The sequence below is a fragment of the Desmodus rotundus genome, chromosome 4 (assembly GCF_022682495.2).
Source record: "Desmodus rotundus isolate HL8 chromosome 4, HLdesRot8A.1, whole genome shotgun sequence".
Lineage (NCBI taxonomy): Eukaryota > Metazoa > Chordata > Mammalia > Chiroptera > Phyllostomidae > Desmodus > Desmodus rotundus.
Window position 1 is genome coordinate 7,215,647 of NC_071390.1, and position 71,881 is coordinate 7,287,527.

General features: G+C 48.3%; 1 long non-coding RNA gene across 1 annotated transcript; it reads left to right on the plus strand.

Annotated features, from left to right (window-relative positions):
• The first annotated feature begins 13,585 nt into the window (after window positions 1-13,585).
• LOC123479266 (uncharacterized) lies at window positions 13,586-53,928 on the plus strand. The gene is made up of 9 exons (XR_008426712.1): window positions 13,586-13,731; window positions 14,284-14,341; window positions 20,337-20,407; window positions 35,089-35,217; window positions 36,249-36,304; window positions 36,652-36,729; window positions 37,925-38,044; window positions 49,989-50,141; window positions 53,240-53,928. It is a non-coding gene; the product is annotated as an uncharacterized lncRNA (long non-coding RNA).
• The last annotated feature ends 17,953 nt before the right edge of the window (window positions 53,929-71,881 follow it).

Genomic DNA, 71,881 nt, shown 5'->3' on the forward strand with positions numbered 1-71,881 from the left:
TTGCCCTAAAAATGCAGACAGTAAGTGCTTTGTGTACTCTTGGCGTTTCTTTGCCTCACTTTCACTACCCAAAATGTAAGTCAGAATTAAACATTTGCACACTTCCAGACTATGTGCCTGTAGGTCGGTGTTCCGGGATCTGCTTGGCGTCTCCCTGGTACCAGTGCACACACGCGGAACAAAGTTTGCTGATTCAGCCCCACTGTTGGTTTCAGTGGGGAAGACCATCAGGCTGCACTCAAGGCAGAGCGCTGGCGACTTTATTCCACAAAGTTGTAAAGACTGCAGGTGTGTCTCCATCCACGAAGGCTGAGATTTGAAACTCAAGGTCAAAGTCGGGGATACTCTTGTCTCTCGGTCACTCCCAGTTGTCTCCCATAGTTGTTGAGACATCTGGGCAGGAGAAGCCATTCTGTATTTGGTCCTCAAGTCCTCAAAAGCCTGGCCAGAGAAACACCAAAAACCCATTTCTTTTAACCTTTGAGTAACAAGAAGTTTCTCTTTTAGAAAATAAACGTTATTATCTCCACCTTTCTTTTTGCACTACAGAACACCTGGCCAAACCTCTAAACACACACACAAGCTAGCAGACAGCCAAGAAGCTAAGGGTCCCTGCATCGGCTGACTCTAGAGGCACCTGTCCCAGGAGCATTTGCACGAGTGTCTTCTGTACTAGAGTCTCACTCTGGGCGCCCGAGGTGCCCTCACTGTGCTCGTTGCTCTTCCCTGTGCGATGGGAATGCCCTGGGTAACTGTGCAGGTGCATTCCTCCCATTCATTCAGCCAGTCCATCACCAAATAGTTGTTGAGTCTCTGCTACTGTCAGGGACGTTTCTAGGAGCCAGGGATGAATGGTGGTCAACCCGCAGCTCACAAGCTCCGGGTTATTATCAGAGAAAATAAGACCAACTACGAGTTCCATCAACTTCCCTACCACCCCCAAACTTAACCAGCTCTCCTCCCTCCCTCTCTCCACCCCTGGCCCAGCCCCACCAGCTCATTGCAGGACTCAGTCCTCCCAGGTCACCCCAGGGATTTGTTAGCCCCTCTCTTCCTTACATCTTTAGTTCTCACTTCTCCATATGCTCTTTCCCCTCAGTCTCTCTCCAGAGCTCCTCCTCCCAATCAAATGCAACAATCAAATGCAAACACTCATGAAAAACACAAAATGTCCTTGACCTTGCCTTCCTGTCAAGGTGCAGCCCTTTCTCATTACCATACAATTGTCTTAAAAGCAGATTCCATGGGCCACCTCCTGAAACTCTTCACCCCTTTCATGCTCCTAGTTACCATGGGTGCCATCACTTCACTGAGAATGTTCTGGGGAAGGGTGGCCGTAGGCCTCTGGAGGCCAAATTCTTTTTTCCTGGTTTTCTTTTCTACTGTCCTTTATCACCTTTTGTCATTAAAAAAAAGTTTCTTTGTAACTATAAAACTTTCCCTCCCGAGTTTTATCTACTGCATTTCTCTGGTATAGGTAATCCTTTCAAAGATTTTATAGATGATTCATTAATTCTTAATTACCTACTCTAAACTTTTTGGGGTTATTATGAGATTTCCTCCATAATATATGGCCTAATTTGTGTCTTCTGCTAGTAGGAAACTATGCTCCTTAGAGTTAGAAAAAATTTCCAATGAGTCCTCACATTTTTCTGATTTTACAAGGAAAGGAGGCGTCGTTTGCTTCGGGCAGAGGACAAGAAGGGCTATGTATGAAAACAGAGTGGAAAAGAAGTCGATCACACTGACATTGAATTGTTGATGGATTGCTTACATTTCATAGTGCATTTCATTCAACTGTCCTGTGGGCATAAAATTGTATTCTCTAGTTTGGAGCAAAATTTGCTTAATATTTTGTAATGATAGCAATTTAACCCAAGCATTTACATCTATCCAATTTTCCCAACAACTCGGAATTTATTAATTAGCAAACACATATTGATCACTTGATCACTTACTATGTCTGTGATCTTACTACCTTCTGCCAGTCTTGTGGGTAGCCATCTTTAGCTCCAAGTTACAGTTGAAGAAACAGATCCAAAGAGCTCCGAGCCAGCAGGCGGAGGCAGAGTTCTAGTGCAGAGGTAACTCCGTGGCAGAGACCCTGCTGCTCTGCATGTGCCCCGGGGTTTCCCTTCACTGGGTGCAGTGGAAACCCACATTTCCCAGCATTCCTAGCAGTTACCTCCTGTCCCTGTGACTGAGTCCTGGCCAAAGAAATGTGTGTGAAGAGGCAGGAACCACTTTCGGAGATGGTCCTTGCAAACATCCCATGCAGCGTCTAGCCCACTTTTCACCGTTTGCAGGGACGTTGGAAGCTGCGAATGCAAGATGGTGCAGCCCGGATCTCTGCCTCACCGTAGGGAGGAGAAATGACCAGGGGGACTTGCCATGCCTCGCTGCACTTTACAGAATAGAGATACAAACTTTTATCGCGGTGGTTGGCTGAGATTTCTGTTGCAGCGGCTAGCACTGCTTACTCTCAGAGACTGCTACGGGACCCTGGCTTTGTGGCTCAGTCGGTTGGAGTATTCTTCCACGTGCCAAAAGGTCGCCGGTTTGATTCCCAGTCAGAAGGCTCTCAAACGACTTGAAAGAAAGTCAAAGTGACTCTTCTGGAGAAGTGTGCCCCGTGACTCACACACTGGCGCCAGTGATGACAGAGACCCTGGTGACACAGATGCACACGAAGAGCCTGAGGGCCGTTATTTAATGAACACAAACTGCTGCTTCATATGAGATTTTAAGTGAACATGTGCAGCTCAATTTACATATTGAATATTAAAAGTATACTTTTGAATACATCATCTCTCTATATACAGTCTTCATATTTATATATAAAATATTCATTGTAATAGCTACCTATACATTATAAAATACATTATAGCATACTATATACTATTTATTTAATGTCTCAGTAAGAAAATGGGAAATTGTTTTATATTCATGTCATTCAGGAATATATACTTCTTATATACTTATATATGTCTTATATACTTATGCAAAGATGAAAATGCACAATCTTTGCTTGTAAGCAACCAATTAGTATACAACTCAGAAGCCACAGAAATTTTTATCTGAAAGAAACATAAGAAACGGCCTCAAACTGCCTTATTTCCACAGGCACAGAAATGGGAGTTTGTTCCGGGAAGTTACGCGGCTGGCTGAAACCACACAGTGGGTTGGTTTGTGACAGAGGGTGGCGCTGCGCCCAGCAGCTCTCGCGTGTGGACCTGCCTCTTCCAGGGACATTCCGGGTTTGGGCCGAGACTTCAGGCACCTGCATTGACACTTTCAGGCAGTTTAGCGCCACTCCAGGGCTGTTCCTCCCAGAGCAAATGCAATTTGCCACCAGCAGCTTCTCCCACCACAGGTTGTCCCTCATAATAGAGAACAGCTACTGTTAATTGAGCACCTACTATGTGCAGGAGCTGGAGTCTGCCTCCAGAGCCTGTGCTCTCAACCTTTGGGCTGACTGCCCTGCCTCTGACTGGCATGGTCACCCGACAAACGGCAGTCTGCATTCTTAGGGGGGTGTGTAAAAAGGAAATGATTTAAAGGCACAAGACCAGTGTGTGGGTGTAATTTAAAGCCAGCCTTTTATTCTTGGAAGGTAAGCCTCCTGGAAGGAGTTGGAGACATCATTCCCATCAGCACACTGGTGAGGCATGCTGGGCTCCCGACCTCCTCTCGCTCAGGAGCAAATGCTCAACAATGCTGTGTTGTGTCCGTCACTATCAGCTGACCACCCCGGGAACCCCACAGCCTCCCCGACTCCAACCTTATCTCCAAACAGGACACCCTCCTCTGCACATCACTGAGCTGCTCATGACGCCAGCTCCGGGCCTCAATCACTCTCTGTTCATCGGTGACCTGAGGCGGGAGCAGAGGAGGGCCAGGCCAGCTCCCCCCTTTCCACCTGAGTGAGTGTGATATGAAGCCCGGCTTTGGAACGCTGAACCGCCCCAAGCCTCGCAGTGCTCCATAGGCACCCGCACCCCTGCATGAAAGGCCCTTCTTGTTCTGTGGAGTGCGGCCAGCTGGGAGCAAGCCTCCAAGGGGCTTTTCATGTGGCCGCATCCAGGCACTCACGTCTGCATCTAAATAGCCAAGTGGAAGGTAACCTGATGGGCAGGTATGTCCGAAGCCTGGGAGTAGGGCCTATCGTCATTTATCCCTACTTTTAAAAATTGGAATGCAAATAGCTATCATGGCTCATTTCCCCCTCCTTTCTTAAACATCTCAGTGTGTAATTTAGCAAGCAGCCACATTTATTTCATAGTTAACAAGACACCAAAATCCCTGAGACATGATTTGCTTATGCCACACTTTTCCACATTCAGCTCATCATGGCCGTGTAGGCCCGTACTGTTTGGTGGTCCAATCAGCCATGGGGAGTCCTCTCTCTGCGCAGTTTCTGCCTCTGCCAGGCCATCTTGACTCCCAGAAGCAGCCAGGAGCAGGCAAGGGCTAAATGAAGAGTGAACTGCTCCCTTAAGGAGACCGAAGGATGTTGCAGGCTATTTTGAACTTTTATTTTACTTTGGATGGTGGTATTGCCAGTGGGAAATGGCTATCATAGGAAACCCTGGCTGGGTGTCCTTGACCTTGGCAGAGTCACCCGCCTCTCTGAGATCGGATCCTCTAATCTGCTGTGGAAAGGGTCTCTTCCCACTAGGACTGTAGGTCACGGTTTGGAAGAAGTCATGCACCATTTGAGGTTCAGGTTGGTTCCCAGGTGACCAATCTTCCAGGTTCTCCCAGGACTTAGAGATGCCCTGGGACACTCATGCCGGGAGAGACCCTGGTGAACCTGGCCAGTTGGTCACCTTACCACTAGCGGTTTTACTCCTGCCTTTCTAAATACTTTTATTAGTAAAAACGGCCAGATTTGTGTATCACTTATGTTTTTATTAGTAGAGACCACGGCTTCATTGGCGGTGACACTGTCTTGTTCTGACTACTGGATGTCTTCGATAGAAATGGTGGCAGCCGCTGTAATAAGATGTTGGAACTGTCTTCTCTACCAGGGGCATTTGGTTCTCACAGCGACTAGGAAGTGAGTCAGGCATGACTGCCGGGGGGCCAGGTTGCCAAGGGTCCTATAGGAAGATGGGTTTCATTCAGAAGGCCCGAGGCAGCCCTGCCGAGGAGCAATGGGTCTGGCCGGGTTCCTTCCCCCATCCTGCTCTTGCTCTGTGACTGGTTCGTGGTCCAGCCCAGTGGCAGGACAGAGCCATTCCTGGGGATGGTGAAGAAGCTGCTCCCTAACGAGAAGCTTTGACATCTACTCACTCATTGATGTTGGGAAATATTTATTGAACATTTACTGTGTGCTCTGGGGATAAAGTGGTAAAGAAGGGAGACGTGTTTCTGCCCTCATGCTGCTTATATCTAATGGAATGCAGTCCCCACAGCTGAGGACTGCTGGGAGAAAGGAAATGCAGGAGGGTGGGGGGCCCAGGCAGGGACAATGAAGGAGGAAATGGGGTCCCTGTGGCACCTCCCCTGGGATGGCTGACAGGCATCTCCCTGGGAACAGGTCCCAAATAATAGTGAAAATAGTGCATTTGATTGCCCCAAATCCTGTTTTTCACACAATGTCCTGTACGAAAGAGGACGGCCAATTTCTCAGGCTAGAATCTTTGAAGCCATCCTTTCTTTCCTATCCCACACCCAATCCGTCAGCAAATTGGGTTAAATACACCTTCACAGTGAAATTCAGCCACATCGCCCCAGCGTCCCTGGTGTGGCCCATGGTCAACATTGCTGGTGGAGGGGACCTTTGGGAGTGCATGGCCCTTTCATAGTCACAGTAACAGGAACAGCAACAAGAATGAGGAGCGCTTGCAGCACTTAACATGAGCCTGCTAGACCTGGAATTGCTTTGTGAATACCACTTTAAGTCCTGGCTGGTGTGGCTCAGTGGACTGCACTGGCCTACAAACCATAAGGGCACGGGTTCGATTCCCAGTCAGGGCACATGCCTGGGTCGCGGGGCCAGATCCCCAGTCGGGGGCACGTGAGAGGCAAGCAACTTATATATCTTTCACACACTGATCTTTCTCTCCCTCTCTTCTCCCTCCTTTCCCCCCTCTCTAAAAGTAAATAAATAAAATCTTTAAAAATATACTACTTTAATATGATAACCCTGCGAGGTGGGCCCTGCAGTCAGTTCTGCTACATGTGCTCCTGAACACCAGTGCACCGTGCAAAATTGCAACAAAGGAAAGGAACCGCAAGGCTGGGGGAAATGCAGGCAGGAGCACAACACTGAAAAACCTCATCGGTGTGACATTTTAAAACGCTTTTTAAAATATGTTTATTGATTCAGAGAGAGAGGAAGAGAGAACGAGAAATATCAATTAGTTGCCTCTTATATGCGCCCTACCTGGGGATTGAACCCACAATCTAGGTATATGCCCTGACTGGGAATCGAACCCCCAACCTTTTGGTGTACAGGACAATACTCCAACCTCCTGAGCCATACCAACCAGGGCCAGTGAGATATTTTTTAAAGAAATGCAGGAACGTAATGAAAATGGTAGCACAGTTTTGCACATATTAAATGATTCAGCAATACATAAATCCTACACCTGATAAGGCACTTTCCCTTGAAAAGGATGAAGTTTGCATGTAGAAGTGTTGGAAAAATTCGACAGGGTCCGTTTATGAGTTATTGTGATGTGGTGGAAGGAGGGTGACTGAAATGGACACGCGAAACACCACACGGGGAGGGTGGCCCCTGACACAGCAGTGAACTAGGTATGGGGCGCGTTGGAGGCGTGAATGTGCGTCTATGTTTCCCTACGGGACGTGACTGAACTGGGTGCAGTGTTGTTTGCTGTTCATTTTGCGTGGGGTTTGTGTGTGTGCGCGCGTGCGTGTGCGTGTGTGGTTGCAATTACATTCGGCCAAACATGGACTTGCTGGAATCTGCTCAAATTGTTCGCTAGTGTATCATAAATCCCATTAGAACAAATTTGTGTTTTCAAAACAAGCATTATAGTATAACTGCCCCTATTGCCAGCCCCACTGAACAGATTAGGAAACTGGGGCATAGAGGCATTTAATACCCAAGGCTGAGTAGCTGATAAGTGGTGGAACTGGTTTCTGAACTTGAGCTGGATTTCAGAATCCTTGTGCTCAGTCTCTGGAGTCCTGTTCTATAGGTTGGGGATCAGAAAGCGTGGAAAGATTCAGCATTGCGATCAGGGTCTTTAGTGACCTTGACTCTGACTAGCCGGGCTTGCCATTGACTTCCTTGTGAAATGACCTCACAGAGCTTACCCCAAGTGGGAAAATGTTGCATGTACTGATGGGCATGCACGTGCGATGTATGTGTGGAATTCCTCGTGGACCAGACACCGGGGTTGTCTTTTTAATTCCCAAAGAAGAATAAAAATAGCAGAGGTGGGTCCTTCAATACTCACTACTATATGAGGAGAAAGAAGCACAGGGCAGTTAACTGACTCACCCAAGGTCACACAGCAGAGCAAGGATATGATTCCGAATGATATAATGTCTAAGGCCACACGCTCACCAAACTGTCACACTGCTTAGAATGGCCTCCCTTGCAGCACATGGAACACAATTGTAGAGGGTGGGGACTTCAGAACCCTATGACAGAATGATACAGATCATTGGGTCATTGAAGAGAGGGCCAGTGGCTGGCTGAAGCCCACCTGGCTGACAGAGGGGTGTCCCCACTTCCCAGTCCAGTACTGGGAGGCTTCCCGCTGCACCTGGAACCTGTGATGCTGGGTGTCCTTTAAATGGACACCCGTCTAAGGTGAGCTGAGATGGTCCTTTCATCTTCAAAGCCTTTGAAATCTGGGGCAGTTTTCCAGCAAGGAAAATGCTTCTTAACACCCACACCATGTGGTAGCAATAACCTCTATATTCAAACACGTTTGAAATTTGACAGCTCTCTGGGTAATTACCACATCGTTTGGTAAACGAGCATTACCCACCAGTCTCTGAGGAGGGACTCCATGCCGATTCCTTGGCATAACCCTGAAACCACCCCCAGCCGATCTCTCGGGGCCCCGCTCCTCCATCATCACGCCTCACACGCAGCAGCCAGAGCAGGGAGCGTGCTGTGTAGGAGGGAGAGGGTTTGACTCCGCACATCACCACCCCAAATGATGTCACTCGGCAGATGCTCGGTCCCTCCTTGGAGAAGGAGAGCACCCCCTCCCAGCTGTAGCCAGCTCAACCCCCACCTCGGTGGACGTGAAGGACACAGTGCTGGGAGCATGCTCTGGGCCCCTGGATCCAGCAGAGCGTGGCCAGAAGGGGCAGGTGTTGGAGTCCAATGCAGTCTAGCCACCAAGGAAAGACTTTACCCGTATCCTTGACCTTCTTTGAGTTCTGGTCTTCTTATCTGAAAGTAGGAAACAATTCCAACCTACCTCACAGGTTATTGTGAGGAGTAATTTAGGTAACTAAAGGCCCAGGTAGCAATAGTTTAGACTTTGCCACCTGTGGGGGCTGTAGGGACCACTCTGTTACTGTGGTCCCACGCAGCCGTGGACAACATACAGGCGAATGGGCATGGCTGAGTTCCAGTGAAGCTTTCCTCACACAAACCGGAGGCAGGCACGGTGTGGTCCATGAGTCATACCTCTGATACAGAGCATCTAGGTCAAAATCACGCACGTGGTCAGCACTAAGTTGAAGCTATTATTATTATTATATTTTTATTGCTATTACTGCTACTACTCTGCTCATTCCATCACTATGGCTGGATGACCATGGGCAACCATGATGCACTGGTCATGTAAAGATAAAGCGAGGTCCTACCTAATGACAACAAAAATAATAAATAATATAGTAAGGTACCGTACTCCAGACAGTCTTCTAAGAATTTTAAGCCTCAGGTAGATTTTATTCTCCCCATTTTGTAGGTGAGAAAAATGAGACAAAGAATCTTGGTAACTCGCACAAAGCAGGTAGCTAGGATTCAGACCCTGATGATTTGGCTCCCGAGCCCAGGTAACTTCCATTGTTCCTTGGAAAGCGTTATATCATGATCATCTGCTATGGGATTCCCTCAGGCCTTTCTTTGCCTCTCCTGCGAATGCGATGCCCTCTTGAGGATTTGGGGGATGCTGGTGTTTGTGGCTTGGCCTGTTGAAGAGCTGGACCTCTGGCCTGGTCCTGTCCTCGGCTGGGGCGCTAGCTCCCCATCCTCAGCTGTAATTGCTGCCCATGTGGGAGACATTTGGGGTCCAGCTAACTGTGCCCGAGAACCTGGGCTCCTCCCGCTTACCAGCGCTGGTTAAATGACTTCAGTGCCAGGGTGCCCATTACCTAGTTGATTACTTTCCCTCTTCCCCTTAACAGTGACATCATTAGAGGCTGGCAAAGGTCTGTTGGGAGAGAAATAGCTCTTATTTGGGTGGGATGATTATTTCATTTTTACCATATATTACGCCCTTTAAAACAAACAACTTGGAGACATCATTTCATTTTGGAAACATCTTTACCAAGCCCCAAATTCAAGATCTGGCAGTTTGGGTGGTGGTAGAATTTCCACTTTAAGTGAAATTTTAATTTCTCAGGGATTTATGGCCACCTTTCCACTGCCGGATGTATTCCCCTCTGGCTTTGGAGCACTTGGTCCCCTTTGAACTTGTCACCAGCGCCCAGAACATGTGTGTGTGGGCCCGAGAGGCCAGGGGTGGGGCTTTGCACCCTCCCCAGTGGCCTCACAATGGCAGATGCAATCAGAGAAGCGAAACAACCAATTTATTGCTGGAGATTTGTAACATCAGCCAGAGAAGGGAGGAAACACCGTGCCCTCTCGCTGGGCAGGCTGAGCAGGCTGACCTAATGGGCCTTTTCCATGTCTGCCGTGTGATTCATACATATATATGAGCATGGCTCTCGGGTGAGCCGGGCCAGGGGCGGACTGAAGAGAGCACACTCTTCCCTGTGTCCATGTCATCCCCACCCTCACAGAACCCACCCTGGACTTCTACATGTCCTCTGGTTGAGCACCTTGGGAGAGATGATTTTTCCGTGCATGGCGGGTATTCCGTTTGAGGCCACACAGTCTGCTGTTTCAGAAAACCACCGCTGGGCAATGTTCCTCCACCGGGTTTATTTGGAAATGTCAGCATCCTCAGTGGCACTCACCCATTAAAGGTGGAGAAAGCAGCTAGCCAAAGCCAGATGGCATCTGTGTGCGCACGCTCCCACAGGCAGAGAGGCAGGGCGCGGGAAGGTGGAGGCAAGCTTCAAGGGAGCGGATCCATGGGGGGGGCGGGGAAGGAGTGCTCTGGATAAAAATAGCATGCGCATGCACGCCCCCCCTAATGATTTCTCCTCTGACTTGTGTTTGGCTCCCCGAGAAAACAGCAGGCGGGCGCGAGAACTGTTACTCAACGGGAGAGAATGGAGGGAGCCCGCCTGCCAGGTGGGTTTTCCAAGCCTGCGCAGCTCTAAACTTCTCCACATGTGAACAAGTGTTTACAGTTTTAAAGATGTGTTGAGTAATTGCACATGCGAGGTATCTCCCCTTTAATGCGCCCAGCATGTTCCCTGGCTTTCCAGAGAACACCCTGGTTGACAATGAAATTGTTTGCCTTCTCCTAGTCGAGGCTTAAGGAGGCACTGGTTTGTGTTGAGATATAATTGGTAGCACTTGTGCCTTTGTAGGTCTCTTTTAGCTACTGAAAATTACTGCCTTAATCCACTCTTTACTTACCCGGATTACAGGAGAAGCCCCACGGAGCCCCCTTCACAGCAGAGAACAGAGTGGCCTTCTTCAAACTTATTTTGAGGCTCACCCAACATTTCGAAATGCTGGTAGAAAAACAAAAACAACAGCCTCCATTCTCTTTCAAATTCTCTCAATTTTCAAGAATTTCGAACCCCTGGAGAATAATCGAATAATTGTTCTTTTGCAACTGGAACATCATTGAAAAGCCCCCTGTTTGTACAGATGGGTTTCCTCTGATCCCCTCCCCCCACTTCATGGGAAGAGAGCTGGTGTCACCTCAGGGAGGCAGGCAGGGCACTCTGCTTTGCTTGTTATTTTTTTTTTATAGCATTCTTTGTCTTCTCTCTGGCTTCCAGCAAAACACAGCCAAAATGGTTTGGCAGGTCACTCTGCATTAGTAAAACTCTGTGTCAGCCATAGCTGAGGCCCAGAGTGAGGCTGGCAAATTGGAGGGATATACCCAACCCCATACACATACCTTCCCATCGGCCCTCCGATGGGATCCCGAGGGTGAGTGAGACCAGGGGCATGGATGACACCCTTCATCCCTGTCACCTGCCTGTGGTCCCCTGGCTGCCCCAGGATCTCCCCCATCTCATCTGCCAGATGAGGGAAACTCATGAACTGGCTGGCACCTCTCAGTTAACTTCAGGGCAGCATTTTCCAACTTGAAATTTTTTTCACTACTGTTTTGCAATTTTCCCAACTGAGTGCTTCAGCATCAGAGGAAGAGTGTCTGAGAGGCAGGGCCCGGGGACGGAACCCTCCCTTCCAGCTCCATCCCTGCCCCGGACACCCTACTTACACGGCATTCAGACCCCCTCAGGAGTCAGAGCCTCGCCGGAGAGCTGCGTGTGTGTTTGGAGAACAGGTCTTCCAAATTCTAAAAAGTCTTATCAGCATCTGAGCCTCAGCATCGCCTTGCTAGAATTAGACATTAATTACATTTAAACGAGAAGTAAAATCTTGTTCATTCTCTTTGCTTCTACCCCAAACCTTTTCCGTAGGATCTCGCTGCCTCCCCACCTCCTGAGCCAGACGGGGTGGCCATTGATGAGTTCTCCGCTTAGTAGGTGGTCTGGTGGGAGAACAGTTGGGTACCTCTGCTCTTCTTCCCCCTGTACCCTACCCCATAGCTGTAGTGGCAGAATTAGGGGCATTTATCATTCTAGGGTAGTTATTTGCTTCTTTGCTGTTTTGTGAGATTCTCAAGGGTAGTTTCTGTGGTTGCTCATTTTTGAGTAATTTTCAACAGAAGACCTGACAGATTAGGTGCTCGGTAAATATTGTTTGAATGAATCCTATAGTCTCTCTGGACTTGTGCCTATTTCTGAGATTGGTGTTAATCCCGATCAAGGTAAAATTCCTGCAGCGTGGACTAGAGGCAAAGGAACTGGACCAGAAGCGGGACTCTGAGGTCCAGACATGGCCGCTGGAGGGTTGGGGAGCAGTCGGCCCCAGGGAGCTCTGTCGTGGAGGAGGGCAGCGATCCACGGAAGTCCAGGGAGATCCAGACAGGGGAGCAATGTGTGGGCATCTGTCCTTCACCAGCAGACACTGAGTGTCTGAAGAAGGGGACCAGGCACTAGATGGGGTCCTGTGGATCCAACAGAAACAAAAGACAAGCCAACTCTCTCCTCCTGCTACATAACTAGGGAGACAGCTAGTATGTAAAATTAGTAACTCTGAGACACACTAGGAAGGAAATACACGCCTCCCCAGCAAGGGTCAAAAATAGGCCTGAATCCAGGGGTCATGTGGCCAAGAGCAGACAGAGCAGGTGATGCAGGCAGGGGCTTGGGCTCAGAGAATCAGAGGGGGCACCTGGGGTCACAACTGGGTACAAGGCAAGGTTGGAGTCACAGCGAGGGAGGCTGGGTAATGAATCCAGAAATCTGTCCTGCCTTGAGTCAGGAGAAGGGGACAGGGCCGAGCTTCCAGTCCAGGGCCAATTTCTCTCTCTCTTTCTCTTTTTTCCTTCTTTTTTTCCTTTCCTTTTCTTTTCTTTTTTTCTTTTCTTTTCTTTTCTTTTTCCTTTTCCTTTTCCTTTTCTTCTCTTTCTTTTTCTTTTTCTTTCATCTCCCTCCCTCCCTCCCTTCCTTCCCTTCTATATTCATACAGCATCCACCACCTGACTGTTACAAGCACACAACAAAATGAATACAATTCCCACTCTCACAGAGCTTGCAAGCTAATGAAGAAAACAATCAACTAGTAATTAGACGTGTTTATCTAATTATACCCATTGGGAAGTGCTACAAGGGAAAGAAGGAAGAGCCATGCTCGAGTAATCAGAGTCCAGCTGAAAGTGGATTTGTCGGGAAGCCTCTTCGAGGACACGACACGTGGCCTGAGGGAGTCGGCCTGGTGCGCAGTGGGTGAGAGAACAGCCTCAGTAAAGCCAACAACCCACGTGATGGGTCTTTAGAACAGTGCCCCCCACAGAGGCCGACACCCCAATTCCCAGAACCTGTGACTGTCCAATCTGACACAACTACAGGGACAAGCGACCGTGACGTGGGAAGAGAGCCTGGATGACCCAGGCAGGACCACTCTCATCCCGTGAGCCCTTAAAGGCAGAGAGCCTTTCCCAGCTGCAGTCAGAGAAAGACACGGCCATCTGAGAGGGTCCAGAGAGATGCACTAATTGAAGCTGGAGTAAGGGGCCACCGGCCTGTAACAGTTTGAGAGGCAAGAAAATGAGAGTCGCTTCCAGGAAGGAACCTGTCCTGCCAACACGAGGACTTTAGCCCAGGGACCCTATATGACTGCTGACCTCTGGAACTATAAAGATAATAAATGTGTGTTGTCTGAAGCCACTACGTTTGTGGTAATTAGTTTCAGCAGCGACAGGAAACTCACACAGGCCAGAGGCAGAAAAGAGCTTGGTACTCTCCAGAGACCAACAGGGGCCCGTGCGGCTAGAACAGCGGGGCTGATGCACACCCAGACCTCGAAGAGACTTAAGCAAGGGAGGAACAGACGTAGGATGTGATGTACAGGTGCGATGCCCTTGGATGTGGGGTGGAGGGAGGGTTAGAAGGGCAGGTGCGGAGGGGAGACCAGTTACGGACTATGTTAGGAGCCCTCTCAGAAAAGGACAGGGGCTCAAATGAGGGTGGAGTCACAGAAGAGAGAAAGTAGTGGGTGGAGTTCAGAGCTGTCTGGAGGTGAAATCAATCAGACGTGATGACTGATTGGATTCAGGCAGTGAGAGGAAAAGAGGGATCAGGGATGGCCCCCAGGCTTCTGGCTTGAGCAGAGGCTGAGAGCAAAGGTCGAAGGAAGCTGGGAAGGAGGCGGGCAGGCCCCACCACACCCGGCCATTGCACAGATGGTCCCTCCTCCACCAGCAACGCTGATCATGGAGAAGCATCTGTCATCTCAGAAGATGAAGGAAAATCCTCTGAAAAGTGAGGACAATGTCTGTTAACAGCTTATTAGTTAGGACTCTTTTTGTGCAGGTAAGTGATAGAAAACCCAGTTCCAAGGGTCTTAGGCTAAGAATCCAGGGGGTACATCCAACCTAATCATAGCCTGATTCTGGCCTCCAGCTCCTGGCCTCACTGCCTTTGAGAGGCTCCGTTCTCAACTCCTGCCTGCCCGCAGCAGGTGAGTGTGCAGAAAAACTATTGAGATGATTCTGATTAGACCAGCCTAGATGAATCCCCATCCCTCCCCTCACCCCCAACCACCACCAGCACTAAGGAAGACACGGGACAGGGAAAGGCAGGAGCCGAACGATTGCTTGGGCCTTGATTTCCCTCCTCCGGCTGTGGTCCAAGGGAGGGAGGAGTATAGGTCTGAACAGCAGTCAGGGATGCTACCGGAAACGAGGCAGCTCACCCCCTACCCACCGTCCAGGTGTCCATGACCCCTGCACATAATTCATAGCACCACTGTGCTCAGCCCCCAAATGTACTGCTTAACAACTGAGAACTATGTGTAAAAGTGTAAAACAGAGAGGAATGAGTGGTTGGGATCATCTCTTTCACGGGTGGTTGTGCAGAGTCACAATGGGCTGCAGAACAGAAATATTGGGTTGGAGGAGCCAGGGAACTCAGGTGTCAAAATGGCAAATGACAGCTGGAGGAGACTGAATACTATGTAGGGACAGCAGAGCATTGCGTGGGCATCACTGGCTTGTCCATCCTGAGAGCCGGCACATCTCTGAGGGGTGGCCCTGGCCCTGTGGCTCCTTCTCTTGCTGCTGAAGAGCAGTGGCCAGTGGCAGAGGGTCCATCCTCCCCCAGGTAACTTGTCCCTTGATCTTAAGCAACAGACATTTCCAAACCCCCCTTTTGGGGAGGACATGGAGATCTTCGGTCAGCCTCAGAGGGCACGTGGTCTGAGCAGACATCATTTGGGGGGCCAAGTAAGGGGCTCGGATCATGGGGTGTGCCTTTGGTATGGGACAGTGTCTGAGCAGGCTGAGAACAGCGTTTCTTAGGTTCTAAGCGTCCTCTGTAGGGCAACAAAGTGGGTGTCACATCTCAGTAAAGATTCTAACAAAAGTAATTCATAGTGTTAGAGCCCTGGAGCATGGGCAGGGGACTTTTTACTCAGTGCAGCTCCTGGCTAGTTCAGACCCACAGCAAATGCTATTAGGGCCCTGGCCAGGGGCCCTCAGAGGCTAATAGTTTGCTACTCAAGCAGCCAAGGCTCCCAGACCAAGGGCATTGTGCAGCGGGGACCGTGCCTGTCCCATTCTAGGACAGGCTGGAAGACTGAACAGGCCACCCTCTCGAAGCAGCTCTTACCTAGTGATTGGTGGGTGGTGGTGGGTGTTGAGAGCTTCAGCTGTGCCCTCTGCTTTCAGGACAGCATCTCTCAGCGGTCCCAATGGGCAGTGGTGTATTGGGGAACAGGCTCTGCTGGGGGCAGGGGACAGAGAGAACACCTCAGGTATCCAACCAACCCCCCATGGCTGGTTAGGAGAGGCATTGCTCAGTGTGTATCCTTCTCTGAACATACAGGTCCCTTTGGCCTTCCTTACAGGGACCTCATTTGAAGCTATTGGGGTATCAGGGACCAGCAGCTCTGCTGATCCTGAGTCCTGGAGGCTCAATCCCCTCCCCTGCAACCCCCAGAAGCTATTACTGCTGGAGCTGTGCCCCCCGCCTCTCCTGGCTGGTTCCACTTCCAGCTCAGCCGCTGCAGCAGCCCGGCTCAGGCAGGCCCTATCCAATTCAGCCTCAGAGCTTGGAGTCACGCGCCAAGACCCTTGGGCGACAGTCTGAATAGAGGGAACAAATAACCCTGAGCTCCCCTCCCAGCTTCACCTTCCACAATGCATCTCACTTCTGAGCTGCCTTTATTTTCACACCAGAAGAGTGCTGTCTAGGGTTTACTGTCAGGAGGATTCTTAAAAATAGCGTTTCTATGGTGAAACAATGCCCCTTGTTTGAAAATACACGGAGCTTATAAAATGTGTTCCTGTGTTTTCCTGGATCGGGGCATGTTGTAGAGCCTAGGGATTTATTTACAATGAAGAAAGTGTTTTTGCGAATTGTGGTTAAACAAAAGGATTGTTTTTGGAGTGCTGAGTAAAGGAGGCATTGTTTATTACATTTGTTATTTGGGACACAAGCTGGAAAGAGACGAACTTGCAGGGAATGAGGGGGAGGTGGTGGTCATTGAAGGTAATCGTCCATTTCTTTGGGCGGGGCAAACTAGAAGTAAACATTGTCGTCTCTGTCATCCGTCCCTTCTTTCGCAACCTTACTTCACCTTCCCTGCTCCAGCCCCTGCAGTGGAGCTTGTCTCAGCTCTTGCCCGTCCTCACCCCCCTTCCCTGCGGCTGTGTCCCACTGGCCCCTCCAAGGCCCAGGAACAGATTTGCTCTGCGACCTTCCTTATCTTGCCACGGGCTCAGCTTCCAAGGAGCTCTCAGCAGTCGGGAGACGAAATGTCTCCTTCTCCTGCCCCAGGTCCCCAGGCAGTGGGGGCGCGGAGTGTGTCAAAGTTCACAGGATGAAAATAACAGCCGAATCCAAAAGCTTTCCATTGTCACAGTCATATCTTACGAGCTTCCCCAAGTGGCGAAACTGGGGCACAGAGAGGACGAGCCTATTCATGAGACCCCATCCTCTGGAGGACCCAGGCAGCAGCAAATCTGCTGTTGGGAAGATCTATCTTTACTTACTCAGGTTGTCAAGTGTCAGGCCATGAGCTTTCCAGGTGTCAAATTATACTTTTGGGGAGAGAACTAACTTCAGTTTCTGGGCGTGTGTGTAGGGGTGCAGAAAGGGGCTGGTTGGCCTAAAATATCTAGTCCTTAAATGCCAATTTAACACCTTAAAAGACCTTGAAGACTTTTCTGTCGTCCTGCAGCCCTAGTCTGGGGCAAATACCCTTTGGAAACACGAGTTGCTACGTGAACAACGCTTTGTCAGTCTGCTAACTCTGCAGGAATTTCTGGTCTGCCTTCAGGAGGAGGATTTCAGATGTGTACGCGGGGGACAGGCGAGGGGACTAGCTGATGGAGATGGTGCATGGGTTCCACTCATCACTCAGCAGTTCTTGGTTTTTTGCCCCCAGGGAAAGGGACATTTTATTCATAATGGCCCATGGAAGGCCTGCCCATGGCCTTTTAGGTCTCTCCATCCTCTTCATGCTAATTGTTTCCCCCTGCAAGCAGCGGAGGCTCCCTACCTGCTGTAGACCAAATGGACGTTGGTATCTCCCCAGACAGAATTCACGTGTTGAAACACTACACCCCAATGTGATGGTATTTGGAGGGTCGGCTTTTGCAGGGTGCATAGTTTATGAGGTGCACAAATGGGATTAGTACCCTGATAAAAGAGACCCTAGAAAGATCCCTTGCCCCTTCTTCTGTGGGAGGACACAGGGCGAAGATGGTCATTTTTGAGCCAGGAAGTGGGCCCGTACCTACAGGTGACTTTACCGTAGGCCTTGAACCTCCATAACTGGAAGAAATAATATATGGGCAATGGTACTTGTATTACAGCAGCCCAAACAAATGGGCTGAGACAGCAGCTGTGGGTATTGTTCAGCTGCCAGTGCCCTTGTTCCAGTCCAGGGCAGGCTGAAAGGCTGGGCAGGTGACCCTCCAGGGACAGCTCAGCCAACAACAGGCTTTTCGGGGTGGGGGAGATGGGAGATGGGTGCAAGTAAAACACCGATCCATTTCCGTGGTGTAAATACTCCCATTGTGGTGGAACTCAAGTTGCAGCAGAGGTAATGAACTTAGAGTTGGGGAGAGAGGCATACAATTGGTTCCTGTGTGTCAGTCCGAGATGCCCCAGCAGGCCCCTGCCAGCTGGACTGAGGCCCAGATGCCCCTGTGGTAACCCACTCATGAACATGCCTTAAGCTGGCGTCCTTCCCTTCCCGTCTTCATCGCCCACAGCCTCCCCAACACTTCCCTGGATCACCTCCCAAACAAACACTTGCACCCAAATCCTTGTTCAGGACCTCCTTCTGGTAGACTCCAAGCTAGAACTGCAGATACTACTCGCGGTTTGCTGTTGTTTGAATAAAACGGGCTGGACTCACCACTGAATGGAGAGAGGAGTATACTCTTGGTCTGGTCCCAGCCGAGCTTTTGGCCTCCTGCCCCCCAGAGCCTACATGCTTCTCTGACTTCCTCTCCACCCTCCACCCCCGTGGGCTGGCTCCTGAGCCTTCTTCACCCTGCGTCACCTCCTCCGGTGCCTCTCGATCCTCCATCATTTCCTTGGCCTGATTTCTCCAGCCTCCTCTCCAAGGCAGTTCCTGGCCTCTCTGGGCAGAAGGAACCCCTTCCTCCCTATGTCACTGAGTTGTTTGGACCTTGATTACATTTATCAAGACTCGACTTGTGTTAGCTTTATGTGGCTTTGGGACCCTCCCTCACTGTCCTGGGAGCCTAGAGGGCCAGGACCACGACCTGAACAGCTTCCAGCCCAGGCACTGGTGAGTTGTCGTCGATAAATGTTTGCCGAAATGAACTGCCCCGGCCCTGGTCAGAGTTGTGAAACCTCCAGCTTCTGCTCTGACTCTCCCCAAGTCACACCCGGGAGAGTCTTCCTCATCCAGGAGCAGGTGGGCAGGTGGGCACAGACATGGGGATGGGCCCAGGGAAGGCAGGGTTTGTTGGGGTTTTTTTGGAGCGGGGAGCATTCCTTCTTAAAGAGGAAGACACAAAGGCACGGGGAACTTTTGCCATTACCCTCAGTGTGTTCAGCACAGCAGGGAGAGGTGGGATGGAATCTCAATCCCCTAACTTTCCCTCCGATAAAAGAGCAGGGTCACCTGGCAGTCACCATGGTCCAGCGAACATCCTCTGAGGGGCAAGGTCACCGTGGGCACGTACGTCAAGTGCACACGCCTGGTAGCTTTCAGGGATTAAGAGGCTTTGTCTGAACAGCCTGGGCCCTGGGCTTGGCTCTGTCTCTGTCACAGGCTGGCAGACTTTGAACAAGTCATCATCTCCGATCACCGCTTCTGTGAAATGGGGACAATCTTGTACCTCTTTGGGTTTGGGGGACATTTGAATAAGGTGATAGATGTGAAATGTTTAGTGTTTAGTACCTGGCACAGGTAGGCATCCAAAATATATCAGCTATTATTATAATAAACATGTGGGCCTCAAGCTCTGTGCTGAGCCCAAGGAAGGACCCTTTGAATGAGATGCAGCCCCTGTCCCCAGGAAGGTCGCCGTCTAGGGGGAGAGATGGACAACAGACCCGTGGCTCCAGCGAGGGTGCGAAGGGGTTTGAGAGCCAGGGTTTCAGGAGGCTCAGGGAGCCCAAGGGAGGAGACGCACAGCAGGGGCCCCCCAGCCGGGGGCTGTCCTTGAGTTCTTCTCACTTCTGATAAAAATGTTTAGTTTGGCGAGAACGCTCTCCTTGCTGTTCGTAGGCTGACATAATGGAGGAGGCTGGCTGGGGTTGAGCGAATAATGATGGAGAAGGTGAGATAGCCGGGAGATGCCGGGGCTCTCACGCCATCTTCCCCACTCCCACCCCCCATATGACAGGAAGATGCAGCGAAGGGTCACAGAGTCCTTGCACGCTGTGCACTAAATCCTCGGCCTCCAGGAATGACAGGCTGGCTCGTCCCAGAGAGCACTTCTTGTTCAGATGGACTCTTGGACTTCCTCCCAACTACTTAACTACCTTGGGAATACATTGTAAAGGGGAACTTTCTTACTCAACTTCTAGTATCTCTTTGTGCCACAAGGAGCTAGAAACAATGTTCCATGTGGCCCCTTTAGGTCTAAGAAAACAGTGGTTTTCAATTAGTGGTGATTTTGCACACCAGGGGACGTTCAGCAGTGTCGGAGATATTTTTGGTCATCACGCTGGGATGGGGTGCTCCTGGAATCCAGCATGTAGAGGCAAGGGTGCTACTAAACATCCTAAATACCATGCACAGAACAGCCCCCACCACACAGAATCGGCAGGCCCAAAATGCTAGTGGTGCTGGGGTTGAGAAGCTCTAAGAGAATAGAAATTAAGGGGGGGTAGTGTGCATGTCAGTGGGTGCTCATAGTGTTTCCAAGTGTCTGAGGAAATAATGGCATATGACGCCACTTTGGACCTCCTTGTACTGGAATCAGATTTACTGATCAAGTCAACTAACCAGGACCATTTCCTATCAGTTTCCAGTGGGAGGCAACTGGGAAGCCTCAAGTTCGCTAGGTGACATCCATGACTCAGCGGAAGCTCACAGGTGAGTTTTATCATGATGTCCAGCCCTCCAATGGCAGCTGGAAAATCCAGCCTTCAAAGTGCCAAGCAAGACCATTGGGGCACTGTGGTGGGGGTGGAGTGAGAAGGGCAAGGAGAGCTCAAATAAACAGGCCGTCCTCCACCAAGAGGCACAGAGGATGCTAATTGGTTTGCAGGTTCATTAGTGAGCATTGGAGAGGGGCCCTCGCCCAGCCCCACCCGGCAAGCAGCCCTTTCACCGAGGAGCTGGGCTGGGATGCAGTGAAACACCTGTGTTAAGGGCTTCAATCCCAGGCAGGCAGTCGGGCCGCTTCCTGGGCAGCCCTCACAGGCCTTGGCTGCCTTTGTGTGTGTCTGGCGGTTACTGTCCTTTCCAAGTGGCCCAGCACTCCGGGGTGTTGACGCCATGCAGGCTTCTGGGTGGGGTGGGCCTCTCTGGAGTCGCTATTTGTTTTAGCCTCTCCTGCCTGCCACCGGCTCCCCCAGCCCAGCTGTAAAGACTGTCCCTCCCGGTCTGTGGCTGTAGGGCATCTCCAGTGGGGTGGGTGCAGGCGGAGGAGGCCAGAGCCCCTAACCCTGAGTGCAGGCCATCGGCACACTGGCTGTGTATCAGAGAAGCCCTCAAGCTCGTTCAAGGCACCCACACCAGAAGACCCTGGGACCCCCTATATTTGGATATTGCCCAGGAAAAAAAGTGTGGGCCATGTGGGATAACCCCCATCTTTATTCAGCCTGATCACTCAAATTGGTGGAGGTGGTGCCATTTTTTTCCAGTCATTGAATTAATTGCTCGAACATTTTTTGAGCATTTACAGTGTTCTTGACAATGTAGGGTCCTGGAGACCCTTGGGAGGGGTGGTGTTGAGCAAAGAAGGGAGGATGTATGACATGTTACGGGCGATGTGTAGGACACAGAATTCCCATCATTGTGAAGGGGAGGGTCTGGCATGGTGGGGGCGGGGCTGACACAGACCTCTGGCAGTGGAGTGAGGTGCCCAGGAGGAGGGGGACACTGTAATAATTTTCTCAGATTTCCGCCAAACTATGTGTTGCAGGTGAATACGCATGTAGAGTCAGCAGTCCATTTAAAGGGGTCGTAGGTACGATTTTGCAGGCCGTTGGTAGAACAGGTTGGGCGTGTCAGTGAAGGCTTTTTGGTGGTGGAGTAAGTCTGTCCTGTGCCTGGGGCAAGCTGTCCATCCGGTTTCTACCCATGGGCCAGTTCTGGGCCGGTTCTAGGCCACCGGAGCACCGCTGAAAGAAGGGCTTTAGGGAAGAATCTGCAAAGTGTTCTGGTTGACCCGTGTCCTCTGCCAAGGCCCCAAGAGAGTGGAGTGTGCAGGTGTGTGGCACACCTGTGCCATCCTGGGTAAAACCATGACCCTTCAAAGCAGCCCTGGGTTGTGAATTTATCCTTCTGCCTGCTGTGTGAGCTGTGGTGGGTGGGTTCACATCGGTTTTAATGGTTCTTGCTCATTAACTTGAAGCTGTGGCAAAGCTCACGTCACAGAAGACCTTGAACAAGGGGAAAGGGCTGCAGACACAATACTTCATCTCTCCCAAACACAGGGATGTGCCTGGGTTCTGCAGCTGCTTCCTTCCATCTCAGGAAGTGAGCCTCTGCTTGCTGCTTGCAGATTTCTGTGGACACTTTGCGGAGTTACGAAAACCATACAACCCTGCACGGAGGACCCCTCGGATCCTGGTTTAGAGTTTATTATTTTGCTTTCTCTTATCTTATTTACTCATTTTTTCAACACATGAAATTGTGGCTAGAGTGACTATCTGACATATTTAGAGGATACAAAATAATAGCTCAAGTGCTTTTGAAATGTGCTTGGAGAAATCTTGCCTTGAGGAGAATTTTAAGATGGATGTGTGGAATATTCATAAAAAACCTGCTACTGACCCTGGAGAGAAATTTCATACCACTCATGAGCGACTCTAGGTCTTATGTTCTTCTCTTTACTTTAAAAAATAATGTTTCTTGTTTATTTTTCTAAAAATAAAAGCAAAGTGATATGCATTATAGAAAATTGGGAAAATATAAAGAAGTATACATATGAAAATTAAACTCACCCATTTTTCCTCCATTAGGACAGTAATTACTGTTGACATTTGAATGTTTATTCTTCCCGTCTTTTTCTGTGCCTGTATAATTGACATAGATTTGAAAATAACCTTTATAAACATACACTATTTAAATTTATACCCTACTTCCCCACAACATGGTAGCATTTCCTGTGTTTTTAAATATTCTTTAGAAACAAGATTTATAGCCACTGCATCATAGTCTCTGATAAAGACTCAACACAATTCATTTAATCATTGCCCGCTTTCTCAACATTTCCCTTTTTTAAAAAGTATGAATGATGCCATATGGCAAATAGATCGATATTTGACTGCAGATTTGAATGTATCCTTAGCACAACGACTGGAAAGGGGGATTACCGAGTCCCAGGACATGAGCGTTTTTGAAGTTCTGGAAACACATTGCCACACAGTGGCCTTAGGGAAAATGAGGAACCAATCACCATTCTGGGACCACTGAATAATACCATTAAAAGTTGTGCACATAATAGTCAGAAATAGCTCACTCTGTGGCGGTTTGAAAACGTGTCCACAATTTCTCTGCTGCCTCCCCTGGAGAGGTGGGATCCATGCCCCTCCCCATGAGTCTGGTCTGGTCTTAGAGACTCACTCGTAATCGGTGCGATACCAGCACAAGCCAGGGGTGGATGAGAAGTCATCTCCCAGGCTCTGTCAGAAGAGGCCACCTGGTTGTCACGTGACACATGCTCACAGCCAGCTGTCCTGTAAGAAGTCTGTGTACCCCGCCGAGACCTCTGCTGGAGAACCCACGTGTGGAGGTCCCCACCCATGGCCCAGCTGAGCTCCCAGCCCACAGCCGGCACCAGCTGCCGGCCATGAGAATGGCCGCCCTCTGTCGGTGGTTTATTCATATCACTTGCTGACTTTTAAATTTAGCAACGAGTGTTTTCCTTAGTGATTTAAAATGCTTTTTGGTTCATTCAGAATACTTATAACACCAGTTGAGAATAATTTTCTGAGTTGCCACTTACATTTGTTTCCTTTAAAATGCTATTTTGGAAATCAAAAAATTTCTGTGTGGTCAAACTTGTTAAGTGTTTCATTTGTGATCTCAGTCATTTCCAGGTTAAAAAACGCTCCTTCGAGAGCACAGTTGTTCACCTACATTTCTGTATGTTTATTTTCCCTATCTTTTTCTCTTTTTTGTCCCCCTACCCCTGATCCTCCCTCCTTTCTTTCCCCTTTCTTTCCCATTTAACACTTAAATCTGTCTATAGCTACTCTGGTATTTGATGATAACTTGGGTTGACGGCCAAGTGTTCCAATACTACTTGTTGAATAATAAACAATTCCTTAGTCATTAAGTTATGTTGCTTGTTTTACTGTGACATGCACATACATACATGTTCTAGGGCCCATTTTAGGGCTCTCTGCTCTATTCGATTTGCTATTGGTCATTGTTCCAGTAAGATATTGTTTTAAATTCTAATAGAACAAGATATGCATTATTTTTTAAATTCTAAAATATTCTTAGCTATTTTTCATAGTTTATTCTTTTAGAAGATCCTTAAAATTATCTCTTGAATTATGTTCAGCATATAAGTTGTTGGGAAAGACCTGACATGTTTCTTTTTAAAGATTTTATTTATATTTAGAGAGAGGGGAAGGGAAGGAGAAAGGGAGAGAGAGGAACATTGATGTGAGAGAGAAACATTGATGCCTCTCACACACATCCTGACTAGGGATTGGACCTGAAATCCAGGCATGTGCCCTGACTGGGAATTGAACCGGCAACCTTTCATTTCATGGGACAATAGTCAACCAACTGAACCACACAGGTCAGGGCCAGACCTGACATCTTTATAATACTTTGGTTTTAATACCTTTCTTTATTTACTCAGACCTCTTTTGTGGCTCTCACAAGTCTTATCATTGTCACATACTTTTCTTATTAACATTATTCTTAAGTATAATGAGCTGGTTTTTCTGTTGTCTTTTTAGTTAATTAATTCTAGTATTATAGAAAAGGTATAATTTTGTGTGTTTATTTCATATCTGGCCCCTTTAAGGAACACTAATTTCTATTGTGAATTGCTTTTCTTGATTTTTCTGGCTATATAATTACATTATTTATGCGTGGAGTAATTTTATCTTTTTTTCTAGTAATTTACTGCTGATTTCTTTTTCTTGTATTATTGCATTGGCTAGTCCTTTCAAAACCATGTTGACTAATAGGGGCTATAGTGGGCAACTGTATCTTCTTAATAGTTATAGGAATCATTCCAGTGTTTACCACTAAAAGAAATTAGTTGTTTTTGGTTTAAGATAGAACATCCATATTTTAAGAATATCCTTTTATACTTATTTTAAGAATCTTTTTCCCCAAAACCAAAAATAATAATGAATTGATTGACAATTCAGTACTTTTGATAGGGGAACTTAAGAAGTAAAGACTTTAGTTGTAGTTATAGTTGATAGACTTAAGTGATTGATGCATGTAGAAAGTTGTTATTCCAGGAACTGGAATATGTGACCTATGTGACATGCAATTCAACCTTTGTGCCCCAGGGGGTCTGCATGGTAGAGGTGGTATCTGAGCCATTGTGTTCCAGGGAGGGAATGTCTGTGGTGCAGATAAAGAATTGTTGATCAGCAGGTAAAGAAATACTAGAAAAATCCCCACCAGACTGCAACTCTTATCTGATTAACTTTTTTTCAAAGCCTTTACCTACCCTTCACCTCTCCTTATAAAAAGGTTGGCTTGAGATGAGATGTTAAGATGGCTTTCAGTGTATATAACTTGCAGTCTTCTCAGATCAATGGCATCTAGGTAAAGTATCCATAAAGATTCAATCCTTGTCTCTAGGTATTGGTTCTAGTAGTGACAGGCAGCACGAACACCGGCTTTTCCAGTTTCATTTTTTGAAGGTGATCACAAATAAATAAGTGCTATATATTTGATCTATTAATACGACTAGTTGCATTAAGAAATGTAGTGATATTAATCCATCATTGTAATTCTAGCATAAACTTAACATAGTAATAGTGGATTGTTAATTTAGTTGCATGTGATGATGTTCTACTTAGAATTTGTTTTTCATCTGTATTCATAGTGAGGTTGAGCATTATTTTACTATTTGTGTGGCTGTGTTGGACTGTGTGTACATGGTCACTGCTCCTCGCTTTTTAATCTCAGTAGTCAAAAGCTTCCTTAATGAAAATCACCTACTGAGAATGAAACATAGAATAAAATTTAGGCTTTTTTCCATGGCCTCCAGGACCAACTCCTTGACTTATGTCCTAACTCTATCCACCTGGAGTCCTCCACGGCAGCCACACTGACCTTTTCGCTGTTTCACAAACAGACCAGGCCCATCCCTCCTCAGGACCTTTGCACTTGATCTTTCACCTCTGCATCACTCATTTCTCATTTTATCTAGGTCTATGCTCAGATGTCCCTTCTTTACAGAGTTCTTTCTAGACAACCCTATTTAAAATAGCCTGCCAATTTCATTCTAATATTTGGATCTCTTATCCTGCTGCATTTTTCTCCATAATTCTACCTGTATCTGATATTACATTTTGTATCTATATGTTTATTTGATATTTTCTATCTCTACCATGATGATGTGAACTTGGGGGTGGGGTGTGCAGAGAGAATATGTCAATCATAGCTATATCACCAGGGCCTAGCAATCTGCCTGGCACATGGTAGGTGAGCAATAAAAATGTTGAGTAGGTGAATTAGTGGATTCTCCATAAAAATACTTATTTGCTATTCGATTCCCTATTGTACTCTTCATCTAAATATGGGGCCCAGTGTCCATACTTGGGTGAGGTGCAACATGTCTCCCCTTCTTGCCCAGGTCCTTTTTCCCCTCTCTTCTCTGAACAGTGACTTTGTTGTTGCCCTGAATCCATGCTCATGGGTGCCCCGCCATCCTAGTGCTGTGTCACCACTTCAGGTGGGTCCCACTCCTCACTCAAGGAAACATAACTGTTCCCTGCGCCTTCACTGGGCACCGGCACATCCCTGGCACCACTGCCCATTGTGGCTCTGCTGCCTGCTCCTCTGAATACCACCGCTCATGCCACCACCAAGGTCACTTGACACCATGGTCATTTCTGTGCCCTTCACAACTTCCAGAAGGCAGGGACTTGGTCTCCCCAGTTACCTTGTGATTACCAGAGAGTCTCTATGATGTTCCATTTTTTTTTAACCAATATGAAGCCATCTAGAGAAGGGCTCTAGCATCCCATGGACCTGGACTTGAGCACTGGTTGCTAAGTAAAAGCAGGAGAACCTGGAGCAAACCACAACCTTGGTGGACCCCCAGATTCTTCTTAATCTATAAAATGCAATAAAAATGTAAGTATCATCATCATTGTTATCTTTAAAAGATGATGAAGAGGTCAGCCCATGCTGTCAAATACACCCATTCCCTCTTGCCCACCCTATACTTCACACTCCAGCTACACAAGCACATTCTACTTTTCTGTGCTATTCCCCACACCTATGCCTTTTTCCTCATTCTCTCCCTTTCTGTCATTTTTCCATGGCCACACTCCTCTATACATCCTCTAAGAGCCAGCTCAGGAGCCACCTCCTCAGAAAGTTCTCCATGATCAGCCTGCCCTCTTCCAGCACCCACAGCCACCTAGGGTTGTGATGGGTACCTGGCTAACACAGTTCACAGGGCGTGGCTCTGTCCATGCTCTGACCACTCTGTCGTTAGGTGGTCTATCTCCCTGGCTAGCCTACTAGCATCTCAGAGGCAGGGGCTATGTCTTATTCGCCTATAATCCTGGTACCAGCACCATGCTTGGCCCTCGGAAAACCCAGAGACTGCTGGATGCACTTCAGTGAATTGCATGGATTGGATTGAACACTATTTCTCTCCTGAGGGGGTGGGATCCTCTTTGGGGGTGAGGGGAACAAAAGCTGTAATGACCTGATCAGGCCAACCAGCAGAATCCGACCCAGGGACTAAGAGGAAGACAGACTGGATAGCCAAACTGCCTTCCCCTTTCAGAGGCGGGCAGTTTGGTCCGGAGGTTTCACTTTAAAAGTGGAAATGGCTCACCCTCGCAGGGCAGCCCTGCCTTCAGAGCTGGCCCCGTCTCTTTCTTTCTGATGAGGACGGCCAAGTTCAACATGCAGCAGGGATGGATGCAGAGACACACATGCCACATCCAGGCAGCTACATGCTCCCAGCTCAAAACAAGGCCCAATGGAAAGGATCAAAGGCGGCACATGGCCAGGCAGTGACAAATTTATGAAGTCCCGTCACCCACATGAAAACAGTGCACATGTTAATCTGCCCGGTGGAAATAAATCACTCTCGAGTTCCTGTAGCGGGAGGTGCAAGTCAGCTACACTTCTCCATAAAGACGTAAGGGATCCGTTCCCAGGGAGTTTTACATCTTTCACAGAATAAAGGTTTCCTTCGCGCTGGAGCCATCTAAAAGCACCTTTGTATTCCCCCTTTCACCAAACAGTCCCGCGCATGTAGCTTTCAATGAGTATACAAGCTTTGTTATTGCACCAAGATTTACAAACAAAATTGTTGGCACAGGAAAGCCTGTGGTAGGTAGGACAGACCACCCGTAAGTATGCATATGAAAGCCCAGTTGGAAAATCTCCTTATGTCAGCCAAAAGTGTGACTGCATTTCGAAAAACTTGGCTGTTCTCTTGGTGGTCGAAACAGGGAACCTTTTTGTTCATTGAATGCTGGAAAAACAAGTATGCCAAAGAGTGCCTTTTCCTAAAGGGTTTCAAAACTCCTTGCTATTTTTGCCTCTTTCTCTCTCAGGACTTGAGAACATTCAACAAACGTGAATCAGAGATGTTTTATTGTTTCGTGTGTAGTCGGAGATCTCAGACTGTGGCCAAAAAGTGTGGGCCCATTTGCCCGCCATGTGGCGTACAAAGAAGCCTCATTCTCCCGTGTCCTCTGGCCACAGGCAGGGACGAGGCTGGATGTATTCACTTTGCTTCTTGGGGGAATGGGAGAGAGGCTTGGGCACTAAATGGGAGGGAGAGGCCACCGTGCAGATGGCTGGCCCAGGCTTCCAGCACTTTCTGTGGTTATTGATGACAGAAGCTGTTTCCAAACTGGGAGAGGACTGGTAACTGGAATTGTATGAGGTTGTTACTTAATAACAACTGGGCTAACAAATTCTCCAAATGTTACATGTGTGAGATATCTATATGTATATCTATATATCTATACGTATGTATCTGTATCTCTAATGTAGTTGATGTGTTAATTGCATATATAATATGCAATCCTATATATAATGCTACATATACATATGTATGTGGATATGTAATACTTCATGTAACAGAGTTGACATAACTTCTCTGCTGTATTTTTGTGTTGTTGTCATGGCCTCTGATGGCCTGAAAGCCACTTTTTAACCAGTGGGAGGGCAGGAAGGGAAAGCTAACGGCTCCCTGTCCTAGTCCATTTGAGCTGCTGTAACAGAAACACCATAGGCTGGGTGGCTTCTAAACAACATTTATTTCTCATCGTTTTGGAGACTGAGAAGTCCAAGATCAAGGTGCTGGCAGATTCAGTAGTGTGTGTGTGGTTTTTTGTTTTGTTTTGTTTTTTAAATGAAAAAGCAATTATGTACAAAGTAAAAAATTCAGAGTACAAAAAGCTCTGCAATAAAAAATAATTCTCCCTTTCGTCCTGGGACCCCATGTCCTCTCCCCATGGCAACCCGAGTTTACAAATATTTTTAAGTGAATCCTTCCAGACAAGCTCTGTGCATGCACACGCGTGCAAACGCAACTTCAAACCATACAGCCAAACCAAACGGCAGCGTGCTGTGTTGTTCTCCATGCTTTTCTCCCTGTGATGTATGTGGGAGAGCCCCCTCTAGCACATACATCGATGTTATTCTACATTACATCACTTTCATCTACCTTATTCTTTTTGATGACTATGTAGTGTTCAGAATTGGATGTAGCACAACTTAATGCAATGGCCCTCACCACAGGGCACGTAGTTCACTGCTAGCTTTCCATTGAAATAAACAGCACTGTTATTTATCTTCCATGTGCAAATATATGTCTAGGAGACTCTCCCAGATGTGGTTCACCAGTGACGAGGGGCAAAGGCATTGCAATTTCTTCTGATTGCCATTCTCATGGTTATGATTATTATTCTGTCGCTGTCTGAAGAGGTTGCTCTGGTTTCCTCAGCCACCAGTGGGCCAAGGACGCCTCTTGCTGTCCCTTCATCAGTGTGCTGTGTTTCAAACTTTGGTCTTTGCCAATCTGATCGATGAAAAATGCCATGTTAAACGTTAAGGATTTAAAGACACTCTGGATTGTTTCTCCATTGATATTATAACACGCTAGAGCTTAAACAGCCCTTCGAGGTCATTCGGTCCAGTGTTCTCAAGGCACAGTTTTACAGAGGAGGAGGAGGAACTGCCCCCTATAGTGTTAGGTGGCAGGAGCGTACTTCCTGCCACCCCCACCGGGGCAGAGTCAGCGAGAGCTGACGCAGGGCTACTGTACATGTCCATGCCTTTGGAGTCCCTGTGCTCCCAGCAAGTGACAGGACCAAGTATTGACGCGCTGAAGTCGATGTGTCATCCTTACTCCATCATCCATCACTCTGGGAAAAGCAAATCGCATATAGGCAGAGTTTGCCGTCACACGTCACCTCAGTGACTTAATACTTGAAATTCCCCTAAGGGAAGTAGTGAGACATCCTGATCGACCACGTGAGAGAATTTCTAAAAGGTTTCTCTGCTGGGAGAGGTCAAGCATCCCTTCATTGTTTCCAAGGGGACGATTGTAAGGTATGATCCATTGACAGCCGATCATTCCTAAGAGGAAGGGGGTTTGTTTTGGGGGCAAGGGAAAGGAAAGGTGGGCAGGAGGAGGGTGAGAAGGGAAGGCTGATGGCTCCCTGTCTTAGTCCATTCAGGGAGGCTTATGAATAATGAACACTTATTTCTCATAGTTCTGGAGGCTGAGGAGTCCAAGATCAAGGTGCTGGCAGACACAGTGTTGGTGAGAGCCTGCTTCCTGGTTCATGAACAACCATCTTCTCCCTGTGTCTTCACACAGCAGAAGGGACGAGCTATCGGGTCTTTTTTTTTTTATCAGGGCACTGATCCCATTCATGAGGGCTCTACCCTCAGGACCTAGCAACCCCCAGAGGCCCCACCTCCTAATACCATGACACCGGGGGTTAGGTTTCAACACAGGAATTCTGAGGACACAAACATAAAGTCTACATCGCTCCCTGAGCAGGAGCCAGAGCCAGGCGGGCAAGGGCTCTAGTGCTGGCCTTTTTCTCATTCCTGGTGGCACTTTGGGCAAGCTACCTAACTCCTGTAAGCCTCAGTTTTCTCACCTGCAAAATGGGGACCAGCATCCCCTCTACCTTTTATGGTTTGCATGAGGACGAATAAGATAATACAAGAAAAGGGTGTGGCACAGCGTCCCACTGATCGCTGGGCCCTAGGACACGAGACGGTCTGCATCGGTGTCATTGTTTACAGTTTCCACAAGTTCGTTTCTGCCGGTCATCATCTCAGTGGCCTCTGCTCTTCCCTTTTTTTTTTACCCAAACTTTGTTTTATCCTCAGACCACTCCCCTGGACCAGGCATCATCTAAAATAGGAGTGTTATCAAGGAAAGTGACTCCCTCTTGGACAAAATAAGCCTCACTCTGATATGAAGACAGGCGAAGGGTGCCCCCTAGAAAGGCCAAGCCCCTTCTGGGGTGTGCCGAACCGGCCCTGGGAGACTTAGGGGGCACAATGGTGCGTGTTATCTCAGTCCATCCAATGACACCTGAGAGAGGGTGTCTGGCTCACCCCCACCTCTGCAGAGCCGACCACCCAAGCCCTGCGGGTCTACACACAGCACAGTATTGTTCTGAACCTGCTGACACTCTCCACTCTTGTTTGAGCTCAGAAGTCGGGCCACCTGCATGGCTGGTTGGGGTAAGCACAGCTTTTCTAGGCCGTAGGGATGCCAAGTAGAAACTGTTTCCCTCCAGTGTTTTAAATAAACAGTATCAGTCTCTCAGCCCACTTTCTTTCTCTAGGAACTGTATCCAGTCTGTGGTGTCACTCCTGCATTTCTGAAACTGGTGATTGTCGTTCTTGGCTTTGGGTGTGCAAAGGGGGGGGGGGTGTGAGAGTGTACATGTGTGTTTGTCTCTTCTTCTTAGCCCTTCTCTTTGTACCAGTGGGAGAGCCGGTTTCTAGGAGGTGTTCTGGTTTCGAGGGCCAGCAGAGGGCATGTTCTTTGTGGCCAGATTGCAGGTTAGGATTTCCATCATCTGTGTGTTTTTCAGCCTCCTCACAAAAATGTCAGGTCTTTGGATAGAGCTGAAACTGATGCTACATCCGCTCTTTTGCTAGAAAAGATTCAGTAGAGTCGATGTAAAGGTTAGTTATAGGAACAATAGCCCCTTTTCACCTCATTTTGATGTTACAGTTTCTTCTAATTTTGCTAGCACTGCCTCCCCCCAGAACCATCAGGGCTCCATCAGAGAGCTTTGAACCGTGCTTCAGGCACCTTTACAACAACACACACACACACACACACACACACGAGTACACTCACACACACGCATACCTAGCATAACGAGGACACTTCACAGCTTCAGCCTCAGAGAATCTGTTGAAACATAGAGCTAATTCTTGTTTTATTGAGACAATGAAATGTGAAGGGCGTGAGGCTGGTGGTTAATAGACCGGGGCTCTGCAGCGGGCAGTCCCCTCTGTCACTTCAGCGTGTGGTTGCCCCTCAGGGTCCCGTGGACTCATCTGCCTCACAGGACATCGGATTAGATGGTGGGGCTGGGGGCGGAGCCCCTCCATCTGTGACACACCGCCATTCCAACTCCATGCTGTGTCTGCTTCTTCCTTCTGGTTTCCTTATTGGTTTATTTGGGGTGTGTTATCATCTTTGGAGACATAAAGCAAAAGAAGAAAGTAACAGCCGTTTTATTTGTATCACCTCCGATTTATAGGTGGACTTACACATCCAGTATCTCTTTCTCTCCCTGCCCTCTTTTAAAAATCATGCTGTTGAGGCGGTAAATGTGAGGCATTCTCATGTTAAACACAAGTGCATGCACTCGACACAGGAAAGTACCGAGAGGAAAGTTAAAGTAATGAAACCCCATCTCCCCAAAACAAAAAGTCTTAACAGAAAGCGAACATTATTTCTGCCCGATGTAAATATAACCATATTGATAGACAGTAGGTAGATGGATAGACATAATTTATAAAAATGGATTTAATCTGTACATATTCTTTTAATGACAAGTAGTTAAGTTTAACTTCGAGTTTAATAAAAGAAAACCTGAATTGAAATAGAAGGTTTTGTGGGACCACAACATTTTTTGTTCATGATGTAATATTATTTTCTAAAGGAGCTCTCTAAGGCTAAAAAATTATTTCTAGCCTTATTAGCTCCTATAACTAGAAAGTCCAGGAGTGAGTATTAATTCTGGTAGCCGCTAGGCCCAGGAATGGTGATGAGAATGTTGGGTCTCTGTGTCTTGCCCTTCAGCCCCAGCTCTTGCTCTGTTTCCTTCTGGTTTGTTCCACCTCGGACCGGCTTCCAGGCAACGGCAAACATCGCCGTGGGAAACGCCACACTGACATTACGCTAAAGGAGAGCCGTCGGCGTTGTCTGCAGATGGGAGTCACTGCGTCTTCTTTGTCGAACTGCTCCTCTTCATTGTTGACAATACCGACTTTCTGCTCTGAAAGAGAGGTGCATTCGTGTTCATTGTACATTTTCCTTTCTCTCTTCCTACTAGATACCGACCTTTCATAATTACTGTGTTTACGTCACCCAGGTTTGGAGCACCCACACGTGTGATCATAATTCCCACGGCTGTTTCGTGTCGGTTTGACATAGTCGTGAATTTGGGGCTGACACTGCCAGTCACTTTAACATGGTTCCCCACGGCTGGTGTCTCATTTTGATTTATTACTCATTGGAGGTAGCTTTTTCATGAAGTGTTCATTATTACTGTGTACCTGGTGGTTTTTTATGTTGGAGACTATCTCCATGTGGCTTTTATACTTGAACCATCTCTTGCGTAGCTGAAATTTGCTTGGGGTGCTTTCTTTTCTTCAGGCACTTGTCGCTGTGCCAATGTCTTTTGATGCTGAATTTTGCAAAAGAGAATTCTGAGGCCACCTGATCCCTGTGCCCCCAAATAGGTACTTTTTAAACCTATCTTTTTGCTTGAGGAATTATTTATGTTTTCCTTTAAGTGTAACAACATAAATAGGATATGTCTTACGGTTAAGCCTCCTCCTCCAAATTTCCGTGGAATGCAGTATATTCCGTCAGTCAGTCAGTGGGGTTGGGTCTGTCTTCATTTTGGAGCCCCTTCTATACAGATATAGCGAAATGGACATACATATGTTACAGTCTCTCTTTTGGAGTACTAACTATTTTATGGTAGATTGCTTTTCTCTGACCCCTTATTTATTAGCCTTTTTCATTGCTTTAAAATCTTTGTGAATTTTTGCAAAGCTCTGTCTTTAGGTCAGTTATTTGCCATCTCTACAACAGTGATAGGAGTCTGCGTCTGACTTGACCTTGACCGTTTCTGGGACTCTTCACGTCTGCTGTCATTTCTCTTTAGCCCCAAGGACTCCCTTTAGCTTAGCATGTCGAGTAGAGCATGTCTGCTAGAAACACATTTTCTCAGCTTTTATTTATCTGAAACTGTCTTTATTTCACTTTAATTTTTTCCCCCTATATTTACTTTCCTTCGAATTTGCTGAATTTCTTGGATAAGTTAATACTTTTTACCAACTGTTGGGAAATTTGGGCCTTCCTTCACTCGAGTATGTTTTTGAGCCCTTACTCTCCCTGTTTTCCCTTTGACACTGCAATTCTAAATGATCCTTAGACTATTTGATATTGCCTCACAGGTCACTCAGTACTGATGAATTTTCTTCCAGTTTTTTCCTCTGCTATTCAGATCAGATCATTTGTATTGATTTATCTTCCGTTTATGGGCTCTGCCTTTGTGTGTAACTGAAACACCCAGGAATATGTCGTTTCACATGCTGCTGGGGCCAGGAGCTCAAATGCTGTCTCCAGGACTCAGTTCCCCTCTCTCCGCCCCTCACCTGTACCCTCAACAGAGCTCGAGCCCCATCCTCAGCTAATTCTCACTTCGTGGTGGGAAGATGGTCACCCACACCTCCCTTTGGTCTGGGTTCGAGTCCAGTAGGAATAGGAGTAAATGAATGCCTCTCAGCAGGAGCCTCCGACCCTCATGTGTCTGGCTGCATCACCATGCCCGGGACCATCGCTGGGCTAGGGGAATGGGACCCTCTCATCAGCAGGCCAGACTCAGTGCCCTCCTCCAGGTGAGGCCTGGGGTCTGCGCCACTGACGTGCATGGATCGATGGTGCAGAAAGAAGCTTCCCACAGGGAAACTGAAATAGTGTCCGCAGAAGACAGGTCACTGGACTCTAGAAGACCATAGGACAACAAATGTTCTCTGTAACAAAGTAACGTGTTGGCGGAGCGGTTGGTTTGTTCCAGGTATGTTAAAAATCAAATGTCCTGAATGCCCCTAACTTTCTGCTCATTGGCTGACCTTCGCAGTTTCTCGGGACCTAGAGGAACCGCCCCAGAAGAGTCCGTGTGAGTTTCCCAAGCAGACAGTCTGAGACACTCACAGACAGCGTGGATGCTCTTGTGGCCCGTCGACCATTTGTTCTCTGTACCTGTGAGGTAAAATAAGTGTTGAAGTTTTAAAAATTAAATAAAAAGTATTTTTAGGGCATTAAGATCAGACATTTGGATAAAAAATATTTAATATTCCTAAGAACCCTGGAACACCAATCCAAAAGAACCTGTGCACCCCAATGTTCATAGCAGCACAATTTACAGTAGCCAAGTGCTGGAAGCAACCTAAGTGCCCATCAGTAAATGAATGGATCAAAAAACTATGGTACGTTTACACAATGGAATTCTACGCAGCAGAGAGAAAGAAGGAGCTTCTACTCTTTGTGACAGCATGGATGGAACTGGAGAGCATTATGCTAAGTGAAGTAAGCCAGGTGGTAAGGGATAAATACCATATGATCTCACCTTTACCTGGAACCTAATCAACAAAACAAACAAGCAAGCAAAATATAACCAGAGTTATTGAAATAAAGAACAAACTGATGGTAACCAGAGGGGAGGAGGGAGGGAATAAGGGGGGGAAGGGGAAGGGTTTTCAGGAACTACTATAAAGGACACATGGACAAAACCAAATGGGGGTGGAAGCAAGGTAGGGAGGTAGGGGTGGCTGGGGTGGCTGGGGAGTGTGTGTGTGGGGGGGGGCGGTAAATGTAGACAACTGTAATTGAACAACAATAAAATAATTTTAAAAATATTTAATATTCTGAGCAACAGATAGAGTGCTAGGGCCAATGGAAGCCAAAAGTCTCCAGGCAGCTCAGACCATCCCTGCTCACTTAGCCCTGTTTATTTGCTTGTTTTTGTTTTGTTTTTAAGAAATGAGACTCGACTCTGGTGCAGTTCGTTTCTGCATAGCTTTCAATACTCAGAGAAATATGCAGGAGAAAAGGACTTGAGAACCGTATCTGGAATTGGGTTTTAGCAAGCCAGACAAAACTGGGAAGAGGAGATTGAGCCGCTTTGCTACGTCATATGAAAAAGAATGATTCTGTCAGACAGAGCAAATCCAGTTCGGTGTATTCTTGCTTCAGGGTGCTTCACTTTATTTATGGCTTCTGTTTCTTGTCGCCTCTCAGGTTGTCTGGGAACTTTTAAGGCAGATGTGCAGACTGACTGCTTTCTCATAATCAAAGTAAGCAGCGCTGCCCCCTTGGCCGGATCGCACCGTCCTGGGAGATAAAGAGGTCATCGTGTTATTCTCGCATCCAGTCTTTAGAAGTTCAAAATAAAATCAAATTCCACATCTGCAGAGTTTTGTAGACCTTTTACCCCAGCTTGATGTATGAGGCTAGTATTTCATTTGATACTTGCAGGATTAAGTACCAGTTTGAGACCTTCAAACGTTTTTTTTGCTGTTGTTTTTCTCTTCTGAAGTGTCTCACTCAGGTTCTGGGATATTTCCATAATATCTTTAACCAGCACACTGTCTTCAGTCCTCGAGACCTGAAGAAAGCCAACGACTAGTCCTTATTTTCACAGGCTTTTGCAGACGAGTCTCTGGATCAGCGGGCCCTCAGAGCAGAGCGAGGCACAGATCTGACTGTCTCACTGCATGCTGTGAGTTCTCACGGGTTTCCAAATATTATTTGTACTCGGTTTTATTTAAAAGATAAATATCTTGCATTTATAAGAGATAAGGAAACTGGAACCTAAAAATTTAAAAACAACCTCTTCTTGCAAGCTGCCCAGTACCTAATAGCTTGCAAGCCTTTCGGGGAGACTACGGTTTGCCGGCCCTGGCTGGGCTCCGAAGGAGTTGGCTGAGCCTCCCATGGTTTCTGTCTGAGGACTGTGCTATTTGGGGGGCCTTTTATCACATGACCCACTTGCTTCCTGGAAGACAAGTGATGCTGCATGATGAGGAAGCAGGCATTGCAGGACGGGTACACGCTGTCACCCCGGCAACTGCCAGCAAGGCTGCTGCCCTAAGGACCCTCCTGGCCCCCAGGCCTGCTCCCCTCTGACCCGGTCTCCAAACTGCAGCTCCGGCGATTTTGAAAAAACACAACCCTGAACTTGTTGATACCCTGAAGAAAACCCAGTGTCACCTTGTCATTGCATGGTTACAGACCTTCCATGGCATCCCCTGCTCCCTTCAGGATGAAGCCCAGGTTCCTTGCAAGGCCCTGGCGGTCTGGCGCGGCTGGCTGTGTGCCATATCTTTGTCATGTGACCCCTCCTCCTCGGACTACTGATGGAGAAGGCACCCTCTTCTCTTCTTTCCACCCTCCCACTTACCTTTCAGCTCAGCTATTAGCTCCGCCAGGGCGTCTCCCAAACACTCCCCTCCCTAAAACCAGGCCAGAGCATGGGTACTGGCTCCCATCTGAACCAAAAGCTCCGGTACTGAGCTGCCATCAGTGCTGCCGGTGCAGGGCCACATGTGCCTGGCACGTGGTAGATGCCCAGGACACATTTGCTGAGAGAATCTGAGCATAGTTTACAGTCCTCCCACAGATGGGGCTGGGGCCAGAAAAAATAGTTGAGATGTCGTTTCCTTTTAAAAGATTTCTTTCTGAAAGAGGTGTCATTTAAGAATTTCTGTGCTTATCTTTTTTTTTTTTTTTAAAAAAACATCCTTCAGGGTCTGTCATTTTACAAAAGGTAAAATGAACACAACTGAACACAAGGTCATGAAAAGCCCCAGGAATGGTTTACTTGGACTCGAGCTGGTGGGAGCAAATGAATGGACTTTCCACTTTCCGTGGGAGCTCTATTCGTTTATAAATAGTCATGAAGTTTTTCCTCCTAGGTTTTTCCCTGAGAACATCTTGTCTGAGGGAAGTGGGAGCGGCACTTGGAAACTCTCTGCTGAAACATTTATTAACTGAAAATGGTGTTGAAGGAAAATATATGCCTCATGGACATGCAGGTTGGTTATCGCACATACGGGGTACGTTTCACTGAAGCCGAATCGTTCCGAAGCACAAAATCCCATACATACCCAAACCGCTTTGTGTGTTCTGTTGTTCCACTCAGCTCAGAAGTGCTGCAGGGGATTAGTGGAAGGAATGCTGGCCTTTGAAAACCACACCTAATGTTATTATTGTTGGCATGTTTATTGAAACACGTACCATAGATGACTTATTTCTATGTTGTTTTGCTGAGCTCATGTTTTAAGTCTTGATTTCTGTTCAAGGCTGAGTTTTGTCTTTGGAGTCTTATTTGAAAGATTTTTTCCAATACAAGGATAGATCCTTTTTGACTTTTATTTCTATTAGCAACAGAACTGCTCTGGGAACTTCCGTGTTATGGATAAAGTGTTAAAATTACATAGTGCTGGCGAGAGGAGTTTTGAGAGACTCCCTCTCTGAAGCTGTCTCCCACTGTCTTCCCCTCTGTGGCTCAGATCCCAGAGCAGGACCACCTGGGTCGGGGGCGTGAACTCCGGGACTGATCTGGGCATGGCCCTGTGACGTACTACTTACTCCTGTATAAGACTAGACCTCAGATTGTAGTCTGGGTGCAGAATCCCAGGCTGGTGTGAAGTGTGTGTGTGGCTCACTCTTTCTGCTCTTTCTTTTCAATGCTAGAGCAAAATGCAGTTAAAGAAGAGCTAAGTCCCTGACCAGATGAATGGAAAGCATGTAATAAAATAAGTGTCTTTCCTACAACACCCAGGTTGCTTTTCACCAACTCTGGGCCACCTCTGACACGACCAGGGCTCCTCGGGGGGCATTCCCTGGATTTACATCAAGGGAAGAAAGTATCCCAGCAAAGTTAGATTATGGGAATTCCTCTTCTTTCATGAAGGCTTTTGTGGGAAGGTGGAGGCAAGAAGGGGGGAATTTGGAGCTCAGCCAAAGGCCCAATGCCCAGCAACTCCCTACCCTTCGCTTGCACAGCGACCCACCCAGGACCCAGTGTCCAGAGGCGACTGTGGTCTCAACTTTTCTCCTTGCTGACTCTCAAGCTCGTCTGAACTGTTGCTCTGGCCTTCTAGCTGTCGTGATCCGGGGAAGTATTGGGCAATAGCCACTACCCGGCATACTTAGGCCTCAAGGGAGGAAATGGCCAGCACACAGGCTGTGAGGGAGTTTCCCCAGAGAGGAGCCTCTTCCTCAGAGGAGAGGTTAGAGGACAGAGGAACAGCCTAAGATGAGAGTCTCCAGTGTCCAGCATTACCAGGAAAGTCTCTAAGGGGGGCGCTGTGCCGGAGACAGACGTTCACTGCAGTTCATCTTTCAGAGCCTCCGACTCTTCGATTCGCCCTAGCACAGTAGCTGATCGCTGCGTCTTCTGTTGACACTAAATGCAGTGGCTGACTTGCCTCCAGGGCCCACGTTAGACAAACACACAGTACGACTGATGTTCACCCTGTGAACCCCACAACACAGAGGTAGGGAGCGGTGGGAAGGGCCGTACAGTGGAGAGAAGGAAGACCAGATACACTCTTGCTTCCCAGTTCACATTTACTCAGTCACTTGCTCATTGAGGGAGAATTGCCTGTGTTTCTTAAATTGTCATTTTTCCTTCTCCTCCTCTAACCGATTCAGCTCCACCCCCCACCCCGTGCCTAGTGTTATCGGCCAACCAGGGGGCTGCGTGATGGCCGGCAGCCTGTCTGTCCCAATCATTCCTGTATTGCCGGTGCCTACAGTGTCTGCTGTTTCTGTAAACATGTGTTCAGTGAGATAAAATATTTAGGAAGAGGTGACAAGAGAAAGCAAAATAATAATAGATGTTTCGAAGGGTGAAATCAGTGTAGGAGCTGAGAGAGTGAATCTGACAGCTGAAGTTGATCAAGGTCAGCTTCAGCGGGGTGGGGGGCGGATTTGAACTGGCCTTGAACAATTAAATAGGAAGGTAGAGCCTGAAAGACACAAAGACTGAATAAGTTGAGGAAGGACTTAATAATGAGTGATGCTAGAATTCTGGGGTGACCAGTGGACAAGAATGTTAGAGCAAAAGTCAAAAAAGTACATAATTTACCCCAAAGTCGGGCTAAATTGAAGTGAAATGTTATATTTCCAAAATGGTGGGTCCCTCCTTCTTGGCATTTCTTCTTGTTCCTCCACTTACCCTCTCTGACTTCTCAATTGTCTACTAGGCTTCTCTTTCTGGAATTTCTCCTGGGTTAGAAACCTATTATTTTAATGTCCCTGGATAGGATGTGAGAAAGGACCCAGGTGCTATAATTCCTGAAACTAGGATTCTCAGTCACCGAGGTGAACTGAGTCCACTATCTCTGTGAAATGTAGCACAAAAGGTAAAAAATAAATTAAAAAAAAAGAGGTGCTTTAAAATAGATGAGGCAAAACCAAAGTGTGATAAGATTTAATGTGATGTCTTTTTTTTTAAATGTGTATTTACAGGGAAAATTCATGCGTTTTAAAAAAGGAAGTATCCTGAATGAGGGTTGCCAATTTGGATCAGTGGAATAATTCATATCGTGAAGATAGCTTGGTTATCGAAAACATGCTAACCGGTGAAGAATGCAGTCAAGTTCAGAGCATTTCCCGGGCTCTAATGACACGGGCAGATGCCACAGTCAGAGGCGCATTTCCTGCGCTGCTATGCAAATCGCGCTGCCGCTAAATTAATAGCTGTCATGTGCAGTGTTTCCTGCTTTCTTGTATCCCTTTCATTTGGGTATCGGAGATTAAGAAAAAAGGCATACTTCTATTATCAGTCAGCTTCGACTACATGTATTTTCCCTCTTCTTGGCCAAGCTCTAGTTCACTGACACTGGCTTAATGGAAAGAAATGATAGTACTATTAAAAAATAATTATGGACTTAAAATAGCAGGCTCATTCTGAACCACCATGGTTACAATGGAGATGGGCTGTGATTAAAACCTAAGTGGAACTGTGAATTATCTTCCTTCTGCTGTTTGGGGAGTGGGGGAGGGATCCACATTGATTCTGAATATTTTTTCCTTCTAGAATTATTTTTGGCTGGAGACATGATTTAAAGATAACTTTGCTATGGCATGCTCATAAGCCAGGTTCATGGCTTATCAGTGATTCCCAAGGTGGGTGCGAGGGTGAGCCGCATATCAGAACCAGCAGGGGTACTTTTATTTTATTTTATTTATTTTTTTAATCATCACCCAAGGATACGTTTATTGAATTTAGAGGGAGAGGAAGGTGGGGGTGGGGGAGGAGAGAGAGAGAAAAACATCAATATGAGAGACAAACATTAATGTGAGAAAGACCAGTTGGTTGCTTCCTGTACATGCCCCAACTCCCCACCTGGGGATCGAACCCACGACCTAGGTATATGCCCTGACCAGGTTTGGAACCTGCAACCATTAGGTGTACAGGATAACACTGCAACCAACTGAGCCCCCCGCCAGGGCAGCAGGGGTGCTTTTAAATGAAAAGTGCCCTGGAGATTCTAATGTATAGCTTAAAGGGGACCAGTCCCCCCAGTGCTTTCCAGTGTGAACAACTTCCGTTAGTGGGTTATATAACAGCTATCTTGGGAATATACGAGAGTCGAGAATTGCTAGCTTGAGTGAATTTTATAGCTAAAAGAAATAGGCACTGTTACCTAACTCTCATGTCTTCAAGGACAGATTAGCTGTTGTTTCCCAAATATTCATTATGTGCTACACACTTGCTAGGTGCTCACATATGTAGTGTCCAGTCTAAATACTGTTCTCACTATATAGAAGGGGAGTAGAGACTTAGCAAAGTTGTGGCCCAAGACCACCTGCTAAGTGGCATTGCAGTGATTTGCATCCTAGCTTTTCCTGCTCCAAAGCTAAATCAGCAAGGTCACTATTAATTCAAACAGCTGGAACATGGCCCTGTAGTAGCCACCTGTCTTTGCCCATCACCATCTCTTTCCGTCTTAGGGTATAGCGCCCTGGCTCTCCTTTGGGGATCATTCCTCTCTCTCTCTCTCTCTCTTTCTCTCAGTTCATGTGGCTCTAGTGGGGCCATTCTCACTGTTGACCTGAGGAAGGACACTCTCCCCAGCTCAGCCAGCCAATCAGCACATTCTGTTACTCCGGCCACAGTGACTGGGCCAGGGATGGGCACAGGTCCCTTGTACATGTTGTAAGGAATTGGCTCATGTAATAATAGAGACTGACAGGTCCCAAGATCTGCAGTCACAAGCTGGAGATTCAGGAGAGCCCACGGGTGGTTCCTGGTGGAAAGCCAGCAAGCCGGTGATGCAGGAAGCGTTGGTGGCTTAGTCTGAGTCCAAAGGCGTGGAGAGATTCTTTAGTCCCAGCTCGAGACAGGCAGGAGGAGTTCCCTCTTATTCTTGGGAAGATCATCCTTTTCACTCTATTCCGGCCTTCAGTGGATCGGACGAAGCCCACCCACATTATGCAGGGCAGTCTGCTTTAGTGAGTCCATCAGTTCGAATGTGAACCTCACCCTGAAACACTCCCACAGACACGCTCAGAACAGTATTGACCAAGTGTCTGGGCACCGTGTGGCTTAGTCACCGGGTTGACACATGAAATTAACCATCACAACAGTGGAGAGCAGAGCCGAGTGGTGATACCGTTACTACCAGTGGCTCGATCATCGGCGCCCCAGATGTGGTCATGCCTCATTTTCTCCCTCGGGTCGTTCCAGCTACATGAACCAATGCAACCGCAGCTCCTACCCTACCGTTCTGAGGGAGGAGGGAAGAGTTCTTACTAACACGAACCCCTTGGCACCCAGTGTCTCCAAGTCTTCACGTAACGCTGATGAAGCTGGAAAAAGTGGGAGAGCTGAGCAAATGCTCACTGTACTCGACTGCATGGGAAACGTGCGTGAAGGCAGGATGGCCGGTCCCTGTTAGGCTCACAGCGTAGCCCACGAGGCAAGCACCTTGTCTCAGGGGGTCCCACACGACAGCACTGATACGGATTGCAGAACTGAAGTGCTTGCAGTATATTTGCAATCTTTTAGTAAATTTTAAATTTCTACCTTGGTCTGTTTTTTAAAGGAAATTTGTTTATTTGATTTTTAAATGTTTTAAATAGAAGTACTTGGCAAAGCAAAATAGCCCTGTGGTCTTGTCCACATCCTTTACAAGTTAACCTGGTTTTTCTGCTGAGATAGTTGGAAAAACCTCGCAACAGCAGAAATGAGGTCTTGAAAGCCTCCTTGTTTCCAGGGTCCCCTTTCAGACCATCGTTCCTGCTTGAACCTACCCACGATCCCTTGCACATGCATTCTTTTGAGATCTGGAAATGGGACTAAAAAGGCTTGAATTCTAATTCCTTCCCAAAGTCCTTCAGGTATGTCTGTGAGTTCTGGGTCTGGATTCATTCAGAAAGACTTCCCGCTAAAAGTAAGGGGAGCCCCCCGAGGACTGAATGCAGGAACCCATCTCGCAGTAGAACAAGATACTTCATCTCTGGCCAAAGGACCCTCCTCATGCCGTGAAAAGCCAGGACTCCGCTATTGCTTGTTCATTTAAAACTGCTGTGCCTGCCGCCCCGCCAGTCAGTTTGCTGCGTCATCAAGATACAGAATGTAGAGTGGAAGCGCATCCTCCTTTACAGGATGCAGCCATGGAGTGCTTTCCCGGGTTCCAGCGACTCCCCAAAGCGTTACTGAAGTTTTGCTATGCGTCCTTTTGATGGTGTGGAGGGAAAATGGAAACAACCTGGGCATACAGGCCGTGCCCCCCCAGAGCTCCCCACGAACGGGGAAGACAGACACAAACGTAAGGAATTCCACGATGGCTAAGTGTGGTTAAGACCAATGTGGAAGGGAAGCGAAAGTTCCATGGGACTGGCAGGGTGGGCAGCGGGTGTTTGCACTGAGCCAAAATGGATGCTGATGTGATACTTGGGAGCCCCGTGTACCCCAGGAAAAAGTCCTGCCTTAATGTATTTGCACTGTGCTGAAAGAGAGCACTCCCCCTTTTATAAATCAGGTTTGGCTCCTGGGGGCATAAAGCCATTCCTTGGTGCCTTCCCAGGAAGCAAAAAGAAAATTATAAGGCTACAAACTGCTACAATGATTCCAAAGTTCTGGCCGAGCCTCCAGCAGACACATGCGTTCCCTGGCTATAGGAGCTACCAGGCAGCCGTGCGGACAGGGCATGCCAGTGGGCAGATGGCCGGGGGGCCTGTTGCGGCCACTGAGAGTAGGAGGCTCCTTTTTTCAGTTAAGAATTTCTGTCCTCAAAGGAATGAAAGAAATACTTTCCTTCCTCGTGGCTGTAACAATGAAGCAAGTGACTAATGGCCTCCCCTCCTGGTGCTGCCTGCCCACTGGAGGGAGGCATTATCTTGCGGCTCTCATCTGGCAGGGCTTGGCCTGAGATCTGGGAGCCAGGGGCCGGCCTGGAGCATCGGCTTGTTGAGCGGCTGCTTAACGTGTAGGCTGTCTTCAGACAAACGGCGGCCCTTTGTCTTAACTGAAGCTGCTCAGAGCAGTCTCTGGAAAGGAGAGGAGACCTGGCTGCTTCTGAGCCCCACGTGGAAGAAGCGGCTGCAACAATGGCTCGCTCAGAGCGATGACCTTAGCTGTGGTTGCCAGCAACTGGTCCGGAGGTATCGACAGTTTGCACGATTCCTTCACTCAGGAGGCTGGTGATTAATGCGCCGGCTTGAACGTAATTGGACAGCCCTGCTCCTGAAACTGGGTCAGGGCAGAACAGTCCCACGTGGAGACAGACATTACTAAAATACAGGGACAGATAAAAGCGAGGGCTGTTGAATCGCTGCACATTCCTCTCGCCCAAGCCCTAGGGGAAAGGGACTCGCATTGTGTGAACACCAACAGGTGGCCGGCGATATGCTACACACTTTCATTAAGTGACTTGATGGCGGCGCGTGGCCATGTAGACAGTGGCAGACTTTATTTCCGTTTGTAGATGAAGCAGACACTCAGAGGTAAAAAAGCTGCCTGAGGCAGTTGCAATACGCAGCTTGGTAGAAGAACCAGCGTCCAAACCCGTCTCATAGGCTCCCTTCCAGAGGGATCCTCGATGAGGTCGAGACCAGATGTGTTGTATTATTGTTCCCTCCGTGCTTAGCCCAGTGTCAGGTCTCCATAAATATTCATCGAGGAGCAGGAGTTGTGCCTACAGGCATGCTCTTGCGTGGGCAAGGTACAGCCGGAGACCCGGGACCCTCCGTGCAGATGCAAAAGCCAGGTAAACAGGATGTCCACAGACACTTACTGACCCTCTCGTGCAGGAAGGTGCCATTGGGAGCCACGGGGGAAGGCAGGCGGGGCGGCTGCATTGCCAAGTCCGGGGTTACTGTTTGCAGTACAAGTGTGCAGAATGAGGGAAGAGGGCAGAGGGTCCTCTCCAGCAAGTCTCTCTCTGCCCGCTCTGGGAAAGCCAGAGCAGCGATGAAGCTGTTTCAGTTTTCTCTGTTTGAGCTCCTGGTAACATACAGTTTGAAAAGCAGATGCTGGGGGCTAAAATATAACCAAGGCTTCTTGCTCTTCGGACGTGGGAGCCGAGGTCCAGGTTTTGTGCAGTGACCTACCCACACTAACCGAGTGACTAGTGGCAGATCCAAACTAGCCCCACATCCCAGTGGAAAGTCTGGGGCCTCCTGCATCGCATCCTTCCCTTCTGAGCACCGAATCCCAAGGCCTCCTCTCGGAAAGGTGTGACTAAAGAAAGACCCTTATGAAACACCATGAGAATCGATCGGTCTCGTGAGAAAACCGAAGCTCCTCTGATAGCAGTAATTGTTACCCAATCTGCTGAGGGCTCACCCTATGTCAGGACTGTGCTAGGTCACTTTCAAGCCTTATCTCATTTAATCCTGGCAGAAACCCTATAGGAGAAGCACTAGTATTATCGCCGTTTTGGGGGCGAGGGGAAGAGATAACTGAGGCTCGGTGACTTGCCCACAGTTGACCCCCCCAAAACCTGGCCCATGAGAGACCCCGGATGTCACCAAAAGCTATTTCTCCCTAAACGCTGCAGTGAACGCAGTGATAATTCAGCTATCTTTTCTGTATATTTTGCATGTCTTCTGGTTATAATGTATTTTTTTTAACCTAGTGAGGCATGTTTGAAAGAGGGTAAAGCAAGAGATCCTGTTTATTATTTAGGCAACAGTTTCAGCGATGACTTTCATATGAACCTTATCAGTGTCACGCCAGGGTTTACTAACACTTCGCTAACTTATAAACAGGCTCCCGCGCACTCACTCTGGTGCTTATACAAAGAAACACATATAAACATTTCAAAACATTTCTGGTGGGCAATTAATTTGTTTCCTTTGGGAAAATATCCGATTGATGATAATAATGAGGCAACGCATATTTGGGAGATAAATAATAGGAAAGGGGGTAGCTTTGGTCTCTCTCGGGAATTTTAGATGTGTAGACATCGTCATTAAATTTCTGTGTATTGCAGATTCATTTCTCAGCATGCTTCAAGGAGTGTGCTCAGGAATCTGAGACACGAGAGAGGGGAGCAGACAAGAAGTTTTTTGGTTTATTTGAAAACTCCGTGTCTTCCGGAGAACTGAAGACTTTGGGTGGGGTTGGTGGGGGGGGGGGGACATTTGTTGTTTTTTTTCTAAAGTACACTGCTGCACTTCGAAGAACCCTCTACAGCTACTCCCAGATTTCTTCCCTGTCCTTTCTGTTTCCTTTTTCTCCTTTTCTCTCTCCCTCTCCTCTCTGTGTGGGATACGTAGACAGACAGGGGAAAGGAGGGGCATGTTTATCGTGGTTTATGACCCCTGGGCTCCCCGAAGGAGAAAGAGTCTCATCTGAGCATTTTCCCCAGGCCTGCTATCCATCTCCAAAATCTTCAAAGATGTCTCCTCCAGGAGGTATCCCTGCATCACAATGGCTTGCTTCTCTCTAGCTACACGAAGACAACACCATTCCTCCAGTGGAATGCCAGATCACACTTTCTGTCCCAGTGCTTTAAGGAAGACACCAACAAATTCAAATCCATGACCTGCAGGCTTGAATGGTGCATAGCGATCATCAGTTTTGAAAAGCTTTCACCCTGGATTCAGATAGGGGCCTCTGAAAGGTTATTAAGACGCTCACTACCCCTCCATTTTCCTGGAACATAGCAGGGTTGGACTTCTCCACACCCTTTGGCGTTAAGCATGCTGCCTGCCCTCGTGTAGCTGGTGAAATATGAGTGGCGGGGCAGGGAGCCAGAACGGGACCTGCCGCATTCTTTTTCCCTGTTGTAGCAACCAGCGACGACGTTCCAGAAGGCAAAGACCCCCTCCGTGGGGACGGCCTGCTGATCTGTGACAGGCATATGCATGCTGCGTGATATAAGGACTCACTGGGTAGGGGTCTAGGCGCAGCTACCCACCTGCAGGAAACCCCGTGACTGGGTGAGGACTGCCTTCCATGTGCCTCTCTTCAATCCCCAATTACTGTGAAGCTTTCCACTGGAAGTCAACTTTGGTGTCTGGCTTCGCAACGCTGCCTTAGGAGGTTTTCTGACTTATATTCAAAGATCCAATTGCACATTTGGTTCCTGCCTCTCAATTAGCTGTACAGCTTTTATTAGAGAAATCATTTACTCTTCCTGAACCCCCACGCAGAAAATCTAGAAGTGGGGTTCAACAAGCTCCTCCTCTTGCACAGCACTCCTGAGAAGTCAAGGCAAAGCAAGAGGGTGTTTGTGGAAGTGCAGTCCACCTAGAGGTGGAAAGCGTTGGCATCCCTGTATCATCATGCTTGCCACACAGGCGCATCGGGCCCGCCAGGTCCTGCCTGCTGGGATGGTGGACCAGGGGTTGGTGTAGAGGGTGCATGCGTCCTGTTTGGGTCATGGGCTACCTCCTGGAAGGAATGAATTGTTCCTAAATTTGGAATCGAAGGCTCCTGGTCTCCTCTGAATACTGCTCCCTGCAGTTGACCTCTCCTTCTCAAAGGCAGGTCATGCCTCTTGGCTCACCCATTTGCAAAGCAGTCAACCTACCCACCTCGTTTGGTTAATGCTTTACAAAAGGACATCTACAGACAGATTGCGTGACCAGAGGGGTCCCATAGAAGGCCCTCATAGGGCACTGGTCCTTTTTCCATCGGAGAGTGCCCAAGGTCCCCTTCAGTCGGTTACCCCAGTGTGTGCAGTCTCTGAAGGTTCCAGTCCTGAGAATCAATCCGTTTGGCTATTTCCTAGTCAGTAGGAAGCAAGGCAGCGCTTACCAACTTCCGAGTGTCTGTCTCTCTCTGCGGATGGACTCCCTTTCTTGGATATAACCCGACTAATTTTTATTAAGTCAGTTATTTTTGCAGTGGAGTGGATACTGAACTCTGATTAATTTTTCAACTCCATGAAAAGTTTACATGTTTTGAGCTCCGCCCTGCAATTTAATTTACTATAATTAAAGTTTAATTTATACAAATCTTTTTCCTTTCAATATAACATTGCTTTCACACACTTGGCATCACCAAGTGATTCAGAATAACTCGATTCTTCAGTTCCTTCCTTGTCCCCTCCTTTTGTCAATCCCTTCTTCCCTCAGCTCCTGTCCTGTAGCATATTGATGAGCTTTCTGCTGATCCTGGCTTCTCTGGGGAAGCCATCTGCCGGACACCTTCTAAAACAGCCCCTGGGAAGGTGACGGTGGTGGTAACTCCCATAAACTCTCCTTGGTTGCATTCCCATCTGGGAGTGTGGTTACAGAGCGGGTGGGGACAGGAGGCTGAAGTTGGCTCAGACCTAAGTCAGGCCACAGAGCTTCAAGAGGCCCTTCCCCTGCCCTGGCTCCCAGCCCCGCCCGACCACAGTCTCAGCTTATCTCTAAGGAGATTAGAAGACCTCTGGCTCATCACTGGCTTTCTGTCTTTGCCAAGAGGCCTGGCAGATCAAAGTCCACATTACTTCGCCTAGCTAGTGGCTTATCTCCTGCCTGTCCCAAGACCACTGACCCCTCAATTAGGTTTTAACAGCCATTTCTCTTTGGGGAGGAAATGTTCATAGATGGAGCACAGTTTACACTACCAGAACTCTGGGCCTGACCCCCGCGGCCGTGTGGCCGACCATGACTGCACGCCATACAATTAGGCGACGTTTTTCAGTTCCCTAAGAAAGAGGAAAAAATGTTATTTTTACCAAAAATATCTCCCAGTGTCCTAAAGCATGCTATTTTTCACATCTAATGAGGTGACAGTGGAGTTTGTTAAATGACTGTGACTTTATCAAGCTTTAATGCTAACATGCCTCAAATCCAGAGCTTTGTGGCACGTCCAGGGAGACATGGATAATCCCAAGCGTGATGGATGCTCTCTGCTGCATTCCTCTGCTTTCTCGGGGAGACCAGCCCCTTCCCCCTCCCGCCCCCGGGGTTTCAGCCGCATTGGAGTTTCCTTTGAAACATGCCCTGTTAGTTTGCAAGTTTTGAGTTCCTTAAATTGAAATCGAATGCCAAGGAAAAAATATTTTATACTCTGGCACTGGAAAATTCCCTGAAAGATGTGGGCTTTTTCAGGTGAATATTGTAACTGGTGAATTATAAATATATGAATTTTATATTTTAATATATGAGCTTTATAGATAAAAATATGTGAGGTTTATGTATAAATATAGAAAGTTTTATATATAAAATAGGTGAATTTTTATATAAAATAGATGAGTTATGTAAAATAAAAAGTTTATATATCAAATATATTAATTTTATATATAAGGATAGGAATTTTATATATAAAATACACTTTTATTTTTACTGCAGATAAATTTCTTTTTATTGGGTGTTTGTGCCAGTTACCCTGGAAAATACAGTCATCATATAGAATGTCTCTCTCCTCGAGAAGCTTACCTTGTAATTTAAAAGATGGCAGCACAAAAGGGTGATTGATTATTAGACTGTTGCAATAGAGCAGAGCTCCAGCTTTGGAGCAGACAGCCCTGGGTTTGAATCTCAGCTTTGCTCTGATCGTTATTACTTGTTCACCTCCAGGGAAATTGTTTAACTTCCTGAGCCTCAATTTTTTTGTCTTGAAAGTTGGGAAAAGCACCCAAATTCTTCTCAGAGTTGCTACAAGGATCCAATGACATAAAGTATCCAAGCGTGTAGCCCACTGCGTGGCACATGGTAAACCCTCAATGAATGGTAAGTGCTAGTTGTTTCATTCATTGTAAATCATGAAAAGTTTGCTGTAAAAAAATGGGGTAGAAGTTACTGAAAGACAGGCAGGCAGGAAGCCATTCCAGGGGCAGAATCAGATAGGAGCGTAAGCTGAGCATTGAAGGGACAGCTGGTAAACCCTTTGGAGTCACTGGCCAGCTGATTTTATGCCCACCTTCCTCATCTTTCTTACCTTATCGGCCTTCAGGACTTACTGAGAATTACTGAGGAGGCCACAAAGTTAGTTTCTGTATCTATTACAGATGAGGGTCAGTTGTCATTTCCATCATAAAAGCCATGCTTCATGGATCTAAAGCTTGGAATTTAAAATGACATGGAGCTTAAACTCTACTTAACGCTTTTGATTTAAAACCTTCTCGGAGAACTAGAGTTCTTAAGTCCACATGGCCGATAATACCATTGCAAGCTCTTTGGTATAAGTTACCTTTGAAAGTAAATTCTGTATCTGGCTTTACACAGCCTTTTCAATGACAAATAGCTTTAAACAAAGAGTCATAAAAATACAACACTTTCACAAAGCAAATAATCAGCCACATCTGCCTTCGCCATGGAAGAATGATGGGTACCTTGGGAGGGTTCATTTCCATGCATTTTAATGATGAGTTTCCAAAATGGTTACTTTAGGGAAGGACAGTTTAGGGAGAGGAAGGAGAAACACTTTCAGAGGCTACTTTCTTACCCTCCAGAGATATGCATTGAATTCATCTATATTTTACATGAGATTTTATTTTAAAGATAAAAATACATCAATACAACAGCAGTAAATGCTTTATCTTTTGGCTTATGCATCAAAGACATAGTACAGATAAATATGCCTGTTAGCAGACTGATCCAAAAGCGTTTTATTTAAAAATAACAAGATCACTGTCCCACAGAAAGTATCTGATGGCCAGGATCAGCAAGGAATTTTGATATTTTGTTTAAAAAAAAAGATTGCTCTGATTTTATCTTTGGAGATAAAGGGAGACAGGAAAATGCTCAGAGAAGATTCCAAGGGAAGGCTGAGAATTTGAAACACCTGCCAGAAATGCCCGCGATCTAGTTGACCACGTAAAAGCCCTGTGGTGTTTGGTATCATGTCCTTCTGGTCAGCAAACCCTTCTGTGCGGTGTCCAGGGGAAGGTGCTGGGAATGGGGGAAGGATAATGGTGCAGCATCTTCATCAATCTGCAATTGTTACTGTGGGCAGGGCTTGGGGACACTCTTCTGGACACACTATGGGTGTCTCCCATAGCCTTTCAGTCTCCATTTTCCAGGGTCCAACGAGCATATCTTCTGACCTTGGCCCAAATTCATATTTAGACCAAGAGTCTAAGAAAAGCTATCCAAAGGTGCAGGTAAGGTTGGTGAGAAAGTTCATGGTCATGAGTGGCAAACTGGCTTCCTTGGACTCATGCTGATAACAGAGGACCAGAACCGCTCACAGACCCTAGGGAATTTCCAACTACTGGGTATAAAGAGCGAAGGCTGAGGTGTGCTGTTCCCTTCTGAGACAGACTGAAAAAGAACGACAATGACATTGAGCAGCTCTCTCTAGACTCCAGGGACGGAGTCTCTTTCCCCACCCACTGACCCTGGCCCAGCCTCGAGGGTTGCTATGGCTGGTGCACCAGAAGTTGTGTAAGTTCTAGAACCTCAAGTGGCCTTGCAGCTTCTGCCTTTGTCCTCATAGAATGTTCTAGTCATGGCATAAAGAAGCCTGGGCTACATTACTGAATGTTGGGAGGTCACGTGGAGAAAAGAGGCCAAGCCGGTAGAGAGCCAGCACTAAGGCCACGTGAGGTCACCTTCGTCCCTCCGGACCCCCTGCCGAACCACTGGCTGGCTGTTGCTGCCTGCCCTGAAATGTGAGCCCAGGCAAGACCAGCAAAACTTCCCCGTCAACCCACAGACTCATGGGAAATAGTAAATCGTGGTTTTAAGTCAGGGTCCGTGGGCCAAATCTGACCAGGCACGTGCTTTTGTAAATAAACATGCTTTATTGGAACACCATCACACTCATTCATTCCGTGTTTACGGCTGCTCTTGGGCTAAGTCGCAATGTTTAGTAGAGACCATATGGCCCACAAAGCCCAAACTGTTTACTGTCTTTCTCTTTACAAAACATAAGTTTGCCTACTCATGTTTTAAGCCATTGAGTTTTGGGAGTGTTTTGATACACAGCAGCAAACAACATGCCCACGTTGGTACATCAGTCAGTGTTCTCTAGAGGAATGGAGGCGGTAGGAATTGGCTCAGATGACCACGGAGGCGTCAACCTCTGTCTGATGCCTCAGACTAGGGGAGTGGCTGGTGTAAGTTCCCATCCCAGAGTCAGCAGCCCCAAACCCCAGATTGAGCCTATGTTTTAGCTGAAGTCTGAGGGCCCGAGAAGACCGATGTTCCAGCTCAACACCCAGGGAGGAAGGAGGAGTTTCTTCTTAGTCTTGGGAGTGCCAGGCTGGCGGTTCTATCCAGGGGGTTGGATGGGACCTGCCCACAGTGGGGGTGGGGGGGAAGGGGGCAATTGACTCGATTCAGTCTGTCAGTCCAAAAGCCAGTCTCATCCGAAACACCCTCACAGACACACCCGGGGTAGTGTCCGACCAGCTATCTGGGCGCTGTGTGCAGGCCCAGGCAAACTGCACAGCAGTAACCGTCACGCTCGGCCTAAAAGTCATGTGGTGCTATAACCAAGACCTAAAATTCTTGACGCTGACTGTGGACCGGGAAGGGGACAGGACACCGTGAGTGAGGGCTGGGAAGAAGGTGCGGAAACAGCTGTTGGGAGCTGGAGAAAAGGCAGTCCAGGTTACGTAACGGTGGTCTAGCATAGCACAAACTGTCACCCAAAGGAACTTGGACGTAGACAATCACCTACTGATTTCGCAGAGCTGGCCAAAGGAATCTCCACACAGAACATTGAAAGTGCCAGTTGGCTTCTCCTAGCTGCATTCGATCATGTGGGTGAAGACAGATGAGCTAAAGAACTGGTTAGTTGACAAGCAGGACTTAGAAGAAATAGAGGGGTCTAGGACAGGCTCGGTTAGATGACAAGACTGTCCATCTTCCTTCCCAATTAGGAGGAACGGCTTCCATCCCAGCACCTACCGGGGGGAACTTCGAGAGGCATATTTAACGCAGGAAATAGCGGTCAGCCACACAGACTGAGAAAGATACTCGTCAGCTGCAACAACACTGTCACTACGATGAAGACAAAGAGGAGCTCGGGGTCATTGTTTCAAAGCGTGGCTGACTGTAATACTTGCTACTAGAAAATTAAAATAGAGCTTGACATTTGAACAAAAGTCTCCATGAGTGAGTCAAAGTTTCTTCCTCTCACTGAAACAAAAAAAATGTATATAAGCAGTGATGAATTCCCTTGTCACTACATTTTAACAGAATGAGGGCACATGGAAGCTGCTGGAATGTTCGGCCGGCCACTGGGGGCTTTCGTGTGTTTACTGGCGTCCTGCCCACAGCTGGAATTTATGTGAGTCATTTCAGTTTGTGTCTGTTTCTGTTTGTAAGAGGGGAGCTTCTTCCCCTCACCCTGCCCAGGGCTTGGCTCATTTTCACCGTGGCTGTTCTTAGCATGCAAGAGCGAACTTACAAGTCTCGGATTAAAGAGCATTTTTAAAGGGTCTCCTGTTATTGCTCACTCCTCCCTCCTAGGGTTCTATGTGCCGCTCTGGTCCTTCCTGCAGGACCACGGGCAAGTTATAGAACCTGTCCAAGTCTCAGTGCATCATCTACAGAGAAGAATACTCCCCGCCCCCCGTCAGAGAGATGGGATCCGCAGAGAGAGTAAGCTGCAGCAACGCCTCGAAGGGCTCCTGGTGTACAGTAGTGCTTCTCTCACAGTGTCTTCATAGAGACAAAAGTTAATATTCGTGAAGTGCTCAGGACACCGTCTCGCACATGGTAAGAGTTTGTTAAATCAAATAAATACGAATCATCCAGACTGTTGTCATTAGTAGGCGCCAGATCTCAGGGAGTTTGACTTCAGTTGTGTGCGTGAAGCACGGGGTCAAAACCTGATCGCTTATGACCACGACCAGTAGTCAGAAGGCAGCTGTGCCTGACTTCCATGCAGCCCGCACACGTGGGTGCCTGCTGTGTGCACTGTGCTAGGCACCTCGAAGGGCACAGGAGGGAATAAGAATGGTGGAGAAGGAGATCTTAACACACCGCCTGGGTGTTCTGGGGCGCTCGCTCTGTGGACATTGGTGCTGCTTGCTCAGTGTCCATCAGTCCATTTGGGCTGCTTTCACAGAGTACCAAAGACTGGGTGGCTGACAGGCACCAGATATTTATTTCTCACAGTTTTTGAGGCTGGGATGTCCCAGATCAAGGCACCAGGAGATTTGGTGTCTGGTGGGAGCCTGCTTCCTCCTTCATGACAGCAAGCAGTCTTCTCCCAGTGTCTTCACATGGCAGAAGGGACAAGGGAGCTCTCTGTGGTCTCATTTATCAGGGCACTGATCCCATTCATGAGGGCTCCACCCTCCTGACCTAATCATCTAATGAAGCCTCCTAATACCATCAATTGGGGCTTAGGACTCTCACACGTGCATTTTGGTGGGACACGAACAATCTGTAACAGCCCCCATCTCCCTTTCTTCATTTCCTCTGGGGAACTGCCCACCCGAGGGATACTCTGTCGATGGGACTGCCCACCAGGGTATCTTCCCTTCTCCGACCCAGAGGTGGCCTCAGGGCCAGCTAGACCAATCAGAAGCTCTCGCCCTGGGATCAGACTCTCCGTCTCCCCAAGAGCCCACCGGACACCGTGGTTCTGACCGCCCTCTCACGTGGCATTGGATCTCTGGGGCTGGGGCCGGGAAACTTGTAGTTATCAAGAGCCCTGACGGTTCTGGTTTGGTTTTGTTTTAGTTGTTTTTTATTCATCCCCTGAGGATGTTTATTGAAAAAAATATGTTCATTGATTTTAGAGAGCGGGGGAGAGAGAGAGAAAAAGAGAGAAAGAGACACTGATGTGAAAGAGAAACGTCGATAGGTTGTCTCCTGCACATGCCCTGAGCAGGGATTGAACCTGCAACCCTTTGGTGCACAGGTTAACATTCCAACCAACTGAGCCGCCCAGCCAAGGCCAGAGCCCTATGATTCTTAAGCCGTAAGTTAGAAGACTGGTTTCTGGGAACCTCTGATACAATCACACTGACAGAATAGAGTCGAACTCAGTGGAATGAAATGAAAAGAATGAAGTGCAGATAACAAGGGTGAGTAGTATTTCATGACACTCTTTTAATTGGTCATTTATATGTGGGTATGTTGATTTGCAATGTAAAGTGTATTCATTAATGTATTTCTTACCGTGGGTCCTGCCTCTCCCCCAAGAAAAATACCCTGAAGTATATTTCTCAAACTTGCGCACTGGGAAGAATCCCCTAGTGAGCTGGTTAGAAACACAGATTCCTAGGCCATTCAGATCAGAGTTCTTTGGAACTTCCTGCCTCCTTCTGCCTTCTTTTTCCCCTTTAAATATCAGGTTCCCATGATGAGTCTTATCATCAAGTATGTGTGTGTATGTGGTTGGTGGGGGGCGGGGGCGGGGGCACTGCCCTAAATGCACCTAGCTCTGTGTTTCAGGAAAAAAGAAGCCAGCAGATGAGGCTACGTGCTCAGGAAAATTCGTAGTCAGAGGGTGAAGGCTGCAAAACCCTGACACAGGGAAAAACCAGACGGTGCCGGAGTGAGGAGCAGCAAGCGTGTCGACCGTGATAATGGCTGATCGTTTCTTAAGACCAAGTGCTTATTCCTTCTTTCAACTCACTTTGCCTGAGACTGCCAAGGGGCCCTTGACAGACCAGCTTCTTTTGTCACACAGAGCTATGGGAACCGCAGCACTGCCATCTGGGCCTAGGGGAGCCAGGGGTGGGATCTGAACCCACATCCCTCCGACCCAACACGGCTCTGCAGTTCTCACTGTCCTCCTCTTGGATGCCGGCGCTTTCCAACAGGCTTTCACTGCCCTGCCTCCTCAACTCGCAGGCCCTGTCCTTTTGACCTTTCCAGCCTCTATCATTCTCCATGGTGACAGAAAATACCCTCAGATAGTGGGGAGACAGAGAGGCCCATCTCTGGTCTGGGTCACCTCAGAGGAGATTAGCCCGGGCCCTGGTGCACGAGCTGCTGGGAGAAACCCGATTCCTCAGCTCAGTCCACGCTCCCTACCCTGTGTCTCTTATCAAAACACTGGGAGGAGAGAGAGGTCTTCGTGGAGACTGGCCGGCTCCCCTTTGGGACACAGCTGTTGCTCATCACAAGGTAAATCAAAACCCTGGCTGGGCGCAGCCCAGAAACCTCTGCCCTGTCTTCCTCTCTGCGGGGAAAATCCCTGTCCCCATCCCCTTGGGATTCTGGTCCTCAATCAGCGTCCTGCCCAGAGGAACCCACTGCCCTCCTGGGGCTGGGAGGGGTCCGGAGGGCAGGGAGGATTGGGGGAGCCCACGGGCCTGCTGTGTGGCCCGGTTCAGGCTTTGTCTCCTGGGACCCAGCAGAAAAGTTGTTTGCTTCACTGTGGAAACAGTCACAGACCAGAAGCCCTTGGGTGGGGATGATGTAGAGCTGGGCTCACCCTCTGTAGAAATGACCTTGTTCCTCTTTCCGTCTGTCTGTCCATCTGTCTAAAGCCTTTTACTTGGGAATGTGTCTTGACTGAGTAGAAAAGTGAAGAGTATGTTTGGGGAAAATGTTAAAATTTTTAAATTAAAAAATGTTAAGTCATAAACATGCGCTGAGCGTGTATGTGTGAAAGAGAGATTGTTCTAGAAAAGTGGCACGAAGAAGCAGGAAGAGCTGGAATCTAAGAGTCACATGTATGGCACGAGTCCCGGCGTTGCCATTTCTCTCTGCCCCCAAACCTCAGTTTCAGTCTCTGGCACGGGGAAGTGAGAAAAGCCATTCTGGATTCAAAATGCACTTGGGCAAACTCCTGCTACGTGCCAGGTCACGTGTGGGAACAAGAATTTCCTGCAGGCTCACGTGCGATCCCACTTGGTGGTGATGATGCCCGTTTCCCAGGTGCAGGTATGAAAAGTTCGTTGGAGGGGTTTCTGTGGGGTAGCAGACTGGGTCTCCCAGGTGGTACCGCTCTGCTGAACTCCTGACGTCCCGGGCTGGTATTAAGTGAGAAGCAAGGCCATACACCATCCACCCACCCATCCACCCACCCACCCATCCATCCATCCATCCATCCATCCATCCATCCATCCATCCATTCAACATTCGTCGAGTGCCTACAGCATGCCAAGGACTATTCTAAGCTGGGGAGAGAATGAACGGGGTAGATAAGGTCTCTGCTCTCGTCAACTCCTCCCTCTTCTGAAGGAGAGAGGTTATAAACAAATAAGCAATAATGTGTAAGGCAAGAAAAAGTGCTGTGGGTAAAATTTCAATGAAACAGGGCGATAAGCTGGAATAAATTCAAGGGCCATTACTTAGAAGGGACATGGCCTCCTTTAGAACAGTGTTATTAAAACACGGGCTGGATCCCACTGACTTGAAGCCACAAGTGTGCTCTGCTCAGCCGAGTGGCTGTGTCCTTGGCTGCCAAGTGTCCCGTGACTCTGGGAGTTTATCTTGGTAACCACTCCAAGCTGTTTGCTCTCCATCCTGGGGGTTTTTGTTCGCTCTGACGGATATGTGTCTGAATCTTCAGAAGAAGATCAGATGATGAGATGAAGGGAGGCCAACAGACACAACAAAATACACGCTCTTATGCCAACATAAACTCCAAGTAGAAAGGAACTCAGCCACCATCTAAATAAACCACGGTTTGTCTAAAGCGAACAGCCCCACGTACGTCTGTGAGCGCACAGGTGTGCACGTTTCTCCCAGTTAGCAGACTGCTCTGTGGCCGGAACTCATGGATGAGCTCTGCATGTCGCCCCACTCCCCATCACATCATGCCCTTTGTCACTGGGACTTGAAAGAATCACTCGAGCTGAGGACCAAGGACAGCAGGGTCTTGGTGTGTGTGTGTGTGGGGGGGGGGGACTCAGTTTGTCTCCAGCCCCCAGCTATAACTCCAGATTTACCCCCTTTGCCCCCGAGCCTTGTCTCTGCCGTGGCGCGGGAGCACAGCAACACTCACTCACATGCCAAACTCAGGTCCCCTCTTTCACTGTCTTGGGTCTTATTTGCCATTTCCTGTTATCTCTGTCGTCCTGGCAGATACCAACGGAGAATGCAGGCAGCGTGCTCCTGATTTCCTCAGCAGTTCCCGTTTTGAGCGTCCACTGCTGAGTGTGCGGGGCGGGGGGGGGGGGGGGGGGGGGGGGGGGGTTCATGCTAGACAGGCTCTGAGAACCACGCTGCTCAGCCATTTGCTTTGGTGTTCATGCATTTAATTATTTAATTACTTACTGGGTTTTCTGCCACCAAACTCTTTCATTGAAACAAAATTTCATTCAGAATTCTAAAATGTAAAGCAGATACAAGCGGATTAGGGATCCAGAGTCCCTCCTTCTGACCCTCTTCCCTGTGGCCACCTCCAGGGCAGCCCTCAAAATGCCCAGAGCTCTTTCCAGAAGCTCAGTGAGGAGCCCACCCACTCCTGTCCCACCCCGTCCTGTTCCAGAAGGGCTGGGAGGAGCGAGAGTCCCTGTTTGCCTGGCGAGGTAGAAAATAGGTGATTAATTCAGTCAGTGCGAATGAAACAAAAACCAGGGTGGACTCAGGAAATGGCTACCATGGGAGGGTCATGGCAGGAGGAACTGGGGCTGGCCTGGGAAGCGGGATCTGTTGCCAAGGAGCTCCACGTGCGCCGGGAGCGCGGGGTGTGAGCACCGTGATGACAGCTCCGTAATGCATTTCTCCCCAGGTGCTCTTATGCACATTATGGGTTTTGATGCTTTTATTTAACTGGAAGCGGTTGATCTGGTGCATGTGAGGCAAGGAGGTCAGGCCTGCTGTCAGCCTGCAGCCTCTCTTGGCCTCTGGGTGCCGGAGGCACAATGCCAGCGTCCCTCTCACGCTCATCCCGAGATACTCTGGGCTTCGTCCTCACTTAACAGCCACTTGGAAAGCGTTTGGTCCCATGTGTCACTGCAAGAGGGACAGACTGGGGAAAAGTGCACTGGGCTGGGAGGCCCTGTGCCATAGAATCGACAAGCAGGGGCAAATAAGCTGTGTTCCCTGGGTGAGGTGCTCACCTTCTCTGGGCCTTAGTGTTCTCATTTGTAAATGAGGCTGACACCAGTGGGCTCAGCTTACAGGGTCAGTGTGAGGGATACACGGGGCGGGTCCTATAAAGTGCTTAGAAGAGTGACCAATGAGGCCTCAGGACGTCTCCCAGAAAATACTCATTGTTATTGCAACCGCCTCAGACTTGCTGAGGCCTCTGCCTCCACGTCTCACCAAAGGAGGCCTAGTTACGTTAGCACCTCATTCCATGGACGGCTCTCCGCTGAGACCTTTAGGAAGAATTCACAGGAGAAAATCCTAGTGGTTGCTAATAAGCAAAAGCCAGGTGCTCTCTGCAGAGAGACCTGCACTTCGTCCTTTAAGTCCCACACTGGCCTTGAGTCAGGGCTCCGTAAGCTCGGTTTGCAAGATGGGAGACCCAGCCCTGACTCAGGAGTTGGAGGAACTTGCCCAGAGCACACAGCCAGTAAACACGGAAGCCAGGATGAAGCCCCGGGTGTTTCCTTCCTGGTTTTGTTTGCTTGTTGTTTTGTTTTGTTTCAATGTTGTAGATTCCGGAGACACCAGCCCTGATGAGAGAAGAGTGGGTGCTGCTTGAGGTGGGGGCAGCGGGGCAGCGGAAGCCCCTGACTGAGGCTTCCCATGGGCGGGACTCCCGGCGGCACTGGAGGGGGACAGGTGCTGGGGTGATGAGCAGGGCTGGGGCACATCTTTTCCTCAGCACAATGTAGCAAATTTGTCCTTCCTGCCGATTCTGGGGTGGAGACCCTGATTCTTGGGGAACCAGCTGTGTGACCTCCAGCAGACTGCTTACCCTCTCTGAGATGCAGTTTCCTCCCGTTCAAAAGGGGAATACTAATTCCTGGCGTAGAGTGTTATGCCATACGCTTTTATTTAATTAAATACCGTGGGTTGCCCACACATGTTTGTAGTGAACACGCAGTCCGCGCTGTGCGTGCCACTCGGGGCTAGCAGAAATACAAGTGCAGTGACTAGGCAAACGGCGGAGAACCTGGCGGACCGACCCATTATCTCCTTACCGCATGGGCGGGACGGACTTTGCACTGTACCACCAAAGAAGCCCTGGAGAGGAAAACACTCATTTTTTGAGTAGAAATGATATGGTTGTGCCAGTTGCCGATTTGCAACCCTCCTTCGGACAGAAGAGGAAGGAAGCTTGGAGGTGTTAGGCACACACTCCACTTGTCGGTGGCAGAGGGCAGATTTGAACCTGGCTCTGTCTGAGGGGCCCCTGATGGTTCCCCTAGACCACGTGATCCCCCTGGTGCTCTGGACATTGACAAGAAGAAAGAGCAAAGTGGATTTGATGGCTTGGTGCTCGCTCATCTTGTTCACCCCGTATCCTGCCCTGGCGCTGTGATTGGCTCACAGAGCCTCTCAGCATCTAGGTTCAGTTGTGCTGTAGGAAGAAACACCCAGCTTCATCCCTGTCTCTCTTCTGCTCTCGCCCCCGACAGAGGCTCCCGGGGCTCCCCGAGGAGGCAGTTGTCAGGTTCCTTCTGCCCACCTGAATCACACACCCATCTATAGCTGCCAAGATGACAGCTCCCCGGGAAACCTCATGCTTGTTGCAGCCCAGTCTCTGCAAAGTGCAGAAAAGCATCCCGCCCCTGCAGATGGGCTCATTTCCCAGCTCTCCCTGCCAATGGGCTGACTCTATGGTTCATTAGGGTAATGAGGCTTACGCAGGCTTCCTCTGTCCCTCCCCATCTCCTTGGCTTAGAAAGTGAGCCCACTGTCTATCAATACAGTCTGGCACCAGAAGAAAGCCCCTCTCCCTTCCTGCACCCAGCATCTGGTTGCCTGGAAACCAGGACAGAAGCCTAGAACATCTTGGGTTTCTTTTTAATTTGCCTGCCAGGTCCCCAAAGCAAGCAGTGTTTGTTATAGGCAGAACCTTTGCACTGCGGAGACTTGCCTTAACCTTGCCCAGAATGATTTCATCAACCTGCGTAAATGTGATGCAGAGAGACAGGGACAGCCACTCTGGGTTCAATGTCATTTGCTCATCGGTGTACAGAGTCATAATTAACAGTGAAAGCAGAAGATGGATTGTTTCAGAGGGAGCCAGGATGAGGATCAACTTGTGTGTGTGTGAGTGTGTGTGTGTGTGCCCAGGCACATGTGCTGAAATTGGCAGCCTTGTGAATTGCAGCTTGCCGTAGCCACGTGCAAAAGGGAACAGAGATAATTTTTTTCCCAAAAGAACAAAAGCCCATCTTGAAAAGGAATGTCTTTCAAAATCCACACAATTTGGAGTAAAGGCTCCCAGACTCTGCAGGGCTCCTGCCGCCACTGTCCCCCCACCCTGGCTGTGCCTCTACAAGAATGCAAACCATCTTTAGATGGGGCCGCAGGCGAGGTGAGGATTTTCAAAGAAAAGAATCCCCCACTTCCCAATCCTAACACTGACAGCGACAGCCTAACACTGACAGGGCCTGCCAGAGTTTAGGGCTGAACCTGGCACCTATTGCCCCTCCTACGTCCTGGCTCATGCCACCTGGATGCTGTATGTCCCCAAGGCTAAGGGGCATTCCATTTGGGGTTGGTGGGACTGGACTTTCTCTCTTGTCAAGGCCACCCTGTGTTTCCAAAATGTGAAATCTTTTGAGGAACCCTCAAACCAGGCCCCACCGAGGAAGACCCTTCCTAGAGATTACGAGCCAAGCACCTTGCCCCTCACTGCGCCTTACCACCACAAATGGGCCCCCATTTTACAGGGGAGAATGGAGTGGCCCAGAGTGGCCAAGCATTTTGTGTGAGGTTACACAGCTAGTGGGCAGTGGTGGCCAAACTTGAACTACATAGCTTGCTCAGAAGTCATTATAAGAAGCACTTTATCTGACTTTCTGAATCTAAAGATCTTTCAAGCAGACACTGGATTTTTGAAGCACTAGTCTGTTAGAAAACTCTTATCACCCAGTGAATAAATTGAAATAGAGCTAATAATAGATAAGTAGGTAGCATGTCGGAAAGGGCCCATGTGCTACGCCTTCTTGGTAGAGTTTTTAACAAGTGCTTTGATCTACTTTTGACTGAGAGGTGGAAACGGGGAATATTTTTACTATATAACCGAACCCACGTGTCCTCATTCCATTATTTCCCCGGACTTTCTTTGCCCCCCTCTGTGTTTTGAGGGGTCCTGTGTGTTTAGTGGTATTTTTCTCAACAGTGGCTTTTCTCCTGACTTGAAGAGTATTTTAGAAACAAATCAATGCAAAAACATGGATTTATATGTTTTCCCTCAAAGATGGAGGCAGAGTGGTCAAGCAGCAAGTCACCAATATTCAACCTTAGAAGCCTGAGGCCCTGAGTTCAAATCCTGGCCCCTCCAGTTTCTCACCTGGGTGATTTAGAGTAGGTTGAGAACACATCCAAGCCTCAGCTTGTCATCTGTGAAATGGGGGTGATGAAGGCCTGAATCATTGTAAAGAATTGAAGAATTAACGTGCACCGTGATGAGCATGGTGCCTAGTAATAAGGACTCAATAAGACATAGTGACTATTATTATTTTATTATCAGCTTGCAGATTACAGGGTTGAGGAAGGCTGTGGGGCAAAGCACCCCAAACATCAGAGATCCCTGAGAGAGCGGCTCAGGAGAGGCTCTCCTGCTACAAAGAGGGGTGAGGCTCTGACCTTTGTCTCACGACTCCTGCATTCGTTACATTTTTAAAATCTTGAAAACAGTACCGAGCTACAGGGGATTACCTGCAAGCTCACCTCCTTCGTATAGGAAAACATTGCACCCATAACGTGATTCTTACTCCCTCCTCGTAGGGACGACACCCTAGGTTTCCGTGAAAAAATGTGAAGTTATGGCCTTAAAGGGGAAAAAATAGGAAGTCTATCCCCAAGCCCTCAATTAGAAGGGCCCCCTTAGCTCTTTCCTGCTCCTCCGAAGGCATCAAGCAGGGATGGTATTAAGAGCAGGGATGCTGCAGCTGCTAAGGGATGAATTCTTCCCGTTTCTGTACACAAACCAACCTTTACTGCCCTTCACCATTGTTCACCTTTGTAGCCTGTTCCCTGAGCAAACGCGAACCGGGCCCCAGTGTGTGTAAGGCAGGGTGTTAGCGCCAAGGGGCACAACACACAAGAAGCAGACGCTCCTTCTGGAGGGTTCGGTTCTGGGCCCAGCAGCCTGCATGCACCTCCCCGAGGCTTTGGCCAAGCCCCGGCACCTGGACCCGCTCTCCAGGGTCCAGGCCTCACTCAGCCTCACACAGTGGGGACTGGAGTGCATTTACACATCTGTGCTTTTGTCTGGATGGGATTCTAAGGCTTTGAAAAGTCAGCTTTTCTACCCCTTGCTTTTCTCCTCCAGGACCCACGTCACTTTGTGGGCCACCACAGATCCGTTGTCCCCAGTTCAAGTTCATCACTGGGCTCCGTAGGAAAATCACTCTCTTTCAATGGAAAGATGACTCTTCTTGCTTCTGTCCTTCCAAATTCTCTCACTCCAACTTTTTGCCTACAAAGCAGGCTCAGCAATTTACTAAGAGGATACCTTAATATGTTCCCCTTGGCAGGAAACTCATTTGCATTTTAATGCATGTTTCCTGCAGCCTGGAAGACAATTAGAGACACCGAAAGGATTGAGTCTGATGGTGTGAACCTTAGGCACCAAGGCCTAACATCTGGGTTCATAATTTTAAACATATGGTCCATTTCAAATCATGCCATCTACCAGCCGGCTGCTCAGGCCCTGCCAGCCTTCACCACAGCCACACGCTTAGCACCATCTCTGCACCAACGCACCGCTTTTCCAACTAAAAGCACTTGTCCTCACTGCTGAGCGGGGCAGAGCTTCGGGTTAGCTGACTCTGGCAGCAGCAGCTGTGGGTGGTGGCCGCCACCTCGGTGCATCTGGTCCTCACAGCAAGCCTGGAAGAGTGTGCCACCATTCCCACTCTACAGATGAGAACAGTGAGTGCTCAGAAAGCTTCAGGAACTTTCTCAAGTCACAAAACCAGAGGCCAGAATCCAAACTCAGGTTCATGTGCTTCTATCCAGCACACTGTCCCCGTGACCCGAGGGCAACTTCCACCTGCTAGCAGCCATGACAGTAAGGAACACCAACCACACCCACGACAGCACTCATTGTGAACCAGCAGTGGGCTTGTCATGCGCGTGCATGGGGTGTCCCAAAAGCTCGTGTGAAAGGCACTAACCTCACAGGCGTGGTGTGACGAGGTCACAGAGCACTTCGGTAACCTAGCCAAAGCCAAGGGCACGGAGGCTTGCTGTGTTCTTAGCCACCACCTTTTATCGCTTTGCAGTCGACTCACTACGTGACTTTTGGCAAGTCCCTCAACCCCTGGGAGGGGAGGGGCTTTCCTTGTCTGACAAATGAAGTCATTGGCCTGGAAAATGGCTAAGGTGCCTCCCAGGGCTTCCAGGCGGACCCCCCCAGGATGAGATTAGGAAGTGGAGCCAGCCTGGCCAGCCTCCCATCTGTACTCCCAGGGTTTATTTACGCTCTGTGTCTCTGGCGACAACCGCTTGACCATATGGACTGCCCTGGCATAGGACAGGCTCAGTGACAGCCCTGGGAGCCGAGGTTCTGGTGCCCCTTAAGGAGGGAATTTCAGTGACAGCCCTGGGAGCCGAAGTTCTGGTGCCCCTTAAGGAGGGAATTGGGTCCTCCCTGTCCTGGCCTCCTGGGCAGGGGGGCCGCCCCTGGCTGAACCCTGAGCAGGCCCCTGCAGCCCCATGGGGCCAAATCCTCGCTGGCTGCCTCTGCTGCTTTTATGGCTTCGTTATCTTTCCCGTCAGAAAATGTGAGGGCCCAGCTCTGGCTGCAATCTGTTAGCTCGCCAGCTCTTGGGGGCCCAGCCCTGGCCGAATCCAGAACATGACACTGTCCCTCGACTTTTCCCAACCACCAGCCTATCGCACACACCCAGAGCTCATGCGCTCCAGATCCTTCTCCTCTCTGTCCTTTGGGTTGTGACCGCACTGCCCTCTTGCAGGGGGGGGGAGCGTTAGAAAAGATTCTATAAATTGTGATGTCTTGGCTCCCATCCACTGCTTTGTTCCTTTGTGGTGGTTGTTGTTGCTGGTTCCAGGAGGAAACGGCCCCCAACAGCCTGAACCTGAGGCTAACAGCTCTAATCTGGAAGTCTGTGGTGGCACCTAACAGACTGCGAGGAGGCCGTGTGTCGGCTCATCCAGACCCCCGGCTCGGGCATGTGGCCCTGTTTGCAGCGCCGCACACTAGTGAGTGGGCTGTAGGGGCTGCAACAGGTACCAAGGGCACAGTGTGACTGCTTTACAGAATGACAAAGCTTGCTTGCTTTCCTGGGCTGGATTAAAGAGTGACTTCTTCATTTCCAAATCCTCCAGCAATACCTGGAAAAACTGCTGGAAATTTGTCTCAAAGACTTGGGATGGTACCAATACCTCTGTTTTTAAAAGGCAGAAAACACCAGGAAAGTTATTTTTCTTCCTCTAGACGAAGGAGAAGTTCCATCTTGTAGTAACATGGTTGAAAAGAAAGACAAAAGACAAGAGAGGGAGAAAGGGGAACAGGAAGGAAGCCCTTTCCAGGGCATCTGGCCTGAAGAGGTGCCCAAACTGGACGATGCGTGGGCTCTGTTTTCCATCCGGGGTAAGGTGGCTCCTCTCTGCTGGAGTTTGCGGCTCACCCCAGAGGCACTGAGCAGCTGTGCCCCGGGCTCCTCTGCACTGTATCAAACCCAAGGGGCCAAGTATGGAAACAGCACATGTAGCTGCAGTTGTGGTCATCAGCCCCACCCAGTGAACCTGACCTTGTCTCGGACTGACCACTGTAGCCTCCTTCACACAACCCAGAGGCTTGGGCCCCGACTCCCACGTCTGCTTGTGTGGTGGGCCTGGGCTGGATGAAGACCTGAGTGCTGCGTGCTTACTGTATTTTTGGCTTTGTGCTAGCTCACACAAGATTGGCACTGTTTGATGGTTGCAAGGCTTTTCCAGTGAAGGTTCTTGGAAATCACTCCAAATGGCTGACTCTAAGGTTCTGTATATGCCTGGGGCCAGGAGGGTAGAGAGGAGGAGGGGGAGGGGAAGGGAAGGGGAAGCAGGAGGAGGAGGAGGAAGAGGGGGAGTCAGCCTGGGCAGCAGAGCCCGTGAAGATGTAAGGCCCACACCTGGACTCTGTGGGCCAATCAGCTCTCTGCCCCACCAGGAAGACTCCACGCAACGGGGCCAGAGAAGGAATGGAAGTGATTGAGAGGCTGAGGTGTGGGGTGAGCACTAGCAGGCAAGACAGATTAGGTCTCTGCGTCTGGAATAATGAAGACCCAGGGAGAGTAGTTACAAGCCCATAAGTGCATGGAGCGGGTACGTGTGGCATGTTCGAATGCCAGAAATCTCTATTAGGAAGAAGGAGCAGTCCCTGAGCTTCACAGAGATGAACTGTGAGACCGTTAACTCACATAGCTGCCTTCATGCCAAGCGTGTGATGGGGTGGGACGTAACCCTAATAAACGAGAAGGTTGTCGCTGGTGGGGGGCCTGGGCCTACGACAAGGCCTGGTGAGCAAGCGAAGGACCTACATAAGCGAAGGACCCCATCAGTGACATTTGTCCTTCTTCCAGTGTTTATGGGGTGTTCCTCTCAGCCAGGCCCCGCCACTGGGGCTGGGGACAAAAGGGTGAAAGGATACAGTCCCTACTAGCAGGAGCTAGCAGACAATCAAAAACATTATGGTCGTTGCTGTGGTGGGCCTTCATGTAAGAAACAGTGTCAGTACCCTGACCGGTGTGGCCCAGCGGGCTGAGTGTCATCCCACAGAGCAAAAGGTTGCTGGTTTGATTCCCAGTCAGGGCACTTGCCTGAGTTGTGGATTTGGTTGCCATTTGGGGCACATATAAAAGGTGGACGATTGATGGTTTTCTCCCTCTCTTTCTCTCTCTCTTCCCCTCTTGAAGGAAGGAAGGAAGGAAGGAAGGAAGAGAGGGAGGGAGGGAGGGAGGGAGGGAGGGAGGGAGAAAGTGACTCATAGGGGAGGTTTCCAGATGGACAAGTGATTTGGACTTATTAAAGAGTGGTAGTACCTACTATTTACCCTGTACTTACTAAAGGCCAGACACTGTGCTAGCAATACGTTATAATGTGGTGAAGTACAGTGTGCTTAGTGTTGAGTAGTACAGTCTAGTGCGGTGCAGTGAATCGTGGGAGAGTAAAATACAGTGCAGTGTCATATAGTGGTATAGTCAAGTACAGGTAGTACAGTATAGTGCAGTACAGTGTAGTGTATAGTACAGCAGATATAGTGGTGAAGAGTTAGTCTTACAAATAAATATTGGGTTGGCCAAAAAGTTCATTAAGTTTTTTCTGTACAATGGCTCTCATAGTGCTTGGTTATCTTTAACTTCATTTGAAACAATTTTGGTAGAGTGTATTGTGACAGCTGTCCTATCAGTGTGCATTGAGAAAAATCTTATCAAAATTGGTGAATTTTTGTGCAGCCACTTTAATATTGAAGATGGAAGAAGAGATGCAACATTTTTGGAGTATTATGCTTTATTACTTCAAGAAAGGTAAAAGCACAACTCAAGCGCAAAAAAAAGGTTTGTGCAGCGTGTGGAGAAGGTGCTGGGACTGACCGAACGTGTCAGCAGTGGTTTGCGAAGTTTCTTGGTACTATTGACATTCTGGCCAAACAATTCTCTGCTGTGGGGCTGCCTAATGCATCAGAAGATGTTTAGCAGCCCCCCGGGCCTCTGCGCACTAGAAGCCAATAAGAGGGATAGCTGACCTACTCAAAATACCCAAATCAACAAAGTTATTGGTAAAAATGAAAAATGTGTCTTTTATTTTACGGAAAAATAACCCTATTAGAATAGCATAGTATAGTATAGCTGAGTGTAGTGCAGTATAGTGTAGTGCAGTGTATAATATAGTGCGGTGTAGTGTATAATATAGTGCGGTGCAGTGTATAATATAGTGCGGTACAGTGTATATTATAGTGTATAATATAGTGCGGTGTAGTGTATAATATGGTGCGGTGCAGTGTATAACACAGCGCGGTGTAGTGTATAACACAGCGTGGTGTAGTGTATAATATAGTGCGGTGTAGTGTATAACACAGCGCGGTGTAGTGTATAACACAGCGTGGTGTAGTGTATAATATGGTGCGGTGCAGTGTATAACACAGTGCGGTGTAGTGTATAACACAGCGTGGTGTAGTGTATAATATAGTGCGGTGTAGTGTATAATATAGTGCAGTACAGTGTATATTATAGTGTATAATATAGTGTGGTGTAGTGTATAATATGGTGCGGTGCAGTGTATAATATGGTGCGGTGCAGTGTATAACACAGCGTGGTGTAGTGTATAATATAGTGTGGTGTAGTGTATAACACAGCGTGGTGTAGTGTATAATATGGTGCGGTGCAGTGTATAACACAGTGCGGTGTGGTGTATAACACAGCGTGGTGTAGTGTATAATATAGTGCGGTGTAGTGTATAATATAGTGCGGTACAGTGTATATTATAGTGTATAATATAGTGTGGTGTAGTGTATAATATAGTGCAGTGTAGTGTATAACACAGCGCGGTGTAGTGTATAACACAGCGTGGTGTAGTGTATAATATAGTGCGGTACAGTGTATATTATAGTGTATAATATAGTGTGGTGTAGTGTATAATATGGTGCGGTGTAGTGTATAACACAGCGCGGTGTAGTGTATAACACAGCGTGGTGTAGTGTATAATATGGTGCGGTGCAGTGTATAACACAGTGCGGTGCAGTGTATAACACAGTGTGGTGTAGTGTATAACACAGTGCGGTGTAGTGTATAACACAGTGCGGTGCAGTGTATAATATAGTGCGGTGCAGTGTATAACACAGTGTGGTGTATAATATAGTGTAGTGTACTATAATATAGGTATAGTACAGTATGGCGGAGTATAGTACAGCATAGTGTATGGAGTGCAGTACAGTGCGGTGTAGTGTACAACACAGTGCAGTGTAGTGGAGGGCAGTATAGTGTAGCTCCGTATAGGACAGCATAATGTAGTGGAGCATAGTGCACTGTAGTACAGTACAGTATGATGTAGCATAGTACGGCATAGTACAGCATGGTGTAGTGTAGTAGAATATGGTGTAACATGAGGTAGGATTTGACCCAGGACTGATCTGTCCCTAAAGCCGGTCCCTCAGCCACTGTGTCGTGTGCCTTTCTATTTACAGCCTTAGTCCCCAGGAGGGTGACAGGAGTTGGGCATGGGCAGAGCATCGGCAGTGACTTGGGGACATCAGCCTTCTCCCCAGTGTCTGGGGCTGACGTCCCCAACAACCACCGTGGTCTGTAGTCCACTCTGCCGTGGGTAACATGACCAGGCGGCACCCCCATTGCAATGCCCTCTGCACGTGCTATCCGCTCTGCTGAAAGCAGCCACCAGCTCCCTGGGAATTTAATCCCCATTCTCCTTGGAGGGAGTGTCAGTATTCTGGTCTCTCATCCTTAACCCCCAGTAGTGGGTGGTGGGCGTGGAGTGGGAGGTGGGCAGGGGTCTGCTGCCAGGCCTCGTTTCCCCACCAGTGTTAAGACTTGGACATGACTTGGACATGGGAACAGTCTTGCTGTGGGCTCCTCCCGGGATTTAATAACTGGAGAAGATGGGCCATTAGAAAATGACAAATGGTGAGCAGGAGCAACTTTCTTCGTGGGCTCTGGCCCCAGCAGGAGTGTCAGTCTTTGCTTTGAGTGCAGGTCCTTGTCTGGTCTGTTCTCAATTTATTCTTGCTCACCTGCCCACATGCAGTTAAGGGGAGAGCAGAGAGCAGGGAGTCATGGGGCCAAGATGTTGACCGTGAGAGGCGGACAGGCAGGGGAAGGTTCAGCCTGGGGTCCTGAACCAGCTGTGCTGCAGGTAACAGCGCTGTGTGCGCCGCTCCACTCTCAGAGGGAAACGGGGCTGTGCAGTTGGTGGGCCTTCCTGGCCACCCTATCTAAATAGCGGCTTTTCATACTTCCTCTTCCTGTTCACTATTGCATTTTAGCCCCAGCCTATCTGGCACACTATGTATTTTATTTACTTTTCTGGTCTATTGCCTGGGAGGTGAACTTTGTTTTGTTCCCTGCTATATCTTCGGTGCTGAATATAAGCTCTGGTGCAGCATAGGTGTTCAGTAAATACTTGTTCGATGAAAGGATGGAGCCCAGCATATAATAGGTACTTCGTGTGGCAGTGACCAGAAAGCCCCGTGCTTGGCAGTGGTTTCAGCTTTCTCCTCAGCCACGACACGTGGAAATGCAGCTCAGGTGACCCAAGGTCAAGGAGAGGAAGAGAATCTGAAACGCTGAAAATACAAGCGGACGGCCAGCCCTGGATGATTGAGAATTAACCGAGTGTGTCCTTAGCCCAAGGTGTGATGGACGTGGCGTAAGCGTGGCGTGGCGTGTGTTGGTCTAAATGCCCACAGGACCCCTTTGCTGTCAGTTTGCTTGGGATGTCTCCCAGCCCTGGCAGTCCCCCTCCCACGCCCCTACCCCTAATGCCCCAGCAAAATCTGCAGAACTGGGGACAGGAACAACAGGTGCAGTCCCCACTGCCCCAGCTCACAGTCCACACTGGCCAAGCTCCCCCCACGAAACACGTTCCTTTAAGCTTTACTCCCTCCTAGCCAGTACCTGTCGTGAAGAATTGGATGTTTTTAAGTCAAGCATAGAGAGTGCTTCCTGGACGTAGTGGGAAATGTCCCAGGAGGAATGTCGCCCACCTTTGTCGCCTCTCTTCCAGAGAGCAAGAGTCCCCAGTGCTCCCCTTTTCAGCTAATAAACTTAGATGAAACTCAATCCTGGGTCTCAGTTCGCTGAACAGCTGATCATTCAGAAAAATTACACAATTTATTTCTACAATATTATGAATTATTTATAGTCCTTCATAACCGAAAAAGTCACAGTTCATTATTAAGTCTTATAAAGAAAGGGAACCACATTCTCTCCAAAGAAAATTTTGGCCTGAGGTGGTCTAGCCAATGTGTAGATGCCAACAGCATATTAAATCACTGAATAGACTTTCTAAATCTCTATTTTGTTTCCCTTTCTGCTCTGGTAAAATCATTGTTTTTAACCCTAAGTGAACCTTGTAAAAGCGCTCTCACACCCCACTAAGCCTGGACAGCTTTTTCCTTTGTTTTCTTCTTAGTTTGTCTTCTCCCCCACCCCCCACCCCACGCCCTGCTTTTCCCTTTCTCTATCTCTCTGTTATGTTTACTATTACTATGACATTTTGCATTATAAATTGATGGAAATTCGTTGTAAGAAATTTGAAAAAAAAGGGCAAAAACCCAATGACTTGGTTAAAACATAAACTATATACATGCATTTTTAAAAACATTTTTTTGTATAGACTTTTCATCCCCTCCTTTTCTTTTCCTTTTAAGCTTTAAAAATTGAGGTAGCCATCAGAGCAATTTGAAAACCTCTTTTCCCCCTCACTTAACGTGTTGCGGCCCTTTCCTCATGCCACAAAGGACTTTCCCACAGCACGTTTTGAACGGATGCTTAGTATTCCCTTGTAGGGATGAGCTGTAA